We start from the raw sequence: 72,089 nt of genomic DNA, 5'->3' as shown, positions 1-72,089 counted from the left end.
AGATCCCAGAGCTAGTAAACAGTAGAGCAGAAAGTCAAATCCATATATTCGTGCTCCAACCCCAAAAGATAAACCATCAGATTCTGTGCTGTGTCTGGTTTGCATGAGTCTCGAGTCCACGTCTGAAACTGGGATAAAGTCAGCTTCACACAATAGTAGCAGAGTGGTACCCTCTCACTAGTTGAAATCCCTCTTTCTGGCTCGACCTTGGAAGGACAGGCTCCCTTGTCTAGGATGAAGCTGATTGCTGTAGTTCACTTTGGGTTCTAGAGCTATGTAGCAGGAGCATAGTTTTCTGCCAGAGACTGCTCTATGTACTAAGAGACAGAGAAGGGAGAGAGGCGGGGAGAGAGCAAGAAGCAGAGAGGGAGAGAGGGAGAGAGGGAGAGAAAGAGAGAGAGAGAGAGAGAGAGAGAGAGAGAGAGAGAGAGAGAGAGAGAGAGAGGGAGAGAGGGAGAGAGGGAGAGAGGGAGAGAGGGAGGGAGGGAGAGAGGGAGGGAGGGAGGGAGAGAGAAGGTAGACTTCTATGGCAAACACCAAATGCAGTGATCAGAAACAGCAAACAGGGCTGGGAAGGTGGCTCAGTGGTGGAGCGCTTGTCTTGCATGCCTGAGGCCCTGGGTTCGATTCCTCAGCATCACATAAGCAAAAAGAAAAAAACCCAGAAGTGGAGCTGTGACTCAAGTGGTAGAGCACTAGCCTTGAGCTGAAGAGCTGAGGGACAGTGCCCAGGCCCAGAGTTCAGGCCCCACGACCGGACCACCCCCCCACAAAAAAAGAAACAGCAAACAAAATGAGGAACACCGAATCTCCATCGCACAGTGAATTAGTGAGGTCAGCCTACAATTGCCACATCTGCAGAGCTGATTTCTCAAATTTGAGCATTCTTCAGGATTTGAGATGGACAAGGCTGCAAGTGGAAATCACATTATGATCACTTAACTACAAGAAGAGTGAATTTATTTTAATGGATACAGGAAAGGCTGAAGATAAATACTGAACTTCCAAATGGGAGGGATGAGTCATCTAGATGCATAGTAACTAAGGCAACTTTTCTTAATTGGAAAAAGATGAATGTTTTATATGCGTATAATAATAAGCTTATGATAACACCTCCACTATATCCCCAATAATCTCTTTGATGTAGAGTTCAAAAAAGTTCTATATTTTGGAGATAAATTACATAAGCATCAATGTTCCAAATTTTTGGTGGGGGAAGATTTTGAAATGTGTCATCCATAGAAAGCAATGATGCATAATAACACAAGATCATTTTCTGTTCAGATGCCAAAAGAAAGATGGCCCTCCCTCCAAAGCACCTCTAGAATGTCTATGCAGAAATCTTTATGCAGCTACTTGTTGTGGTGAACATAAAGAAGCCCAACCACTAGGATATAGAACAGAAGCAGGAATTCAGAGAATTCAGACAGGCATGATGAGGCACATCTGTAACTCCAGTTATGTGGGAAGTATAGGTGGAAGGATAGCAGTCTCAGGCCAGCCCCAGAAGGAAAATGTAAAGCCTGAAAAACAACTAAAGGAAGAAGTGTGGAAGCCTCTCTTAAGTGGTAGAGTACAGGCACTGTATTCAAACCCTGATAATACTGAGGAAGGAGGAATGGAAGGAAGAGGAGGAGGAAGAAGAGGGAGTAAAAAGGAAGGAAGGAAGGAAGGAAGGAAGGAAGGAAGATACATGCACTGTATGCACAGTATCTTGGCAAATTTGGGGAGGCCAAAGTTCAAGATATTGATAGACTAAAATGGAAGGTAAATAAAAGTCATTCTCAGGTAAGGAGTCTTGGTGGGACAATATCAGTACAAGAGTGGTGAAAACACTTTTAGACTTCAATTTATGTGCTTGGACTTAAATCTTTCTCAGTTTTCCTCTTTCTATCGATGTTTCAAGCATGCTGTTATAGTTCCTTATGAATATAGATAGGTAAGGAAATGCTCCTTGACATATGATGGAGTTCCATCTCAGTAAGGCCACAATGAGATGAAAACATCATAGGCCACAATGAGATGAAAACATCATGGGCAACAATGCGTTGAATGCATCTAACCTATCAATGATCCCAGATTAGCAATATGAAGCACCACAGGTTATTAGCAGATTCCCCTCACATCCCATAGCTGACTAGGATCTAGTCACTGCAATGGCTTAGCATCACAATAGGGAATTCATACTGCATACCACTATCCAAGGAAGTGATCCGAACTTGATGTACTGCTTCTACAGAATGCATATCACATTTGCATCTTTGTCACATGAAAAATAATCCAATGTCAACTTATTGTAAAGTCAGGGACCATCTCTTCAAGAGTTTTATATCTACAGAAAAGAAAAGCTTGAAAGCTAGATGCTGCGAAGGCTAACTGTGGTGATGCCATGGGAAGAAGTTGCTTAATCAGAGGGTAAGAGCTAGGCCTACTACACAAAAGGCAGAGTGCAGAAGGTTCGGATTAAGTGTTTCCCCAGTCCCTCACCCCATTGTCCCCATTATACTTACAAGGAGATCAATTCACAATGACTTTAAATATACAAGCTGAAAGTGCACTGTGAAAGTGTGGATGTTGTAGCCAAAGATTTAAAGGAAGCATATTCCTTCTCTTATGACACTAACTGCAAGTTGAGGAGGTTTCTCAAATTTCCACGTTCAATAATTTGCTAGAAGGCCCCATAGAACTCACTAAAAGCTTCTGTGCTTGTGGTTATGATTAATTACAAGGAAAGGCTACTGATTAAAATTGTGCAAGAAAGGACACACATAGAAAGGATCAAAAAAAGTATCAAATGGAGAATTTCCATTGTCTTCTCTCTATTTTTCCAGCATCAACACATTAATATACCTATTGAATATTACAAACAAGGGAAGCACACCTGAGCTTTAGTGTCTAGAGTTTACATGGGACATGGGACATATTGCCCAAGTGGCTGACATTATTTTTAAGCCCCCTCCAGATGTAGACCTGGTACTTGGTGACCCAAATTTCCCAACTAAAATTGCATCATTAGACTGTCTAGTCTAACAGATCTGGAGGTCCGCAGGAAAACAAAGGCATTTCTATTGGTCACGACATTCCAAGAGCCTGTAGACTACCTCCAATAGCCAAACAGATTTTACTAGTCAGATTTTACTAGTCAGTTCGGGTTGATTATTTCAAAATGGGATCCATAGCCAAGTTCATTAAGCTATCTTTTTAATGTTTTTCATTCAGTTTTATTTATGTGTTGGCTTATTTCTTTATCTATTTATTTGGCCTTATTAAGGATTGAGCTTAAGGCCTATGCCAGCCAGCTAGGCAGACGATAATCCACCATTTAAGCCACACCTCCAGTCTCTTTAAACTATCAGGTGTAGAAAGTACAAAGACTAGTGATAATAATATGAATCATTCTCATATATTCAGTACCTATCAAGTATAAAGCCTAGAGTTAAAGCTTTTATATATGCTTTATGACTCAATCTTGGGTAATATCAGTCAATCCCCTGACACAGACACTGTCCCCTCTGACTAAAACACATGGTGATGACTAGCAAAGAGTTTAGATAATTTGTTACTGACTTATAGGCATCGAGAGAGTTAAATTCCAGCCTGTATTGGACAGAATCCCACGCAGAAAGATATTAGGCTTCAAAATACTAACCTTGTGAGGATAAGTCGGGAAACCTTAAAACGATTGTATTTTTCTTCTTTCCTAAGCTGTTAGCTTTGAGTCTTAGTCATTACAAAGATGTTGAAATCTCATCTGTCTTGTGTGGTACACACAGTGGGCATTTGTCTGTCTCCATTTGGGAAATTTCAATATTGCAATTGTCACCTAACAAACATCTGCAGGGAGATTCTAAGAATTAACTATGTGATTTGAGAAAAGCTTCCAGCTATTGCTCATAAAAGTAAGGAATAGGAATAAAATGTTCAGAGAAACCAGCAAATATGCATGTTGCTTAAAGGTGAGTTTATTCCACTAATTCGTGGGCTGGTAGGACTATGTTTCTAGAGTGTCTCTTTGAATGTCATTGAATAATGCATGATTTTGGTACTTTGGTTGTCTGCACAGTGTCCTCCAGAACTGAGAATCTAAGAGTTTTAAAGGAATGAAATGTTTTCTATTTCTCAAAAGAAGTAGTGTTAAGAGGCAGGCTGGCAAGTTTAATGTCCATAATAATACAGTAGAAATATAGAGAACACGTTTTATTTAAGCGATAGTAACATGGGGTAATAGAAGTGCTATGAGAACATCTATTGACTCTTTATACTAGGGCATTCTCTTTTTGTCCAGGAAGAACACATCAAACTAAATCTACAATGTCTTGTTATAGTCTAAGTGATAGAATATTCTTGGACTAGAAAAGAATCATTAATATAATGACTATGACCCTAGTTCTATATAAAGTAACATTTTTTTTCCAGTACACTGGTTTGAACTCATGTATGCACACTCTCACTTCACTTCCTTGCTCCTTGCTAATGTCCTATCATTGAAACGATGCCTGGAGTCCAGCTTTTCACTGAATACTTGGTGACAGGGGCTCCCAGACTTTCCTGTATGGGCTAACATCTAATCATAATCCTCATATCTCAGCCTCCTCTATAGCTAGGATTACAGTTGTGAGTTATTACTGCCCAGCATAAAATGACATGCATTCAGATACTGATCATTTGTCCATAATCACTGCCTATGAGTAATATATTAGCAGGAAATTGATTGTGCCTGCAAAAATGAAAACAAACTAGCTTGTCTTAGATTATTGGTTGTATGTTGTTGAACTAGACCTGCTTTTCCTTAAGAATCCCATTTCTGAGTCTGTCTCCTATAAACACTAGCAAAAGTATGACAAGTTGTATGACATGAGAATATGTCATGAGAATTTTCATTGCAACTCTATAACAACAAAAAGCTAAAAAAAAACCCTAAAAATATCTAAATGTCCATCACTAGGAAATTGAATAAGCCAGGGAGCAACTATACATGAAAGCTTGTGAAAAAATTCCTCCAAACATTGCTTCAGAGTGATTGTCAGGATATATTGAATGAAATCAACAAGATATGAAAAGTATATATACACTTGTATTAATAAACTTAGGAAATATAAGAAGACTATGAATATTTGTTTATAATGAGAGAAGACTAGATAAAAGCATGGTTTAAGAGAAAGGAAAAATGTGGGAGGGAAGACAGAAACTAAACATCTGTGAGTAAGCCTTTCTTTGCATATATAATAAAAAATTAAATTTAAAATGATGAGTATAATGTTTCCCTTAGGTGTGATGAAAATGTTCTAAAATTAGCCAATTTGAAACCAGTTTCAGTGAGTCTGCCAACTCCTCTGTCTTCGTCCTCATCCCTAGAATGAACATCTGTACATAAAGCTCCAGAAGAAAGGGAAGAGAGGAAAATGACATTCTACTGCCCTTCTCACTTTCCAGGCAGCCATTCCTGAACAGAGGCTACCTTACTGAGTTCAGGAGATAAACAAACCCAGTAAACACACCATAGAATCCAAATTGCTATAGAGAATCCCTTCTACCCTTTCCTAGGCTGAGTCACAACATCTCTATCCTTGACACTTCATGGTTGACTTGCATCATCTTATTCAGGTGAGTTGCATGAGGTTGGCTCTCAGCAGGATTTTCAGCCTAGGGGAGGAATTATTTGGGGAACATGCATTTAATTCCCAAATGCATCAGTCAAATTAAATCTAGCTGTTTGAAGTCTCCTTATATTTAGGGGGGAAAAAATCAATGAACTAATATGTCCATACCTGTTTCTTCATGAGCAAGCTTTGAACTTTCCTGCGGGCCTTTCCCCAGGCTCCCTATCAGAAAGCTTTCCTTTTGAGCGCACTGTTTCACTACAAGTCCAGTCATGCAGTTAACCTCACGACCATAAGCAAAGATCTTACATCCAATTCTACAAAGGGCAGTTCTTTTGCTCCATCTACTTAATCCCTCTCCTCTTTGAGGTGAAAGCAAAAGTGCTATGAGGGATTTTATATTTTCTTCTTAATGAAAAAGAAATGTTGCCAACATACTCCCAGGATAGGTATAAAGATGGTAGAGGGATAGTACAGAATGATAATAGATGATTTCAGATAGCTGTATGTTTTAGGTTTCCCAGAAGTAGACACTGAGAAAGTCTTGAATACAGAGGATTTACCTAAGACCTATCTTCATTATAATGAATTGCCATAAACTGAGTGGCTTATAAACTACAGAAATTTGTTTATACTAGTTCTGGGGTCTGGAAATCCGAAATCAAGATGTCAAGATGGTCAGGTTCTGGTGAGAGACCTCATTGTTTTGGTGGTACTGAGGTTTGAATACAAGGCCTGCATTTGTTAGGCAGGTGTGCTGACACTTGAATCCTACCTCCCTGTCTCATCAGCTTTAGTTATTTTTCAGGTAGGGTCTTGCACTTTTGTCCCTAGGTAGCCTTGAACTGTCATCCTTTTATTTCTGCTTCTTGCGTGCTGGAATTACAGGCTTGTACCAACATGCCCAGTAGTAAATCCAGTTGGTTTTTTTTTCAGTTGTGTGGCTTGAACTCAGGGTCTGGACACTGTCCCTGAGCTCTTTTGCTCAAGGCTAGTGCTCTACCATTTTGAGCCACAGCTCCACTTCTGGCTTTTGAGTGGGTTATTGGACCTAAAGTCTCAGGAACTTTTCTGCCCAAGCTGGCTTCAAATCACAATCTTCAGATCTCAGCCTCCTGAGTAGCTAGGATAACAGGCCTGAGTGGCACCCAGCTAGAAAAATGGAAATTTTTATTATTTCAAAAGCCTTATAAAGGCACTGATTAACTAAATACGGTAATATACTAAATTGAACATCATGAAGCCATGAAACAGATTCTGATACATTTATGTACTGCTGGAGCTACCTCTAAAGTATGCTGTTATATAAAATCTAGGTATCTGACAAAATATACAATAATTGTTTTTTCCAGATAAAATGAAGACTAAAAGATAATTCAGGTTCTTTTTGACTTGAAAGACAAAGGAATAACATTATTACTCTTCTGCAGATGTAAGAATGAACGTGCAGTAAAGACTTATTTTCCTCATTAACAATGAGGGAACTGTTAGGTTCAAAATGGAAAGAAAAACAAAGGCACGTAAAAAAACAAAGAGACAGCTCAACACCAGCACAGGTTTATTTGGGGGGAAAAAAACCTGCAAAGGGGAGCCTCCAGCTAAAGCTAGAGACTTACTCCTGACTTACAATCTGGAATGTTTATAAGGGGATCTAAAAGAATGCTAGAATTATGTAGTGGGGGTAGTTGGAAAGTAACTAATGGTGGGGCAAATGGTGGGAAATCAGATCACAGCTGGAGGTAGGGAGAAAGCTGAGCTAGGATATCTGTTCAAGATCCAAACTGAAAGCAAAATTTTGGCTTGGCAGCAGACATCTAAGATTATGTGGTCTGGGAGAGAAGGTCACACAGAAGTGAATCAAGACACTGTTCTGAGGCCTCAAGATAAGGACACCTGGCCATTTGGATCGAACAGAAACCAGGGAGATACTACAGCCAATTCACACCGACTGAAAGAACAGGCACATTTTTGGTTCCAAGATATTGAAATGAAGGGGAAAATTTAGGGAAAACGTTTCATCCCCAGCAGGGAGGGGACAACAATCAAATCTCTAAGGGGAAGACTTCCTTACATGTCTGCACACTAATATTATTTTGCATGCCTATCACTTATCTATAACTTACAGAATTGTGCAGTCACTCAAAGCTGGTGAAAGATGTAGACTTCTTCTAGAATTATAATCAAATAACCCCAAAAGTTACACTTTCCATCAAGATTTCTCCAACTTAGCATTACTGATGCGATGAGCTGTATAATTTTTGGCTAAGGAGAAAAGGCTGTCCCATCTATTAGAGGATGCTGACCAGCATCCATAGTCTCTACTCATGACATGCCAATAGCATCCCTTGAAGTTATGACAAATTAAAACGACTATAGATATTACCTGATATCATCACTTGCAAGGAACAAAATTGCCTCCAGTTGAGACTTATTGCTCTAAACAATGTATAGTTTTCTGTTGCACATTTTTTGTGTAACTCAAGTTGTCACTAAACACTACTCTACCACTGAGCTATGCTACCAGCCCAAACATTTTTTCCTGATTTCTTTCTGCTCTATCAGAAATGTTTGTCGATCATATGTTTTTCTTAGTGTCCTCCCTCACTTTATTTCAATATTTTTTCAAATGGTATTTTTTCCAAGAGACCTCCCTCATCACCCTACCTAAAACAGAGCCCTCTGCCCAACTGCCTTCTAGTTTATTCTTCTCTAAAATATTTCTTTCTCTTAAATACTCTTGTGTTATTGCCTGGCCTCCTTTATCTGGAGTGTACACTCTTTGAGTACAGAACAGAAATTCATTGAACATGAAGTTCCATCACTACATAAGCTGATGGAACTAAGACAAAATAATCCAGAAGATGCAAAACATGATAAAAATTATAACATTTTTTTCTGAAATAATATAACCACTTGGAACACCAATAAGGAGTGATCTTCTATGTGGCCAGTTCTTTTGAGTTGAGCTCTCCTCTCCGTCCATGTGACTTGTGAGGAAACCTTTAAAAAATCTATTTTTATTATAAAGGTGATATACAGAGGTGTTACAGGTAAAGATTACATTTCTTTTTGGAAAATGTCACTCCTTTGCGAAGACTCTTGAAGCAAAGTTTCTTAAACAAACTAATCTGAGTACAAGCCAAAGCTTATTACTCAACAGTGAGGAAAGTAGCAGATGGAGAATACCAGTTTGAAAAAAAAATGAGTTTAGGAAGCACAAAGTATGCATCAATCAGGGATCAAATCTCACATAGACCAACTGATTGACAATGTTGATTTCTTTCATAAGATGCTTATCTGACTGTAGAAATCAATCATTTTCCTAACAAGAGACATGAGTTCACCTTCAAGGAACAGAGTATTCAAAATTATATTATTTTTACAACCTGGACCACTCATCAGAAATAACAAGTTCTGTGTTCTAGCTAATACTGAGCTGTAAATAACGGACCAACCATTTGTGGTGATCACTTAGCTGTATCTAGTAACACGGTCTTCCCTCTGACAAAAGAGTCACACAGTGGCACTAAACTGTGCCAAGCAAAAGTCAACCAAACATGAGTCTACCAATGTAGACATGGCTCCTGCTTTGCTCCCTGCCCAAGTAGCTATTAACAGATTTCTCTAGCAATCAAAGACGTTGAGCAACTTGTTTGTGGGATCTATCTGGGGGAAAATCTTTTCTCTAGGGAATGCACGACATTTTTTCCCACCCACACATCTCGTTTTCAACTACTGTGACATCTGTTCATACTGCACACTGGGACATAATTGGCCTTTATTCAGGTATAATTAATGATTTGCATTATTAACTGTCTCTGCTTTGGCTCATTACTCGGGAACAATTGAAGTAGACACTAACACAATGACAAGATTTAGGTCATTAGGGGTGCCACCTTTTTTTTATTAATCTAAATCAGATGAGTTCACCTCCCAGGGAAGACCTTACTTATCTTTAAAATAAGGATAACAGTAGAATTTGCCTCAAAAGATTGTGATAACTATTAAAAAACATTAAAACTCTGTCAGAGATTAGCATATTCCTTAGAAGCAATCATCTTGATCATCTATATTGTGCCTAAATTACTTTTAAGATTACCACTAAATTTAGGGTAAAATTAATAAATTCTTTTCAAGGACCTAACTCCCTTGCAAGTCTAATATTAGATTTCTAAAAGCTCTAACTCAAAAAAAATACTGTTCTTTATCAAAATGCCATGCATGGATGTAGTGTTGACAAGTAAACAAAAAAGAAAAATGCTATAATTATAATCTTTTCGATGCAAAGGTGGAAGTAGGGATTTAATAGCACATTCCCAGCACTCCTTTACCAAGGGGAACGCTGCCCCTACACAGTACTGCTCAGATACTTTTATATACATTTCCCGTCTACCACAGCTGATAAAATAACACTGACACCCTACTCAGAGCACCACTGCCTAGCAAAGGACCATTTTCCCAGAACATGTCACAAATCTCAGCAGACATGTTCCCCAAAGCTTTTCCCTAGAGAGATTTGGCTTCTCTCAGAAAACCCAGAACACTATTTTGCCTGGGGAATGGAAGGCCAAGTGGCTGAGACTGCCCAAAATAGCTGCTGCTGTATCCATTTGATGTCGAGTTGAACCTGATACTCACCATCTCTATCTTCCCTTCCGTTGGTGCCCTGCCCCCTTCATGCCTGCAATCACAGGAGCTCATCTCAGCATCAGAGTGGTCCTCCACCATTAGCTACCCTGATGAGTCACCCTTACTCCTTTCTCTCAAGCCTCTTATGCTCACCAGTGATACCAGCTAAGTCCCAGAAATGTCAGCTGCTGACAGCTTGAGGATTTGCTATGACTCGGGGCATTTGTCTTTTCACTAATCTGTAAATTTTGGGGCACTGGGGAATCAAACCCAGGGCCTTGCATGAGCTAAGTTCATACTGCTGTCCCCAGCCTATCAGTGGTCACATTTGAAGGCAGAGAAGGGTTGCTGGGCTCAAGATTGACCTCACTTTATAAATGGTCTCTCTCGGGCTGGGAAGGTGGCTCTGTGGTAGAGTGTTTGCCTTGCATGCATGAGGCCCTGGGTTCGATTCCTCCGCACCACATAAGCAGAAACAAGGCAGAAGTGGTGCTGTGGCTCAAGTGATAGGATGCTAGCCTTGAGCTGAAGAGGTGGGACAGCGCGTAGATCCAGAGTTCAGGTCCTATGACTGACAAAAAAAAAAAAAAGAAGAAGAAATGGTCTTTCTTCAGCCTTAGTTTTGCTACTCCATCAAAAGGGGAAAACATGGGGATGGATATAACTCTATCACAAGCTTGTGGAGAAAATTAAGCAGAGATAAAGGTAATAAAATAACAGACTTAGAAGAAGACAGTTGAAAGACAACCCTTTGGCAGGTGCTGAAGACTAATATGAATTCAAGCATTTGTATCTGAGGACCAGAGAACAGAACACGCCTTAAGGAGATGCAGCTAAAACTCCCTAACCAATGGTTATCTAACATGAGCATTAGGACACCTTAGATTCGTTGAAGCATAGATCACCAGGCCCTACCATTGAGTTTCTAACTTTTCAGGTCTGAATGAAGCTTGAGAATTATTAGGGTTTTTTTCCCCTCATATATCAGGTGCCACCACTGCAGATCACCCTTTGAGAAGCTCTGCTTTAAACTAATGATTCTCCATTTTGGCTATCCATATCATTGAAATCATTTGGGAGTTTCAACTGCACTCTCATGTTCAGAGTTTCTAACTTCAGTCATCTAAGGTACAGCCTAGGCATCAGGAAACTACAGGCCTTGGCAATCAAACAGGTATCCAGGATCCAGAACCACTGCTCTGGGTCAAGAAGTAGTAATCAAAAATGTATCAACTTTAGTATTGTGCACTATCATTATTAGGCCTGGTTCACCTTTCCTGGGTATTCACTATACCCACTTCTTAAATCTTTTTTTGTTACCTCAAGATAGTGGGCCTAATGGTGGATTAACTTAGGATAAAAAGAAAACAATCAGACCGGGCGCTGGTGGCTCACTCCTGTAATCCTAGCTACTCAGGAGGCTGAGATCTGAGGATCGCGGTTCAAAGCCAGCCCGGGCAGGAGAGACCGTGAGACTCCTATCTCCAATAAACCACCAGAAAACCGGAAGTGGCGCTGTAGCTCAAGTGGTAGAGCACTCGCCTTGAGCTGAAGAGCTGAGGGACAGCGCCCAGGCCCAGAGTTCAAGCCCCACGGCTGACAAAAAAAAGAAAAAGAAAAAAAAGAAAACAATCAGATGGGCCTAGGTATTACAATCTGCCTGGATACACTGAGACCTTAGAATGGTACCAAAGAATTTCAAGACCTACATATAGGTTATTTAAACCTTCCCTATATGTTACAATTACCTGGGAGATTTTTTAAGAAAGCCATTTTGTTATTCATACTTCAGTGAAGAGGTTCCCAATCTTAACCATCACTGGAACCATGGTTACTTTGAAAAAAATGTTGGTACAGCAATAATACTCACTGAACCCTATGTGGAAAATGAACTACATAATTTGTGGGTGAGGATGGGAGGCAAAAACTGGGAGAAAGCAAAGGAAGGGGTGGCATTGTCTAAAAAGAAATGTCCTCTTCACCTGAATTATGTAACTGTAATCCCTCTGTATATACTTTATAATAACAACTAATTTTTTTAGAAGGAAAAAGAAAGTAAAAGGAAAAAAAAAGTAAAAATGGTGGGATTCTTTTTTTTTTTTTTTGTCAGTCATGGGGCCTGAACTCTGGGCCTGAGCACTGTCCCTTCAGCTCTTCAGCTCAAGGTGAGCGCTCTACCACTTGAGCCACAGCACCCATTTCCAGCTTTTTCTGTGTATGTGGTGCTGGGGAATCGAACCCATGGCCTTGTGCATGAAAGGCAAGCACTGTACCACTGAGCCACCTTCCCAGCCCGATGTTGGGATTCTTAGCCTACAAAGATTCTGATAGAATTTCCTCAGATTCAGCTGATCCCAGTGAACCACTGCTCTCAGTGAACACTAACAAGTGAAAGACAACAAAGCAGCAGTTAGAATGCTATTATTTTTTAACATACAGATTTGCACAGGAACAAAAATCTTGAAGTAAAATCTTAATAAATTTCTTTAAAATTTAAGCATCAAAGGATTGTATGTCAAAATGTAATGTTTTAATATATTACAGAAATATTTATTAGGGTTGAAGTTTATCCACCAGCTCATGAAGTTTGTGTATGAGCTGGTACTGGACCTTGAACTCAGGACCTCACACTCTCATTTGGATTTTTTGCTCAAGGCTGGCTCTCTACCACTTGAGCCACATGTGTACATCTATCTTTTCGTTGTTGAATTGAAGTTAAGAATCTCTGACTTTTCTCCTGGTCAGGCTTTGAACCTTGGTCCTCAGATCTCAACCTCTTGAGTAGCTAGGATTATAAACATGTGCCATTTTGGTAACGAGAATATTTAAACCCCATTTTAGTGATTTTGAAATCTGTTAGACATCATCAGCATCATCGCTATGCTTATATTAAAAACTTTGCTCAGCATGCAGTGCACCAAATCTACCAGAGACCTTGAACCCTTTGATGAACATCCTCCCTTTGCCCCTCTCTTCAAGGCCCACAGCCTTGGTAACCAGTGATCTTTCTACTCTCTGTTGCTAGGAGATCAACTGTTTTAGGTTTTACATATAAGTAAGACCCAATGTAATGAATCTATAAGCATATCACTTTAATATATCACATGAAATGCCATAGATTGCTTCTCACTGGTTGCTATTCATAAGACTGGCTTCATTTGCCATTTTTTGCCTTCATTAGACCCTAAGATAGTAATGTATTCATGGTGCCAACTTTCTGGAGCAATTCTTTAAAAACTATTACTTGAAGGCATCCTCAGCCACTTACTGTTCAGGGATTTTATGTCATGACATAAATGTTCACTTCCCTGCAAAGATAGACACTTGCCTCTGAAATCTGAGCAGAAGTCCCTTCCCAGAAGAATCCAGCTAATGCAGGGATTTCACAAACGACATTTCCTTTATGTCAACACAACCTCCAGCTTCCTTTTCTGAGGTAATAGAAGTTCCAAGCTGAAAGTGGGCAGTGTTTTGAGACTAACTTCAATAAGGATCATTTTATAGTATAACACTAAACCATTTTGACAGGATACCATTTTCTCTCTCTTAGTTACAAACTACTCAACAGAGCTCAAATGTGTGTGTATATGTGTATGTGTGAGCGTGCTCGCATGTGTGTGATTTCTGCCTAATGTTTTGGAATACTGGATAGTTGTAGATACACGAGAAATTTAGTAATTAATATTATAAAGGTTTTTTTAAATTTTCCATTGAAATACAAAGCTTTATGCTTTCTGTTTTGTACTGAAGTTCTATTTGAAAAGAACTGAATTTGCTTGATGTCTCCTTATGGTTCAGAAACTCTCATAAATATTGGTATACCATTAGCAGGATGGTTTTTCTTATTGTTTTGGTTTTTCATATATAACACTAAGAATCCCTGCTTTTAGGGAATTTATTAATCACAAGAAGGATGCATTTGTTTACACATCACTAAAAATGAAAACCATGGCATGACAACTCCAAATAGATCAGCATATACAAAACAAAATGCTGTGTGAACATGGACACAATGGATAAAACAGGGTAAACTGCTAAGACACATTGAGCTATGTAGATGTAGCTCGTAGTTCTAGGACTACACTTAACCAGAAAGATTGGACGTCACGGGTCAATTATGGATAGAGAGATTAAGCAAGAAGTCATCCATGTTAAACAAAAGAGGGGAAGCAAATGAGCATGTTAGTTCATGGCATCTTCAGACATGTTCAGGTAGTAGGATGAAGCCAATGTAGGCTCTGCTTAAAAATAGATAGGCAGGAGATAGGGAGAGCAGGAAGGAAAGCTGCTTCAGTGGATCAATGGCTTTCACTAGGCTAGACTCAGAGGAAAACCTTATTGGGGGGTCTGTCTAATCACACCACTCATCTCATTTCCCATACTTGGTTCTTTCTAGCCTTGCTTATTTCTTCCTGTAAAGAAACCTATGAAGACAATCCCTTTTCATTTAACCTTTGAGATACTTGTAAACTTCATGATCAGTGTCCTCCATAACAATATGCTATTTCCTCTTTTAAAATCATCATTTTGCCAGGTGCCAGTAGCTGACGCCTGTAATCCTAGCTACTCAGGAGGCTGAGATCTGAGAATTATGGTTTAAAGCCAGCCCGGGCAGAAAAGTCCTCATGAGACTCTTATCTCCAATTACACACTCAAAAATCAGAAATTGTGCTGTAGCTCAAGTGGTAGAGTGCTAGCCTTGAGCACAAAGAGGCTCAAGGACAGCACACAGACCCTGAGTTCAAGCCCCACAACCACCACCATCACCATCAAAAAATCCTTTTGGATAAAGTTTGTACTAAGTCTGTGTTTTTTTTTTAATTTGCCATTATAAGCAAATAACCCCAAGGCTCCTCAACTGTTTTGACATTAGTTTCTCTGCAATAGCTCTGCCTCAGAACTCAGGTGAAGGCTGGACTTGCTTGGGGTATGGGAACTGGGGAAGGTGTTGCTCTGGGCAGTGAGCATTATGCAGAAATCAACTACTGTGGTTTGGATTAATGTCCCCCAAGGTCCAAAGGCTCAGTTCTTAGCGTGTGGCACTATTGGGAAGTGATAGCAACGTTGGTAAGAAAAGTCAGAGTTTCTTCAGTCTAGCCAATATGGACACAAAGTCAATAAACATGTATGAGTAAAGCCTACTTCAGTCATGCCCTGACTGTGAGTGAGACTGAGACGTTTTGAGATGTGAGGCGTGTGGTTTCAGTCATCTAACCTTCATCGCATCAAGGCTTTCTCAGTAAAATAAACAGTGCATTGAGTTACATTCCAGTGCAATCTTCCTTCTTCAAGATGGCAGCAGACATCTCCCTGAATTACTCAGTCAAGGATTAGAAAGCCTGAAAGGACCTAGAGCACATGAAGATGTGAATCAATTGGGGAGAGGGGATAAATCACCTTTCACTGAGGAATACACTTTAGACAAGAATCTATATCAAACTTCATGGAGTGCTTAAATTATGCAAGAATAGACATTCAAAATTCTGCTTGGTCAGAGAAAAAGAAGCAGTGGGGGATTCTAAATATTGAGTGACCTTGTGAAAATTGAATATGACATACCCCACATCTAACTAGCCATCTATCTTTTCTCTGACACACACCTGACGGTGCTTGCATTTTTAACATTAGCATACCTTAATTAATTGTCAAATACTAACAATTATAATTCATGGAAGGCCAAACAATGGAGAGAAATTACTTATTCATTTGGAAAGGTCAGTCCAATTATAGTAGATAAAGGCCTGTACTATCTTATATGCCTAGTTAATGTCAGGTATCTGCCATTCCACACATCCAATAAAAAAATCTGTTAGGTCTTCCATGTGGTAGGCATACAGATATATGAAAATAATTAGTTCAAGACTTTACCCTTGAGGAATTCAGAATCCAATAAAGGGGAAACACATGTAAATAAATAGACTTGATATAGAGAGATAAGAAAAAGGCATATAATTTGGTGGCAAAGTTTCTCAAATGAGATTGGCATAGTAATGCTTTACAGACCTGTGATTCTTTCTCTATGCAGGTATTATGAATACTTGGTCATTTTGGAAATGGTCTCCTAATCCATTGTTTTCAGTGACTATACCTTCCACATGGCAAATAGCTAGGGTTCAGATGCTGAAATACCCTGTACAGCCCATCATCTTTCATTGATTCTAACTACATGCACAAATAGAAGCCCTATGCAAGTCTGTATTCAAATTCCTCTCTGTCCCTCCTGTATGGGTATGATTACCACCTCAATTTTACAGATAATTTAAGCTGATTACCAACTATATGGAGTTGTGAGCATCTGAACCTAGATCATGTTATTGAAAAGTCCGTGTGGTGTGCAGTTGGCTATGTATTAGTAAACTCTTATTGATCTGTAATAAGGTAAGGAGCTTGTACCAGAAGGTAAATCAATTTTGTCAGAAAGTATGTTGTTTAAGTCATCTAACCTTCATCACATCCAGGCTTTCTCAATAAAATAAACAGTGCATTTAGTTACATTCCAGTGCAATCTTCCCTTGTCAGGAGCAGCATTTTGTGGAGTATTACACTAAGAGTTTCGCCTCTTAGAAAGACAGCATCTTAGCTTTCTATAGAGCCTCTCCTCTTGTGCATCTGTGGAAGAATAACAACCTGAACTTTGTTTGCGGATGGAAGTAATTCAAAATACCCCAGCTTCTATTCCAAGGAGTCTATTCTAAAACTTCTCAACTTGCTGATCAAATTGGACACTCATTTCAAATGGGTGAATGAAGCTTCTCTGAAGCCAGTGCTTATAGAATAACTTTCTAATAGACTCTTCTCACCACGTTGGAATGGTAATACTTATGTGGCCACGTGTCAGTAATTCTCTATCAGAGGAATCTTGATGCTAAAGTGAGCACTGAACACCTCCATGATTAGCCAAATGCTGTCGTGTATCACACTTCTTTATGGAGATTTTTTAAAATGCTAACAACACAGTTTTAAACCATGATTTTTCCCCCTTTGACACTTTTACCTCCACAAATTTGTCAATTCAACCAAAGGGAAATTTTATTTCTTTGAAACTTCATAAAATAGAGTTTTTCTGGTATGAGGATTTAGGAATCCCTATGGTTGATGTCTTGCATTTGTTGCTGATTGGTTTTTCTCTTTTAAGAAAATAATAGAGAGATATCAGCTATAGCAACATCAACTACAATAACAATGTATTTGAACAGCTTTTAACTTAAATTTTGCTGAAGCTGCAGCATCCTGAAATTATCAGATAAAACCCTGCCTATGTGCTTTGTTACAAAACCTCTAGAAGGGATTGCTGTAGGCCATTGCATTTTTTCCCAGGGAAAGAAAAGTAACTATGGTAACTATTTTCATCTACCAACAGTATAATTTCATGTTGGTTTAAGCTGCCTACAGCTTTATTTGTAATTGTCAACTATTAAGGAAATCCATGAGAATACTATTCTATAAGTCAGCCAGTCTCTCTAGTCTTTCTTTACCTACTAAGTAGTCATTAAAAGAAAATTACACAGGCACAATAACCCAGTTAGAGTGTTGAGGGTTTTTTGAGCGTTTGCTTTAGCTGCTGGTAGGTGATTTGTTTTAATGTATCTCACTTTATTTTTTTCAGAACAGATTTTTCCTGGACTGTACACACACAAAAATCATATTGTGATAGTTATATTATTTTGCATATGCTGCTTTATAAAAAATGATCAGGGATCCATTCATTAGCTGCTGTTTTAATTTTTCTCTCAAAGTGCTGATGATGGGCTTTGGGGTGACATATATGGGTACCAAACTTGCCAATAAAATAAGCAATCTGGGGTACAGGCTAGACAAATGAGGAGCCGTGGTTGTCTTCCTCTCTTTCAATGGAATGCCTATGTATTTTATGTGAATGTGAGTGTATGGGGAGGGCAGATGTATTTTTTGCATGGCTGCATGTTGGTGAGTTCAATGATAGATGCCAACTGGGAATGGCTTCAAGACCATTTGGAAAATTGTGATTCACATACTAGAAACTCCAGTCTATAAAAACAACAACAACAACAACCTATAATAGTACGAACAAACACTTTGGGTGCAAGGATACATATTAGTTTTCTAGAGTAGCCACTAACAAATCACCTCATACTTGGTAACTTAACAGTTTGCACTCAAGTTAACACTTTACTTTGTCAAAATTATTGATGTGATTTTTGGGGGGGTGTGTCTGGTCGTGGGGCCTGAACTCTGGGCCTGGGCGCTGTCCCTCAGCTCTTCAGCTCAAGGCTAGCACTCTACCACTTGAGCCACAGCACCGCTTCAGCTTTTTTCTTTTTGCTTATGTGGTGCTGAGGAATCAAACCCAGGGCCTCAAGCATGCAAGGCAAGTGCTCTACCACTGAGCCAACTTCCCAGCCCCGATTTTCTATCTCTTGATTGAACCCTGATAATTACTTGCTGAGAAAGACCATTTTACTGATTGTATAGATTCATGTAAGCTCTAACACAGCCAGGCTTTTCCTGCTATCGCCCCTCTTTTTGAGAATCCTTTTACTTTTTCAGAGCAGAAGGCTATAGCTGAGGATCATAAGTTGCCCATGCTGTAGATACATAAGTACACACACACACACACACACACACACACACACACACACACACACACACACACACACACACACACATATCTTACTTTAAAAAATTAGTTTCCCTTATGCCAAGTTTTTCCATTACATTTAAGACTTTAAGGTTTTCACAAGACCTGAAACATGAAAGAATTTCATGAAGTATTACTTTTAGAACAATTCAAAAAACAAAACCATTTGTGTGGACAAAAAAGTCACAGGTTTTAGAATATGATATCCAAAAACCACTTTTGTTCATGTTTTAAGTTTTCTGTAGCAGAGAATGCTATTTGAAATGAGGGAAACAAGGAAAAACCAGGACAGAACACATTATATTAGTGATGAAGATGACAAAATGTGGAAAGTGAATTTCTTTTGCCCTGTGGAAGTAAGAGAACTTATAGTCATATATATCACTGTCAACAAATCTAATAATTAATGTATTGAAGAAAATCACCTTTGTGTGGGAAAGAAATTATTCTTTTCTCATGAGGCCAGAAGTGTGAAGAAGTCATAGAAAAATAGCTCTCTTCGATTAGATGAAAGTAAACCCTTGGTGGGTGTTTCCAACTTGCCTCAGGCACTGAGACACAGGATGAAATTTGAAAGCAATAAGCTTAACAGTTATAAATAGTTGACATTAGAGCAGTCAATATATATAACAAGTTTCCATTTCTATAGGGATGCTGGAGGGGTGTGATGCACTCCCCCATTGGTCACTGATATAATACCTGAGTCTGTAGAACTGCTATCACCTAATTTTCAAATGTTTCAAAGGCTTTAAAGATTTCATGGGAGGACATAGGAAATTGAGCAACCACAATGAGATGCATATAGATATGCATGTGTGTACACACATGCACGTGCAAAGGTTTGATGTTTTCTGTGTGCTTCTGTCAGTGCATCCATTCATCTGTTCATCTCATTGGAGAGTCAAAAATTCATATCTGCCCCCATCCCCTCATTTCCTTCTTCACCTCTTCTGTGAAGAATGAGGGCAATATGGCAAACAGTCTGGAACACAAAGATTTACCAGTGTTTCAGAACATTGTCTCTCTCATTTGAAGAGGTCCTGATACAGCATTAGAAAAGGGGGAAAATGCTCTAATTGTTTTATTTAAATTCTATAATGTTCCCCCTCTTCAGAACTTTCGGTTCATGTTTTTGATTGTGCCTAGATTGTCTTTCACTTCTATACCTGGCTAGCAATTGTGTGTCCTTGTCTGGGTTCTAATGAGCTTCTTTTTATAACATTTCAGGTTATATTATTATAATCCTTTTAAGTGTTCTAACTATAGACCAAGGCAAGGACTCTGACTTGATTTTGTATCCTCTGTGCTTATCTCATTGTCTAGCACACAATAAATGTTAATACAAATCTGTTGTTCTAAACCAGTTTATTAATTAGAGATTAAAACATGCAAACATGAGACCCTCCTCAGAGTTGTGTTTTTTTTCTTACCATTTCTGTCTTATGTATCTCTGTCATTTTCCCCTACCTAGATTTAAAAGTGCTTGATGGCAGAGTCACATGTGGTCTTTGCTGTATTCAACTTTTGTCTCTTCATCCCTTGTTCCTGTTGACTGAAAGTTTTCATTTACACTGCCTAGTTGTAAAGCTTTTTTCCAATCCTATCCAAAGATGAGTATTTTCCTTTTTCTAAAGCAAATGTCTTACACTGCGTAATGAAACAGACTGTTCAAGACTCATTCTCACCCAGTGGCCAGTGCCTTTATTCATTCTCACTTTTAAATTTCAACAATTCTCAGAAAAAGAAAAAAAAACTGCCAACATTCCCTTCTGGGAAAATAGCAAACCTTCAATGTATTTTCAAACTGCCAGTGTGTGCATGAAACACACACTTTAGTGTTGAAAAAGTTAGAAATAGAAATGCAATGAGCTGACTTCAATGATCAGTTCTAACTTTGATGTGCGCAAAGGAGTTCGTAAGATATCATAAATTTCCTTTGGCTGCAGGTGAGTTTTCTTCTCCTACATTTCCTCTCTCAAATTAGCACAATCAGCCGGTACTTTCACAAGAGAAGAAAGGGCTGGAAACCCAGCAGCCAGAATAAATAACATGAAGGGACGTCTTGGGGGGGCGGTGGGGCGGGGGAATGTGGGAACTCCATGGCCTCCTTTAGGCTTGTTAACAGGTTATAAAGCAAGCAGGTGGCGGAGTCTCACAGGAAACATTCATTGTCAGATGTTCGTTCTCCAATTCAAAGCTAATCATTTCCATCCCTATTTATGTCCCAGAGGGCAGGAAGCAGGTATAAAACACAACCTTGAATACCAATGTGGGTAATATGAATTTTATGCCTGGTAAAACTGTTTAGAAATAGATTCCATTTTCCTCCTACTCCTCCGTTCCAGGTGTAACAAAGATAATAAGAATGTAATTCTCACAAAAATATTTGGTGATTTATAAGACCACATTAGCCATATTTTGTCCTGAAGCATAAAACATTTCCAAAAGTACAGGAAGTCATATAATATACTTTTGAGCCTTTGCCAAGATTAAATAAGGAATATCTTGCTTTCATCATCTCTTTTTTTAAACAAAGGGTATAGATACATCTACAATAACCCCATTCTTTCTCCTTCCTCTTGAAGTCATATGTGTGTAATCAATTAGACTTAGATATAGTCTATGCATATACATATATAATATATTTCTATTTTTTATGTAAAATCCATTTCAACAACTAACATACACTTTACCAGCAACAACAAAAAAGACTATTAGGGCTGGCTGCTGGTGGCTCACACCTGTAATCTTAGCTACTCAGAAGGCTGAGATCTGAGGACCAGAGTTCAAAGCCAGCCCACCCAGAAAGGAGTGTGAGACTCTTCAATTATCCTGCAGAATACTGGAAGTGGCTCTGTGGCTCAAAGTGGTAGGGTACTAGCCTTGAGAAAAGAGCTTATGGACAGTGCCCAGGCCCTGAGTTCAAGCCCCATGACCACCCCCAAAAAATAGACTCTTAGGAAATTGAAACATGACTTTCCTGGGCTGTAGGTACTAATAGGAGGGAATAAATGAACAGAGAGAAGGAGGGAGAGTGATTATAGTAAAAATACTTCCTACACAAAGACACTTGATGAGATTGAAGTGAGAATGGGGAGGAGGGAGAATGATGGAGGAAGGGCTCCTGATCAAGTTGAATAGACATGTTAAAAGTCAGCTCCCCTTTACATCTAATTGATGCTGTTTTTGTCACTCATGGGGATTGAACTTGGGGGCTGGGCACTGTCCCTGAACTCTCCTTTTGCTAAGGCTAGAGCTCTACTACTTGAGCCACAGCTCCATTTCCAGTGTTTAAGAGTCTCAGATTTTCCTGCCCAGGCTGGCTTCAAACTGCCATCCTCAGATCTCAGCCTCGTAATTAGCTAGGATTGCAGGCATGAGCCACAGGTACCTAACCCAACTCTGGCTTTTTGTTCAACCAACAGAAATAATGAAATCATTTCCAGGAAATGATTGAATCTACAAAAAACATACTGATTAAACTAAGGCAGACCCCAGAAAGACAAACAGGTAATATTCTTTCTCAAATGTGGTTCTTAGGCCTAAAATATAAACATTTATGCAAGTACCCACAGGGATATATGCACAGACACATGATCAAGTTGATTAAAGGTTTGGTATATGCAGGAGTAAGAGTCCATGGTGAAACCTCTTTGAACAATTAACAAACTTGTCTTGAATGGAGAAGGGGGCTAATGGGAGGGGGCAGATGAATGGGAAAAGAATGGTAGATGAATGCAGTCAAAATACTCAATGCAAGTATTTGACAGGGAAGGGAAGAAATGGGATGGGGAGGAGTGGATGAAAGGGGAAAATGATGTAGAGTGTGATAGGACATGTTCATTTGTAATCCACACTTTGAATGACAAAATTAAAAAGACAAAAGGAAATTGTCACTTGTGAGCTATTATATCTCTACAGAGAAGCTTTGAATTGGAATGTTTGAAGGTGAAAAGTATTTTAAATACTAAGATTTACCACTATTTTATTTTGGTTTTTGCTTTTCTAAGCATGGAACCTAGGGCCTTACATGTTAGGCGACCATCTTACTAAGCGTTATGCTTGCAGTGCTAGTTTACTCATGTTTTCATTTATCGAAGTATATTTAAAAACAGAAGCTGCATCAGCTAGCAAAAATAACATTTATGTTATAGAAAGTGAAAATAAAAACCATATTGCAACAATAAAATAGACATAAACGGTGATGATTTCCAAAACAGAGAATCATCATGGATGAAGTCAAGGTGAGAGAAGTAGATGAAGAGACAGAGGGTGGGCAAATGCAATCATAATACTTAAGGCAGATATGTGAAGACCGGCCTAGAAAAAGTGAGCGGATCAGTGAGGTTGGGAGAGAGGGTACAGAATGATAAAAGGAGTGACACTGATCAACATGCATTGTACTCACAAACTGATATGTTGAAGTGAAACCCCTTTGTACAACGACTTAAAGATCCTAAGAAAGAATAAAAATTTAAGAAGTGAGACTCATAAAATCAACAGCAAAAGACAATGAAGCCCTTCAAAGAAAATGTAGTGCTAGATTGCCGAGTACACAGACTGGAGCCCGCATTCTGCAACTGGAGATGTAAGGGGGGAGGGTTTATATGTTCCGCACCCAGCACACTAGCACACCTGCTGGGCGCTCTGCTGAGTTCAATGGCACCAAGACACATAAAATCATTCTTGTCTTTCATCCTATTGTGAGTCCTTTCTTCTTTTATCTTTTCTTCCTTTCTTTTCTCGTTTTCCCTTTTTTCTTCCTTTCTTCTTTCTTTCCTTCTTTTTCTTCTCTCCCTCCCTCCTTTCCTTTCCTTCCTTCCTCTTGCTTACTTGCTTGCTTGCTGTACTGAGGTCTGAATTCAGGGTCTCTGCCACTTGCTTGTCACGTGCTCTACTACTTGATCCATGCCTTCCACTGCAATTGTAAATAAATTTGTCAGGTCCAACCTGTCTTAGGATTTTCAATTTATTATTTTTTTGTACTACTTAGCTGCTGAATATGGATGGAATTCTTTACTCCACACAGCGTCTCCACAGGATATCTCTGAAGGCCTTCATTAGCCTACTGTGAGTATAAACAGAAGACTGAAGAGAGGAAGAAAGAGCCAGTTTCACAGCTATTTCTCTAAGGTAGGAATTTTCAAATGCATTTCTCTTTCTGTGTTTCATCAAAGGCTTGGTCTACAGGCAAATATTACTTAGAAAATGAAAGGTCATATAAGTAATGCTTTAAAATTTTTAAATAATATTCTTTTATAACACATTGGGCTGTTTTCAGGTCCGTAACCTCTAAACAATGCTAGAAATAAAAGAAAATCACTTCCAGATCTTTCCAAGGCACTGGGAAATGTTCTCTTTGGTGCTGCATCCTACCAATGATTTTTTTTTTATTAAATTTTATCCTACAAGTTATGCTCTAATTGGCTCCCATGCAAATTTCCTAGCTCTAATTTCATTTTGTTGATGAATGATTTCGACTTTCAATTTAATTATCAAATGCGCTGATATGGAACTTAGAAAACGTACACAACAGAAAGTGTTAGAAGTTCTCGGCATCACTCATATGCTGAAGAAGTAACTCCCAACATTTAAGATTTTGTGATAGCTCGTTAATTTGAAAAATCATTTTACTTTAATGTTCTATTTTTATCTTAATTCTTAGAATAATCAAAGATAAATGAGGCTATATAGAGAAGAAAGACTGCCGGGCACTGGTGGCTCACACCTGTCATCCTAGGTACTCAGGAAGCTGAGCTCTGAGGATCACAGTTCAAAGCCAGCCCGGGCAGGAAAGCCTGTGAGACTTTTTATCTCCAATAAACCACTAGAAAACCAGAAGTAGTGCTGGGGCTCAAGTGGTAGAACACTCGCCTTGAGCTGAAGAGCAAGGGGACAGCACCCAGGCCCAGAGTTCAAGTCCCACGACCACCAACAACAACAAAAAAGGAAACAAAACAAAGACTGAAGCAGGCAGCTCACACCTGTAATCCTCAGGGGGCTGAGATGGGAGGACTGAGGTGCTAAGCCAGACTGGACAGAAAAGTTCCTGAGATCCTTAGCTCGATTAATCACCAAAAAAGTTCAGAATTGGAGCTGTGGCACAAGTTGGAGAGCTTTGGCATAAAAGCTCAGGAACAGAGCTCAGGTCCTTAGTTCAAGCCCCGACACTGGCACCAAAAAAAAAATCAAAGATGATAAATATACTTATGTTGTTATTTTTGTTAAAGATAGTACAGTAGTGAGCAAACCTAATAGCAAACTATCAACTTAGCACCATAACCCTATACTACAACACAATACAATATGGACTCAGAGAGGCCAATCTATTTATTAGTCAATACAATGCCAGTTGCTGAAACAAATAAATGTTTTAACCTTTAAAATCATAGAAATTGAACATTTTTAAAATAATGAGTATTCTAATTTACCAAAAGAAAGTCTATGTTAGCAGGATAATGATTAAGAATGTGGTTTGATTGGGCTGGGAAGGTGGCTCAGTGGTAGAGCACTTGCCTTGCATGCTCGAGGCCCTGGGTTCAATTCCTCAGCACCACATAAGCAAAAAGAAAAAAGCCGGAAGTGGTGCTGTGGCTCAAGTGGTAGAGCGCTAGCCTTGAGCTGAAGAGCTGAGGGACAGCACCCAGGCCCAGAGTTCAGGCCCCACGACCGGACCCAAAAAAAAAAAAAAAAAAAAAAAAGAATGTGGTTTGAAAGAAAAGCATAGAGGCTCATGCCTATAATTCTAGTGTCTCAGGAGTTATTCATAGGGAAAATCTCAGATTGAGATCAGTCGGAGCATAAAGTTAGTAACTGCCCATCTCAACAATAAAGCTAGTGATGGTGATACACATCTGTAATCCCAGCTACATGGGCGTCAGAGGTAGGAGGACCATGGTCTGAGGTTGGGCCATGGCAAAAGCCTGGTCCCTCTCTGAAAAACTATTATAAAACATAAATGGCTAGAAGGATGGCTCAAGTAGTAAAGTACTGGTCTAACAAGCATAAAAACATGAGTTCAAACCCCACTACCACAAAAAAAATGTCGTTTTCATAGACAGCCTCTGGGTTCAAAAACCATCTTATTAAGCCAGGTGCTGGTGGCTCACATCTATAATCCTAGCCATTCAGGAGGTTGAGATCTGAAGATCATGGTTCAAACCAGCCCTGGCAGGAAAGTCCATGAGACTCTTATCTCCAATAAACTATTCAGAAAAAGCCAGACGTGGCGCTGTGGCTGAAGTGATAGAGCACTAGCCTTGATCACAGAGAGGCTCAGGGACAGAGCCCAGGCCCTGAATTCAAGCCCCAGGACTGGCAAAAAAAGAAAAGAAAGAATAGAAACCTTAAAAAAATATTACCTTCAAGTAGTTGTACAAACGAGTTTCAATTCAATAAATTCAAAAACCTCTTAAAGTGTAGGCCATAGCATGTTACTTGACCTTTTCATATCACAGATTGGCAGATACTAAGAAAACAATGTTTAACCTGAATTCATGAACAGACCAAAGGCATTTCAGAGAAAACCAGAGAAAGTCACAGAAGTGCTGTACATTACTTATCCATGTAGTATTCTTGTTCATTCCCTGGGCTCATTTAGTATATATATTGTGGCTGTCCACAATGTAATCCATAAAGGAAGCCTTTAGACCCCACTGGTGAAACTGTCTGTACTATTTTAAAGCAATTCTCTAAGTCTAACATTATCTAAAAATAACAACTTAACCAACTGTTAAAATAATTTTTTCTGTAGCAGGATTCTCTCTGCCATTGGTACTGTAATCTAGTACTATTTCATAATGATGACACCTAATCTATAAATATCAGTGAAATCTAATCGTTGGTTACATCACAACACATGATGGTATGGTATCTGGTATTACCAAATTTGAAGCTGTTAGACATGGAAATATCATTAGAATATGTGAACAAAATATGGTGGGCAGAAGAAAATAATGATAACTAATACCTGTCTCCCCACTCATCTGGAATAGGATGCTCAGAATACTTAATTTTGTGGCAACGATACGACTTGAACTTGATATTATCAGGACACAGCAACAGGCCAAAACCTATATCCACCACAGAGGCAACTATGCAAAGGCAGCTTCAAGTTCACGGTCAAAGTCACTTAGCCTGGCTGGTGACTTGTATAGTTCTTTCCTCCTTTTTCATTCTGTGCCATCTGCCTTGTATGTTACATCTGGGTTTTGAAGTTCTGCTTTTCTGGTGCTGTTACTCTGCAGTTTTCAACACCACAATGGAAAGGTATGGGCAGAAAGCAGTAATTGGTTTATCTTATGTTTTGACAGACAGACCTGGTCTATTTTCTACTGTTGTCCATGCGAGGCATCTCCAAAATGTGTGGCTTTGATGTGAGCTTCTCCTGACAGCATAGCAAAGACTCCAGGGTGGTTGGAATTTATCAGCACAAAATGAACTGACATGAAAGGGTGAGTGAAGAAAGGAGGAGAGCTGCGGCTAGAATACAAAGGCAGGTCAGAACTGCTCTGTGTTTTCAGACCTCCGCAGGTGTCCTTCCTCTTCTGCCATTGGAAAATGAAGCATTCCCACCTAAGCTGTTTCCACTTGGAGGGAGTGATACTCTCTAGCGATAGGAATTTCCTTAAGATTGTTTATTTAGGCCATTTTTTCCTAAGTTCCGTTTTCCTAACCTAGAAAAGGACGATAGCAAGCTGAAAAATTTTGTAATCCTGTAAAGAAGAGTAAATAAATCCATACCTATAAAGAACATATTATTATATTAGACTATATATTATATATTCAAATTGGGTTCCTGCTCACATTTGATCAATACAGCTATTATTCATGGTAATAATATTATCACTATCAGAGCACTATGTGAGAAGGGAGATTTTTTTTTGCATACTAGGACTTGAACTCAGGGCACTGTAATTGCCAGGCACTCACTGTACCACCTGAACCACTCTTCTAGGCCTTTTAAGCTTCCTTGTTTCGTTTAAAAAACAGGATTTCACATTTTGGCTTACACTGGCCTGATCTATGATCCTTCCCTTTGTTTCCCATTGAGCTGGGATGATAGGCACATACCACTGTGACCAGCTTTTTATCGGTTGACCTGGAGTCTAAAAAACTTTTTGCCTGGGCTGGCTTGGTGCCACGATTCTCCCAATATCAGACTCCCAAGTAGCTAGGATTAAAGGTGTGAGCCATTGCACCTGGCAGGTGGTTTTGAAATAGAAATAATGGAAGCTTTGTAGTCAGAACACAGGAAACAGCATACTAATTCCACCACTCACTGGTTGAGTGGTTTGGGATAAACTAAACCTTAATGGGTAAACCTTAAAGGGTAAGGGATAAGAGTATCCTACTTCAAAAGCATCAATAAGGTTTGTGTGAGAGGAAAAACAGTTTATAAGATAACCATTATTAGCATTAAATCAATGACTAGCAAAATTTAGCAGTGTTCTGAATGTAATCACTTCAAAAGCCGTATTTGTGGCTACTGGTCCATTTCATATGATAAATAAATATTTAGCTTTAAATATATCTTGGAACATTTCAAATAAAAGAATTTGGGGGTTGGAAGTGGTACTGTGGCTCAAGTGGTAGAGTGCTCGCCTTGAGCTGAAGAGCACAGGGATAGCGCCCAAGCCCAGGGTTCAAACCCTATGACCAACAAAAAAAAAAAGGATTTGGGGGTCATTTGTTTTCCTTGTTTGAAACAGGTTAAATAAAGTGGTTTGGGACAACAAGCTACACTCAAACTTCATATAGGTCAAATTTCTTTTGTTTGTTTTTATTTGTGTGGTCAGAATATTCAGTATTTTATTACAATTGAAAACACTGTAGGCATTCAAAATGCTTTAATTTTTACTATTAAAAAAAGCCAGGCACCGGTGGCTCATACCTATAATCCTGTCTACTCAGGAGGCTGAGATCTGGGGATCATGGTTTGTAGCCAGCCTGGGCAGAAAAGTTCCCATGAGATTCTTATCGCCAATAAACTACTCAAAAAACCCAAAAGTACACGGTGGCTCAACTCGTCAAGCACTGGCCTTGAGCACAAAAAGGGTCAGGGACAGTGTCCAGGCCCTGAGTTCAAGCCAGAGGACTGGTAAAAAATAAAACCAAAAGAAACAATAAAGGTAACCAAATAGAAATAAACTCTGAGTCATGAAAGCTATGTGAAGCCACCAACTGAGTTATTTTCTTCCCAGGACCAACTTTATTTCAAATTTCACTTTAAATTTAATTATAGAAAATAATAAGGTTACTATCTCCAGAATTAGTCCATTTGGAATAGATACTTACAACTTCTTTGGGCTAAAATATTCTTTTCTTAATTTATTATCTTTAAGTAGTTGTACACAGGAGTTGCCATTCAACAGAGCAGTTCACCAGAGCAATGTGGTTGATCACTGTCATCCCTTGCAACAGTCTCGCCTATCCCCCCAACCACCTCTGCCTTCTCTTTTCCTTTTCCTTTTTTTTGGGGGGGGTTGGTCATGGGGCTTGAACTCTGGGCCTGAGTGCTGTCCCCAACTCTGCAGCTCTGCAGCTCTGCAGCTAGCGCTCTACCACTTGAGCTACAGCGCCACTTCTGGTTTTCTGGTGGTTTATTGGAGATAAGTGTTTCACTGACTTTCCTGCCCAGGCTGGCTTTGAACCACGATCCTCAGATCTCAGCCTCCTGAGTAGCTATAGGCATGAGCCACCAGCGCCTACATTCCCAGACTTTTCTTAATCTTGCACGATATGCATTGAATTTTTTACTGCCATCTCCCCCACTTCCAGTATGTCAGCTTTCCAACTCAACTTCTTCCAGCTTCTGTGATTTGGTGAAGCCAAGGAGGTTAGCAAGATTTGTTATAATGCTAATAAGATTTGCCCAGCTATATTTAGTCACACAACCTAACCACTTTTAGGGATTTCTGTCTGACAGCTTTGAAGCATGTACACACATTGCACACAAAGAGAGAATATGCCAAGGTGAGAGCTTTTCTTGTATAACTTTATTCCAAAGGCTGGAAAACTACACCTTCTGGGCCAAATTTGGGCCACCTTCTATTTCTGTGCTTAAGGTTCAATTGGAATGTCATCATGCTCATTTGTTCATCTATCCTCTATGCTGCTTTCACACTGTAAGATAGTTGAATAGTTTCAAGGCCTAGAAGTTACTATCTAGTACTTCATTGGATAGATTGTGAACTCTTGGCCTCCAGTCCACAAACCAATGTCATAGACAATGACATTGAAAACACCGATTGTTCATCTGGATATCATTTAAAAAGTATATTAGCCACACTAGGCTTAGAGAATTTATATAAAAATCATAATTCTCATGAATACTTCTTGGCACTTTTCTAAGATCAGTACAATAAAAAGAAAACACCAAACGCTTCAACTGTGATGTCCATTTGCGCATTAGAGAAACATTTATAAAGATAAAAATAGCTGTGAAAGATGACCTAGTCTCTGAAAGAATGATATAATAAAGAAGCATGGGAAAATATGATTATATGCTTTAAAGTATCTAATGACAGTGAAGTTATCATTTCCTAATTATTATTGGACACCAAAAGATAGTGGAAACTTAAAAGCACAGTGGGACAGAGTAGATGCCTGAAAACTGTCATCAGGAGAGATACAGATGTTATTTTCGTTATTATTATCTTCCTCATCAAAACAACAAACAAGTTTAAAAAATAAGTGTTTAAATTATATTAAGTGAAGTAAGCCAGGCCCAAAGAAGCATAGGTCCCATGGTTTCCCTTATTTGCAATATCTAGTATAGGTATGAGTCAAGCGGAAAAGGTCAGATAATGTGATGTTAGGAAAATGAACCCTTAAATATGTATTTTAATGTTTTCGTTTCTTTCATGCATGTGTTTCTAACGCATTTATAAGATTATCTCTTTGTTGCTTTGTATGTCCCTCCCCCACAGTGTAACCCCCGCTTTCACTATATTTGATGTCAGTATAACATGTGGAGGAGATGGGGACAAACAAGTCGTTTAAGGATTCAGGTGGACCTGTTGCAACAATGAGAAGTACAAAATGTCATGTCAAAACCAACTTTACAATGTCGGTGTGGGGGGGGGGAGGGGGGTATAATTGGGTGGGGGGAGGGGGGAGGCTGGGAAGGGAGGTGAAGGGTAAACAAAGGAGGAGGCTGCAATGCTTGGTAAGAAATGTATGCATTATCCTGCCCATGTAATTGTAGCCCCTCTGTACAGTATGTTCTCAAATAAAATAAAATAAAATTTAAAAAAATGCCCTCAACAAGTTCAACAAGAAATATACTCACTAGCTTATGTATGTAACTGTAGTCCCTCTGTGCATCACTTTGACAATAAAATTAAATTAAAAATTAAAAAAAATAAGTGTTTAGAATATTAAATTATCTGCATGCTTTCACCAAGATGCATGACATTCACCAACTGGCATGTTGAATTGAAACCTTTTCATACAACTACTTAAAGATAATAACAAATAACAAGAATAAAAAATATATTTTCTACTTAAAAAGTACTTAAATAAAACAACATGATCTCATGATGCTTTCTGAAATGCTATCCAAATCATTAATCTTTCTCAGATAAGTTCTTAGGTAAGAATTTGAGAGAAGAAAAACCACAAATACACACACACACACACACACACACACACACACACCACAGAAAGGCAATTGCCATATTTCAATACTAATCAGGATCTATCTGATTTCTGTGAACAGTAATAAAGCTCCTGGTTGTCATGTAGAATGTAAAATTCTGGATTTTATTCTTCATACATCTCATTCACATAATAATTGAATTCTCTGATAAGGAAAGAGACTTGAAAATGTAAAAAACGGTAGTTATCATCTATCTAGAGTTGTGGCTGACAGATTAGATTCTGGAGTCAGACATATTAGATTTTATGAAGCTAAGTTGCCTGGGACTTAATTTCTTTGTCTGTAAAATGGATATAATCATAACACTACTTCATTAGGTATTTGTAAATATTCAAACAAATAAAACATAAGAAGTGCTTAGAAAAATATCAGGATCAAACAAGTTCTCAATCTTTTAACTATTTTATTATGTATTATATTTAGCATCATTTTCCCAGAGTTAATATTAATACTATGGTCATATCTATATTAAGAAAATATGAGGTAAAATGATGAGGAATATGCTTTGTGTGTGTGTGTGTGTGTGTGTGTGTGTGAGAGAGAGAGAGAGAGAGAGAGAGAGAGAGAGAGAGAGAGAGAGAGAGAGAGAGAGAGGAGAGAGACAGACAGACAGATAGACAGACAGACAGAGAGACAGAGAGAAACAGAAAGGCAGGCAGACAGATGGACAGACACACAGATGGACAGACACACAGATGGACAGACCCACAGACAGGGGAAAAGGTTTCAACTACAACAAGAAGGAAGGGCCAGCCACAATATGGTTTTAAGCCTGTGAGTCAAAAAAATAATCCAAATAGAAACACCACCAATGAAATGCACATTTTCAATGGCTTTAGAGAATGCTTTAAAAACAGGTGAATTTTCATTTTCTAAACACCAAAGATTTGAATATTACAAAACGTAGCAGGGGACTTGTTATGCCTCCTGCTATTCCCATTCTAGAAGATGAATGAAAATAATGCTACAAGTACACACACACACACACACACACACACACACACACCCATGCACACACTTCAAAAACAGATTTCCAACGTTATTGACATTAACATCTTTCCAGTATATCTACCACATAATACATATTAATGAGCTGGACTTGAGTAGAATAGTGCCAGTCAAAAATATGAATTCCAAGTATGTTCAATCTTTTCAGTAACTATTTCACGTGCTTTGTAGAGGAGGCAAACAGTAATGACAGAATGCTGCCTTTGGTTTCATAGACTTACATATTGTGATGTACGAATAGAGACATTTTGAACAATATAAACACAACCTGGCTGTTAACTGTAATACAAGAAAACACTGCTATACCTTTTCAATGTAGAGATTTCTTCCCACTCATATTGCTAAGCTTTTCCTTCCACCAGGCCTGGGAAACAAAGACTGGGAAGTGTGACAGGGACTGAGAAATGTTTCATTCTGTCTGTAAATTTCTGTGTCTTCTGAATTGCTGGCAACCTTTTGAGGATGTGTGAAGTATTAAATATGAAATGTCTGGTGGGTTTTACAAATTCAGTGATGCTGCCGATCTGGCCCACAGTAAGAGGAATATATCTATGTCTGAGAGCTCCAAAAGGGCTTGATTTGTATGTGCAATTTAAGAATGAGTTTCAGAAAGAAGACACATAGACAGCTTTGTGTTACTAGGACACTGCTATTATCTCAATGAAATCAGAAAGAGGATGTTAAAAACGTGTTAACACATTACCAAGAAAATGGTCCATTTTTGCATCAATGTATAACATGTCCCATTTCAGCACTAATTTTTCCATCAGAAGATCACGATGACTAAAAGTAATTGCCAGTGTGCTTGCTAGAACTCTATGTTTTCTGAAATCCAAAGCTTTTCAAGCATAGTAATAAATAAATGCTGAATGCTGAGCTCTCGATTAAGTTTTTCAAGGAAGACTGAACTCCACTCATGGATCCAGTTATATCTGTTTATGGTGCAAATCAAAAGACAAAAATGTTGTAAACAAGCAGTTGAAATTCTCCCAGTACAAATGGAACACAGAAAGCATTTGTTGTAACAGATATGAATACATTATCCTCCCAACTGTCTCAGGAAGGTATGCCAAAAAATATTTTTTTATTTTCCAACATTAAAATATCTATTAGGGAATAAAATCTTCTATTTTCCCAGTCTGTATTTTTCCTCTATTTTTATTGAAAGAATATATATACCCACATATATTTGAATATTTGAAGTCTAAATACCAATCAACCAGAGTTCAAAGGAAGACCCATTACAGAAAATGATTGGATTTTGAATTCCTAGTAAAGAATTTCACATCAGAATTTTTAAATATTAAATACCATGAGGAAAAAGTGGGAATAAGTATAAAATCACCCGTTTATTGATGATAAACTTCAAGCCTAAAAGATTTCTCAGAAAAGAGGCCAGAATGCATAAAGTGAATCATTTAGGATACTCATATTCAAGAAGAAAAAGAAAAATCAGCAAGGCATTCAGAACGAGGGGTTGAGAAGAAGAGCAGGAGGCCTTAGAAGCCTACTCCCCTCCAAGGGAGTACTGTGGTGAAGATAGGGTTCCTTTCTCAAGGACCTGTCTTCTCACTCCTTGCTTGCTCTCCACCCAGTATTCACCCCTTAATCCAGAAAGTGTTTATTGAATCTGCTTGGCAGGAAGCCTAGATAGCTTAACACAATTTATTCTTCATCTGTGCTATGATTCCCTTCAGGATCTAAGCTTATGAAACTCATTTCTGTTTTTTTTCCTGTCCCTCATCCTGTCCCTTCCATGGCAACATCCCTTTCTATGTGAAATGATCAAATAAGCCAAAGTGTATACAAAATATACATGAGGAAAAGAGAAAATGCGGGATTCCTGAGTACATTGCCTCTGCTAACTCTTGTCCATGTCCATCTGTCCATGCCCACAGCCTCATTCTGGTTCCATGTCAAACCTGTGAGAGTCTGCACACCAACAGTCTCTCTCTCCCTCTCCCTCTCTCTTGCTCTCCCTCTCATTCTACCCCCCCCATCTCCCTCTCCCTCTCCTCCCTCTCTATTTATGCATCTAACTATTGCTTTTGACTTCAGTATAACACACATACTGTGTTAAGTGCAGAACAAACTGTTTAAGGGTTTTTTTTTTTATAAATATGTGCACCTATATATCCACCCAGGTCAAGGCTTGGAATAATTTTCCGAACCTCATACCCCTTTCTTTTCAATAGCTGCCGCTCCCACCCACATTCCACAGCAAGAACTATTATTCTGTCTTCCATCATCATCAGTTATGTTATCTCTTCTTAAATATCATGTACAGCATGTTGCCTTTATGTCTGGTTTCTTTCATTCACCATCATACACGGGAAACTTATATATACTTATATATACACCAGTAGTTCTTTCTCATTGCTGTGGAGCAATCTATTGCATGAGTACATCACAATTTATTTTCCTTTCTACTACTAATGGACATTTGGTCCGTTCCAAGTTGGATCTATTATGAAAGAAGCTGCTATAAACTTCCTTGGCCATGCTTTGTGCATTTGTTTTGTGTCATTTTAAGGGTTTGAACTCAGGGCCTTATACTTTCTTTCAGCCTTTTTTTTTCTCAAAGCTGTCGTATTACCATCTTATCCATGCATCCAGTTCTGGCTTTTTGCTGGTTAATTAGAGATAAGAGTCTCTAATTTGCCTGCCTGTTCTGGCTTTCAATTGAGACCCATAGATCCAATTCCTGGTAACTAGGATTATGGGCATGATCCATTGGTACCTGACAGGCTATGTTTTCTTTTAATTGATGTATACTCTCAAATCTCCTATATAATATGCCTACAAATGTAGAATTGTTGGACCATAGGACAATCATCTGCTTAGTATTACAGACATTAAGTGGCTCCCTTTTAGGAAGTTTGGATATACTTCATATCCATGGGTTAAATCTACCAGCCCTAATCATTTAACGTCATAAGGCAATTGCTAGCAAAAACAATTTACATGATTATTCAAAATCATTGGAATAGAAGATAAGCAAGAATAGCATATATATATATATATATATATATATATATATATATATATATATATCCTAAAAGTAAACTATATTTCTTTTGCTTTAATGGTATGCATTCATAGGTTTAACCCTATGAAGAAAATAAGCATTGGGAATTGTATCTTTCCAAATTGCAGCCTATTCTTTTTATGTGGTATCCTAAGCTTATAAACAAGTTTCAGCTATTTGCCATTTCATCAAGACATTTAATTAGTTGTTTTTCTCTCATTATCATATTCCCTCTGGAGATACACAGGTAAAAATTAATTAAACATCTTTTAATATACATTTGGCAAATATATGTCATTTAACCTATAATTGAGAGGTTATATATGAAGCTGGCCAAATTATACATATTTAAATTTCCCCCAAATCAATGTGTCTTTGCAAATTAGAGTGTAATTTTCTCAGACTACTTACATCAGTTTCCTCTTCACATATTCTTAGGTTTCTGTACATCTATATGGGATTGAGAAGGAAGGAAAGGAAAGAGAAAGTAGAAAGAAGGCAGATGGGAAAGAAGGAAAGACAGAGGAAGGAAGGAATGAGGGAATAATCAAAGGAAAGAGGGAAGGAATGAAAAAACCAACAAGGAAGGGGAAGGAAGGGAAGGGAAGGAAGGGAAGAAAGAAAGAGAAAGGAAAGAAGCCAGTTTATACTTACATTGTCCTCATAATTCTCAGTGACAGTGGGAATATTAAGGCCAAAAACTGCCTCCCTATGAATTTTAAAAATATTTCTGGATAAATATTTGTTTTCTCAGAGTTCAGTAGCAGTAAGTTTGCAAATAAAACAAATACTCAAATTATTTAAATTCTACAAATCTACTCAGGGGGAAATAAGTAGAGGGTGTGTAGATTTTTGTTGGTTCACACTAATAGGTACAGAAGTATAGGAATCTGACTGAGATAAGGGTTGCTTAGGGGAAAAGCCCCATAGCATTTGTCTGGACAAGTAGGGGTTTTTTTTTTTTTCAATATGACTCCAAAAGCACAGGCAACAAAAGTAAAAACAGGCTGGGCACTGGTGGCTCACACCTGTCATCTCAGATACTTGGTAGGCTAAGATTATTGAGATCATGGCTCAAGGCTAGCCTGGGCAGGAAAAAAAACTAAAAAACTCTCCTTGAGACCCCTTCCAAACAAAAAGCTGGATGCAATGGCATACATTTTTTTATCCTAGCTACCAGGAGGAAGTATGTTGGTGAGTCACAGCCATGTGTGAGCAGGGTAGGAAGCAAAGGTGAAATCCTATCACAAAAATAAATCAGGGGTGGACTCACAGCACAGTGTAAGAGTGTCTGCTTAAGAAACACTAGGCCTCGAGTTTAAACCCCAGTACTGCCAGGAAAAAAAAACAACATGAGATTGCATCAAACTATAAAGATTCTGCATAGCAAAGGAAACAAAGATCCAACTGACAGAAAGAAAGAAAATATTTGCAAGGTACATACATGATAAGAAGTTAAATTCTAAACAATATAAAGAATTTTAAAATTCAATAGCAAAGAAACAACCCAATTGAAAAATTGGCAAAGTACCTGTACAGCCACTTCTTGAAAGAAGTGGCCAATAGATGCTCAGTATCACTACTCTTTGGGAAAAATGTAAATTAAATCCAGAATGGACTATCACTTCATACCTGTTAGAAGGTCTTTTCTTAAAAGATGAAAGAGAAGTGTTGATAAGTATGTGGAGATAAAGGAATCCTTGGTGAGAAAGTAAATCAGCACAGAAAGTAGTAGAGAGGATCCTCAAAAGTTTAGATATAAAATTATTATCTGATCTAGTGATTTCATTTCTAAGTATATTTTCAAAGGAAATGAAATCAGTATGCTGAGATGTTTCCATTTCCACTGTAGCAGTATTCACAGTAGCCAAGATGTAAAAGCAACCTAAATGTCCCTCAATGGAATCATGGATAAAGAAACCATACATAATGTACACAATGAACGTTATCCAGCCTTTAAAAGGCGATACCTGGGCATTGGTGGCTTATGCTTATAATCCTAGCTACTCAGAAGGCTGAGATCTGAGGATCAAAAATTGAAGTCAACCTCGGTAGGTAAGTCCATGAGACACTTTTCTTCAATTAACTAGTAAAAAGGTAGATATAAAGGTGTGGTTCAGGGGTAGAGCTCTATCCAGCCTTGAATGAAAAAGTTAAAGGACAGCACCTAGGTCCTGAGTTCAAGCCCGGGTACTAGCACTCTCACATGCACAAAAGACCTAATTAATGCCTGTCCCTGCAGTCTCCTGCCTGTAATCCTAGCTACTCAGGAGGCTGAGATCTTAGGATTTCAGTTTCAAGTCACCTGGGGCAGAAAAGTCCCTTTGAGACTCTTATCTCCAATAAACCACTCAAAATTCAGAACTGAAACTATGACTCAAAGTGGTAGAGTGCTAGCTTTGAGCAAAAAAAGAGTTAAGGCACAGCACCCAGGCCCTGAGTTCAAGCCCCATAAAATGGGGGAAAAAACGTAGTAAGTACCAGAAACATGACCGTTGTAGTCAGTTTCATAAACATACATGTGACAAAGCCAAATGATTAATTCTGTCTTTGCCAGAGGGTAGGCCCATAAGTATGAGGATACTGACTTTGTGTGAGGGTCCCTGAAAGAAATTTGTATGAATAGAGATACATTTTTCAGAACTATACCAAATACTCACACCATACACTCTGTGGAAGTTGCGTGGTAGAAGTAAATATTAGGGGGAAGTGAAATAAATCTGTACTACAATTTAAATATGGTTACAAAAGCTTGGAAGGATTTTAGATACAACATCCAAAATGCCTGGTATATGTGAAGACTTGGTCGCTAGGTTTGGGATAGCTATGAGGGAAATTATTCTGCCACATTATCCACCGTATGAACCAGAGGAGATAATGTGATTGTTCATTTAGGATGTTAATTAAGGAAGCTATCTCTTTAAAAGAGATTTAAATTCTTTTTCATTTTAACGTCCCCTTCCCCTCCCCCGTGGAATTGTGAAGACTGGTTTATGACGTCTAAGCCACCCCAGAGCTACTATTGGTTGGAAGAATTTTGATGAGCCAATCAAAGCTGAAGGGTGTGGCTGCCCATTGTCCGGGAGGGTATATATAGAGAGGTCCGAGGGCCTGAAAATTACTTGCTTTGGCGACTTTACCGTTGATGAGGATGGCAGAGAGTGGTGAAAATGCCCTCGCTTCCAGCTCGAAAGCGGATGAAGCAGCTGTGAGCATTAATGAAGAAAAGCCGACCGCAACTGGAGAGCGAAAAAGGAAGCTTGAGTGTGAGGAGAAAAGCCAGGATTTGGCAAAGGTCAGATGGGCCCCACTTCGGAGGTTTTTCCTTCCCCATCAACACCCGATCTGACTCCTTCCCTGTTTTTACTTGGGATCAAGCCCTAGTTCGCCATTTACCATAAAGTCCCCTAGTCATCTAATCCGCATTTCCCCCATACCAAAGGTCTTATTGCGCTTCTCTTCTTTCTCTTCCAGAAAACCGTGGTGGAAAAGGCCCACGAGGTTATTCGGTCAAGTCTACAAAAGCGCCGAAACGGGAAGAGGCCCATGATCGTCGTCCTGTACCATCGCAAGCGTGGACGCAACGGTGTGAGGATCACCAAGGAAGGAGAAGTGACTCTCCAGCCGTACGGTGGCGTCAAAAATACCTGCGATGAGGAAGGATCGTAGACGAGAATCAAAAGCCGTGCCTACACTTACGTCTGGGAAACTAGTCCCTTGCCCACAAAAAATATTGTATCAATAAAGATACTTGAGTTTTGATGACTAATTCAGCAATGTGTGGGCATGCATTGTATTTATGTGGTGGTATTTGACGGTGGGGTAGTAGGAAGGGAATAGGCAGGTATTGGATAAGGGAGATATATGGGGGCTTTGGGGAGCGAGTGGGGGAGATTGTAAAAGGGTGGGAGGACAATTGAAAACGACTGATTTCGTCGACTCAGATGGTTGAACAACAGGACGAGAAAAAAGAAGAGGGAATAATAGGGTTGTGGTTAAAATTAATATATTCACATACAAAACAGCAAGGAACGACGGGAAAGCAAAACAAGCTCTGTGGGGGGCAGGTGTCAGCAGGAGGGTGGAGGGAGGAGGTAAAAGACTGAATACGGTTAAGTATTTTATAGGCAGGTATGAAAATGGAATAATGACACTTTCTGGGATTTTAACAAGGGTAGGAGTGGTTGAAGGGCAATGTTTGGGTGAGGTGGTTGTTAGGATACAAGCCATTGAGGGGGAATGTTTGGGTGAGGTTGGTAGGATACGGGGGTACGTATGTCACCATGAAACGTCACAATGGGACTGTCACAGCTCAGAAGCCTCCCCTTTACAACCAATAACGGAAATAAAAATACACAATTTTTCGTCAAGACTTTATTTTATTGGAGTAGAGGAAAAGAGCTGACATTTCTTAGGGGTGGGAGGTCGATGGGATACCAGTGTAGATGGAGGAGAAATAAGATATATTTGATATGGTAGGATCTAATAATCATTCTAATTCCATTGTTAATGTTGCTTCTTCAAACTCTTTTCTGTTATTATATAACTCCAGGGATTGAGCAATTCACAAGAAGAAGACAGTTTGGGAGTTCAAGGGATCACAATTGATGATGTTCTTGCTAGTTAAGACTCCAGAATCTCACAGACATCATATGATGAGGGGCATATAAAAGAGAGCCAAGGTGGCTTTTGTAATAGATAACTTTGACCCATTAATCTATTAATCTTCAAATAGATTAATCTACAAATGAAAGCTGTTTATGAATGAATCATCATTTAAAGGCCTCTCCCAGCCTCACCTCCCAATATGTCATTATTGGAGCTTTTTTTTGGGGGGGGGAGGTAGGTCATGGGCTTGAACTCTGGGGCTAGGCACTGTCCCTGAGCTCAAGGCTAGTACTCTACACTTGAGCTACATTGCCACTTCTGGTTTTCTGGTGGTTCATTGGAGACAAGAGTTTCATGCACTTTCCTGTCCAGGCTGGCTTTGAACTGCGATCCTCAGATCTCAGCCTCCTGGGTAGCTAGGATTACAGGTACAGGGTATATGACCATGGGGCTTAAATTTCTATCTGGGGAGCCAGGCCCTGGTGGCTAATAATAATCCTAGCTACTTAAAAGGCTGAGATTGAGATGATCAGGGTTCAAACCCAACCAAGGCAGAAAAATCTGAAAGATCCTGTTTCCAAAACAATCAGCAAAAAGCAGGGTTGAGGCATCATGAATTAATTGTTAGAGAGCCAGCCAAGTAAGCAAACTGAGCAAGTGTAAAAGCCTGAATTCAAACTGAAGAATCAGCAATATTTAAATAATTAATTTAAAATTCATCATCTAGGAGAGCAAACAGGGTGAAGAAAGGTGAATATAGTAAAAATTCCTTACACAAAGAAATCTCACACATGTGAAATGAAACTGAAGCTTGTTCAGATTGGCTTGGGCTGGAAAAACAGACATCATTTATATCCTCATTAATTCCAAAGAGCTCATTCCATTAAGAAACAATATAGGGCTGGGAAGGTGGCTCAGTGGTAGAGTATTTGCCTTGCATGCATGAGGCCCTGGGTTCGATTCTTCAGCACCACATAAGCAGAAAAAGCCGGAAGTGGCACTGTGGCTCAAGTGGTAAAGCACTAGCCTTGAGCTGAAGAGCGGAGGGACAGCGCCCAGGCCCAAAGTTCAGACCCCACAACCGGCAAAAAAAAAAAAAAAAGAAAGAAAGAAAGAAAGAAAAAGAAAAAGGAAAGAAACAATATAATGAATAGAAAAATGAGAAAAAGTTTTCAACAGGTAAATTCCAGAAAATAAACTATAAATGTTCAATAAATATGAGTAAACACAACCAAATCCACTTGTTATTTAAAAATGAAAATCAAAACGTTTTCCATGCATTAATGACAAAAAAACTTTCTACGTTTGTTACAAGGCAATATTGTTGAAGTTATGAAGCAATATGAATTTTTATATAATAAAAGTTTAGTGGGATGGCTTGGGAAAGTGGCTCAGTGGTAGAGTACTTGCCTAGCGTGCAAGAAGCCCTGGGTTCAATTACTCAGTACCACATACACAGAAAAAACCAGAAGTGGCACTGTAGCTGAAATGGTAGAGTATTAGCCTTGAGCAAAAAGAAGCTCAAGGACAGTGCCCAGACCCTGAGGTCAAGCCCCAGGACTGGCAAAAAAAAAAAAAAGTTTTGTGGGGAAGCAATTTGGTAATCGCTATCGAACATAGGATTATACATACCCTTTAATTCAGCAATTTTAGCATGTATAATTTGTCCACTGCATCCTCTTCACCATAAATAGAAAGATGTTCATAGCCATCATATCGTTAAGTGAAAAAGTACACATCAAAGTCCATCAGTAAGTTGTATATATAGTGCATCAATCCCATAAAAGTCTATGGACTTTGCAAATATGAATAGGAGAGAGGAACTCAGTGTCTGTGAACACAATGCTAAGGACATGGAAATGTTAATATCTTGACTCAAACAATATTAATTGAATACACATGCTAAGATCTCATAACCATGCCTCATAAAAATGTATGGTAGTACATGTTAAGCAAAATTTGTTAAATATAATTATGATGTAGAAATGCTAATGACTATGATTTGATCACTACACATCACATACATATATGAAAGTATTACACCATACCATACATAGGCAATGAATAGTAATTAATTTGAAAAGAATAAGGTGAATATATATGTTCATGTGAAAGAGAAATTTGTCAAGTTGCTGGTAAAGAATTACTGACACAGAATGATGTGCCAGACACAGAGCTAGCCTGCTCAGCCAGGATTATATCCTTTATGTCTATGAGAAAGGAAACTATTGCATATGTATCCTACATAACAAACATAGAGAAGTAAATCAACTTGTACAAGTGCCAAAGCAAGATAGAGACTCAAAGCTATCTGCTTCCAGATCCCAAGTTCTTTTTTTTTTATTGTGAAAATACTGTACAGAGGTGTTACAATTACATGGGCAAGATAATGAGTACATTTCTTATCAAGCATTGTAGCCTCCTCCTTTGTTTCCCCTTCCCATCCCTTCCCATCCTCCCCAAGTTCTTAAACCCTATGTGAATATGCTTTTGATTAAACATTTTCCGTTTTTGTCATTCAAATAGCTATATTATGTGATCTATGTCCAATGCAGACTCTTGTGTTATATTGAATATTTACTTCTACATATATTTTATCCCTAAATTTCTAATTCTCTTGGGTCATATTACATTCCAAGTATTGTCATATTTATTCTATCATTTCCAGATACATTACATTCTTGTTCATATCAACCCACACTCTCTAGGTCTATTTATATTACTTTACTGGCTTTTCTAGTGTGAGCAAACTTTCTAATTGGGTATGAGTAGAGAATTTAATGAGCCTGTTCTTTAGCCTCTCTTCCAGGCCATTAATGAAGACTTAAAATTTTCTTTCTTTACGTGCCATCATGTGTTGTAAATTAATGCAATCTTCAGATTGCTGGGAGATTCTATTTGTATTGAGAAATGTAAATAGAAAATGCCAATTATATGTGAGAAACAGGTTACTGATGTAAAACATATTTCACACAAATTATTTTGTCAGTAGTACCAACCATCCTTTTATAATTGGTTCCTAAACAGAATATATAGGTGGAAACTGGAAAATATTTCCCAATTCCTGCTTTTCACAGGTTCTTTTCTATAGAGAGTCTTGCTTTCTGGCAGAGACATGGTCTGACCATTGTTGCTAGAATCACAGTGTTCAGCTTCTCTTTTTGGAGATATAAGCTTAAAGCCATTTCTGGCTAAGCTGGCCTAGAACCACAATCATTCCATTTTATCCCTAAACATACTTTGGGATGGCAGGTGCCTGATATTGTGCCAAGATATGGATTGAGAAGGAGATCTTTGGAACTTTTCTGCCCATGCATGGCCTCAAGTTGGTGGCCTCCAATTCTCAGCCTCCCAAGCAGCAATGACTACAGTTGTAAACCATCAGTCTGTGGATAAAAGTTGTCAATTTTGATGAAGTCTTATTTAGTGTTTTTTTTTTCTTGCACCTGCTGTCAATGTTAAAGCTAAGAATCCATTTCACAATCCTGTATCACAAATGTTTAAATTGGTTTTCTTCTAAGATGTTAGTTTTAACTCTTGCATTTAGTTCTCAGGTCCATTTGAGTTAATTTGTATATATGGTGTGAGGTATGGTGGTGTGAGCTTCATTCTTTGCCCAAATTCAGTTTTGTATATACTTACTCTTAAGGGTAATCTGCTTATCTATATTTTTATTTTCTGTCCATAAGGTTTCATTCACCTAATTCTGGTTACATAATTGCTGGGGAGGTTTCCTCATCTTTTTACTTCTAGCTACATGCTATGACACATAACTCATTCCGGGCCAATCAGAACATTTTATTTCTTCAGCCATAATGATTGTTAGAGAAAGGCATGCCACTCAGGTAAAAACATTAATCCTGGTCAAACTTAATCCCTGAATGAGGTGGGAGCTTCAGGGAAACCAAAGTTTGCTTTTGGATTTGAACCATAGAGGATGAACACCGAAGAGCTTTTGGCTATAATGGTTTTGCTAGAAAGACTCTGGGAATAAAGGCAATATAGAAGATAGTAGAGTCAAAGAATGGGAGTAAAATAAGGTCTAATGATATAACCTGAACCTCTGGATCAATCTTTTCATAATACCCACCTTCTGGAATTTTTAATTATATGAACTGCTTATTAATTTTCATCTACTTTGAGTTGGACTTCCATTTCTTCCAGCAAAAAAATGGTTCCTAACTGCTATGTGTCTGGATGGATTTTAAATGAAGAAGAAAACAATGTTCCTTTTTATCCCGTCCTCCCTAAATAAAAGATGCCAGTGGAAAACTTCAAGGGGTTTCTATGCCTCTTAATGGAATGTATGCAGGCAGCAACTGCATATATTTGAAATAACTAGGACTCAAGCTCCTTATACAGAAACAGAATAATGGTTCCTCAGATTCAACAATGTAATTTTAGCTTTCATTGCCAGGTTATATTTGTACATCTGACAGAAGGTTTCATACATAGTAAATTCTTGAAAAAGATAATGGATGGTTGGATTAATAGAGTGTTTCCACTACCTATAACTTCTTTACACAAAGGTTTTTTTTGGGGGGGGGGGTGTCCGGTTGTGGGGCCTGAACTCTGGGCCTGGGCGCTGTCCCTCAGCTCTTCAGCTCAAGGCTAGCGCTCTACCATTTGATCCACAGCGCCACTTCCGGCTTTTTTCTTTTTGCTTATGTGGTGCTGAGGAATCGAACCCAGGGCCTCATACATGCAAGGTAAGCGCTCTACCACTGAGCCACCTTCCCAGCCTCTACACAAAGGTTTTAAGCCTGTACAGTCCTTACTAGAACCATAACCTTGTCAATGGCCCTGTAGTATTTTAGCCTCCATTTTTTGTATGCTTGTCCTGGGGCTTGAACTCAGGGCCTGGATCCTGTGCCTAAGCTTTTTCACTCAAGGCAAGAGTTCTGCCATTTGAGCCACAGCTCTACTTCTGTCTTTTTGGTGGTTAATTGGAGATAAGAGTCTTATGGACTTTTGTGCTCAGGCTGGCTTTGAACTGTGATCTTCAGATCTCAGCCTTGTCAGTAGCTAAGTTTAAAGGCATGAGTCACTGGTACCCACGTTGGGGTCTACCTTTTGAGAACACTTCTTATCAGCCAGTTACTGACACTTGAGAAACAACTCTCCTTATCTATCTGTGTATTGGCTGAGTTTGGATCATCTAGGCTAGTCTCTATCACAGTACCCTTCTCAAATTTTCCCTCTCCCCATGATACTTGACCAGCTTGCTAAGAGTGCTACTTTCTGGTTACTTTAATATATTAGAATTGTGGTCCTGCATGAATATTTTAAAACTATCCAAATCTTAGTGTCTTCATCCATCAATTGGAGTCTATAATGAAGGAGTAACACATTGGTAAAAAAACAAAACAACAACAAAAACTACCTTTGTTCTGTAGCAGATACTTTTGAGTTGAGTTTGAATGTATTCTGCTCACCTTCTTGCACCTTCTTGCCTTGGGGGCTCGTGTCACAGGAATCTGTTCCGCTGACTTCACCCAGTCTAGGATGCTCTCTGGAGTCATCAGGAAAGAAAAGGGAGGCTGCTTCCAGGCAGGATTCCTTGGAGAGGAATCATCCCTGCTAAGATGCAGGATTGCTGGTTGAGTTGGTGCAATCAATCACAAGCCTTGCCCCCAGCAGGAATTCAATCCATTTTGGCGGCTTCAATGGGGCTCCTGAGGCTTAGACAGCATCAAAAGGCAATTACTGATTTTCTCTTATTTTAGCTCTATGAGCTCCTTGCTGGCCCACTCCATTATCTCCCACCTCTCCAAGTCCCTTTAGCTACAAATCAACCTCTTCTTTCCTCTTAGTGACAAAAACTACTTGAGGGTTTTTAGGCCACAATGCCTCTTTTTTTTTTCTTACTCTGGGTTTTTGGCTCTGACTCAGTGGCCTCTACTCCAGTATCCAAATAATTTCTTCTTTGTTTTCTGCCCAGTTCAAACTTGTTAACTTAGAGCTCCATCCATCAGCCCGAACTCAAGCTCTACATTCCTCTGCACTGTGAAGCAAGGAATGTTTTCCATAAAGGCAGATAGTAAATATTTTATGCTTTGCAGACCACACAGTCTCTGTAGCAACTACCTCATGACGTTTGTATGCACCCATAGACAAAAACATAAAATATTAGTATGGCTGGCCCTATATTTAGGGTCAGAGATGTAGCCTCATTGTATTGTAGTTACCTAGCATGCACAAGACCTTAGGTTCTATTTCTAGTAATGCAAACAGAGAGAGACAGAGAGACAGAGAGACAGAGAGAGACAGAGACAGAAACAGAGACAGAGAGAAAGCAAAAGAAGGAACTGATAAATAGGATTAGGGCAAATTTAAAAGTTTCTGTATGGGAAAGGATATAACTAAAAAGCTAAATGAAAAGCACACAGAATGGGAGAAGATTTTTAACAGCTATACATCAGACAAGGACCTGGATAGAATATACTTATAGCTCACAAAAATAAATTGTTAAAAATTAAACCCTCAAATAAACTACAATCTAGTTAATAAATGGGCTAATGACTTAAAAAGAGACTTCTTAGACAAAGTGAATAGGTCCAATGATGAGCTTTCATATATTTGGATATGACAAGCAGATATACTTAAGAAACAGATATTCAATTCTTTTATATTGTAAAAATAAGACATAAGACAGATTATAAGTTAGTAATAAATTCAAACTCTAAAATAAAATAAAATTAATTGAAGTAAAAATGTCTTTGTTGCCTGAGCCTTTTCTTTTTTCTCATATGAACACATATTTTAGAGAAAACTGCCAATTTTTAAAATTTGGCCTCTTAACATATATCTAAGAATATTTTTCCTTTATTCATTCAAATGAGTAAAAGCTGTTTTGGTCTGCTCTTAATTTATGTGTTGTGACAGGAGAAATTTTGTGTGAATTTGGAGAGTTGAATCATTTTAATTTGATGGGACATTGGGAAAACACACTGATACTTTCTCAGTGTCCTTGTGTTTATCTAAGAAAGAAATGAGAAAATCAATCTTTTTTCCACAAATAATAGAAATAGATTTTAGTTGTCTTAATGAGAATTAGGATAAAGATTTTTGTTTATAGATGCATGAGTTGCTACATAATACTGATTTTTTATTTTTTTGTCTTTGCTATTTGATGACCTTTAAAATAGCTCAATTCTATTCCAATAGAATAGTATCAAGACATTTCAGGCTTCTTGGGTATTCAAAGAAGTTAAGTTCTGAGTTTTTCAATAAATACTCTGTATTGTTTTCTTGTCTTTTTCAGTTATTCAAAATAATTGCCTAATATCCTCACTGTAATTATGCTGTAGTTTCTGGGATAATAAATAAACACTAAGGAAAACATGGAAAATAAAATCTCTAAGCAATTGAAGAGAAATGTCTGCTTAGCCGGGCCCCAATGGCTCACTCCTGTAATCCTTGCTACTCAGGAGGTTGAGATCTGAGGATTGAGGTTCAAAGCCAGCCCAGACAGGAAAGTCCATGAAACTCTTATCTTCAATAAACCACTAGAAAACTGAAAGTGGTGCTGTGGCTCAAGCGGTAGAGTGCTCACTTTTAGCTGAAGAGCTGAACAGCAACTAGGCCCAGAGTTCAAGTCCCATGACTGACAGAGAGAGGGGAGGGAGAGAGAAAGAGAGACAGAGAGAGACAGAGACAGACAGAGACAGACAGAGACAGAGAGAGATTAATCCTCTGTTCTTCAATTTATTTATGAATCTGGAAAACAGGAGAATCTAAAGTTATGGTTGTACAGCTTTGAAATGATCTCTCAGAATACTGAAGAAAGAGCAGTGGATGGGATCAGTAGCAATAGTCATCTCATCCACTCTTGCCTTGACAATTTCTATTGTGGAAGTGAAGAGTCACACACAGGTGGCTCATGCCTGTAATCCTAGCTAATTGGGAAGGAGAGATCAGGAGAATTGTGGCCTGCAGATGGATAGGGGAAAAGCATTTAAGAACCCGTTTCATCAGGAAAGGTTGAACATATGGTGATGTGTCTCAGTCATCATAGTTACAGTAAGTGTAAATAGGAGAATCATGGTTCAAGCCTGTCTGGGTCAAAAGCAAGATTCAATCGCAAAAATAACCAGAGCAAACTGCTCTAGAAGGTGACTCAAGTGGGAGAGCTTCCGACTAGCAAGAAGGAAAGCTTCAGTTTAAACAACTCCTGACCACTCTGCTGGTGCCAGATCATCCAAATATACAGTAATTTACAGATATGTAAGAAATAAATATGTCTTCTTTTTGTGGTACTGAGCTTCAACCTCAGGGCCTTGCATTTGGTTCGCTGGTGCTTGGCCACTTGAGCCACATTCCCATACCTTTTGGCTTCAGTGAATTTTTAGATATAGTCTCATATTATGCCTAGGGCATCATGGAGTGTGATCTTCCTATTTGTGCTTCCTTTTGTAAGTGAAATGACACCAAGAACTCTTGTGCTTAACCATTGTGCTTTTCTTGTCAAATGGAATGACAGGTGTATGTTACTATCCCCATATACCCTTTTTTTTTTTTTTTTTTTTTTTTTTTTTTTTTTTTTTTTTTTGGGTCCGGTCATGGGGCCTGAACTCTGGGCCTGGGCGCTGTCCCTCAGCTCTTCAGCTCAAGGCTAGCGCTTCTACCACTTGAGCCACAGTGCCACTTCCGGCTTTTTTCTTTTTGCTTATGTGGTGCTAAGGAATCGAACCCAGGGCCTCAGGCATGCAAGGCAAGCGCTCTACCACTGAGCCATCTTCCCAGCCCCCCTATATACCCTTTTGAGATGGGCTTTTTTCACTACCATAATTCTCAAGTTCATCCAAGTTGTTACTCATGTCAGTAGTTATACCCCGCCCCCCTGTTTTGTTTTGTATTGCTGAGGATTGAATCCAGAGTCTCAAGCATTCTAGGCAAGGACCCTATCATTGAACTAAACTCCAGTTCTTATTCCTTTGTGCTTCAACTTTCATTGTTTGTTTTTTTTTGTAGAATATAATAGCATAGTTGAAATTCAAGTTAATCAAGTAAACAAATCAATGGAGGAACATAGGAATGCATTATATGTAAATTTAGTTCAATTTTATTTTAATTTCTATTTCTTAATCCTTAAACTTCAGATCAGGCTATGATTAACCTTATTTTTTTCTCTTTATTCTTTTTTTCCCCCTTGTGCCAGGCAGCAATAGGAAAAGTACATTTCCAGTTCACCATGTGTTAAAACCTGTTTCCATCAAAAACAAACAACTCACCCCAGGAAGTGCCCAGTAAATCTGAAAACACTTCTACCTGTAGTGACCATGACATCAACATTCATTCTTTCCTTTCCTTTCTGCAAGATACTCAACCAGATATTGAGAATACAGCTGTGAATACGGAAATCGGCTGGGCTTCCTGACTTTAGAGTCAAACCTGTAGCACTGTGCATTCTGCTTCATTGCCTCCGATCCACATATTCAGAACTGAATCTCAGTGACAATTAACAATTTGTCTTTCCTGTTGTCTTTTGGATATGCACTTTTTATAGATAAATGCTAGATGTTCACTAACGAGCACAGGAATATTTTCTTTCAAGTGAATTATCAGCAGCCTTAACATGTAACATTTTTAACACTAGTGGGTGTTTCTGAGGCTTTGTCAGTGCTCTACCCAGCAAAACAGTTTCAGCTATCTGAAGATTTCCTAATCCTTTTTTGGTCTTATTTTGTTTTGTTGTGTTTTTAGCTGGCTTGAACTTGGGATCCCGGCGCTGTCCTTGAGCTCTTTATCCAGCCTTATTTTTATTTACTGTTATTGTAAAGGTGATATCCAGAGAAGTTTCAGTTATATTAGTCAAGTAATGTGTACATTTCTCATTGAACAGTGTCATTCCTTCCCTTGGATTACCCTATTTTTACACAGTAAAAAGAAGTGATGCTCAGCATTATTTACTATAGTTAAGATATGGAACCAACCCAGATGCCCCTCAGTAGATGAATGGATCAAGAAAATGTGGTATATATACACAATGGAATTCTATGCCTCCATCAGAAAGAATGACATTGCCCCATTTGTTAGGAAATGGAAAGGCTTGGAAAAAAATTATATTAAGTGAAGTAAGCCAGGCCCAAAGAAACATAGGTCCCATGGTTTCCCTTATTTGCAATATCTAGTATATCTCTGAGTCAAGCAGAAAAGGTCAGATAAGGTGTTAGGGAAGATATGTATTCAAATGTTTTTTTTTTCTTTCATGCAATTCTCTCTAACACATTTATAAGATTATTTCTTTGTTGCTTTGTATGTCCCTCCCCCACAGTATAACCCCTGCTTTCACTGTATTTGATGTCGGTATAATTTGTGGAAGGGAAGGGAAAAAACAACTCGTTTAAATAGGGATACAGGTGGACCCACTGCAACAATGAGATGTACAAGTTGTTATGTCAAAAACGAACTTTACAACTTTGGTGGGGGGGGCGGGGAGGATTGGGTGGGGGGGTGGGGGGAGGATGGAAAGGGATGGGAAGGGGAAACAAAGGAGGAGGCTACAATGCTTGATAAGAAATGTACTCATTATCTTGTCCATGTAATTGTAACCTGTCTGTACAGTATTTTCACAATAAAAAAGAAGTGATGCTCAAATAAAAATATGAGATATAGAAATAAATTTGCTATGTTATATTATTCTAAAATTTTTAATGTTTCTTCATTTTGATTGCACATTTTCTTTCTTTTTTGGGGGGGGGGTCTGGTCGTGGGCCTGAACTCTGGGCCTGGGCGCTGTCCCTTAGCTCTTTAGCTCAAGGCTAGCACTCTACCACTTGAGCCACAGCGCCACTTCCAGCTTATTTTTTATGCTTATGTGGTGATGAGGAATAGAACCCAGGGCCTCATGCATGCAAGGCAAGTGCTCTACTACTGAGCCACCTTCCCAGCCCCTTGATGACACATCTTCAATCATATTTATTTGATATTATGAGTCAAGGCTATGACCCCTATTGTAAAGTTGTTTAAAAAAGCAAAATCAAGATCTGGCCTCCAGGATTTTTAGGGGCATGAACAACCCTGGAAAGTTGCCAATGTGAAGAAAAGGCAGAAAAAAAGGCAGAAAAGTCTGTGAGACTCTATATCTAACAAAATGTAGGTCTAGAGGCACAGACAGCTCAAATGGTAGGTAGACTGCCAGCCGTGAGCAAGATAGCCAAGCAAAAGGGTAAAGGCACACTCTCAGGGATGGGCCACAAACCTTCGCAAACCTCCCAAACCTCTCATTGTGCTACTGGCTTCTTTTACTGAGGTGAAGAGCACAAGGTTCCTTGTGTGTACTCAGGACAGGATAGCATCCTCGAAAAATCCCTGAAGAAAACATTTGGAACCTGTGTTTGGTTGATTTAATCTACAAAGAATTATCTGGAATCACAGTGCTTGCCTTAGCAAAAACTAAGTTGATAGTTGTGATATACAATAGGGACTCCTTTCCCTCAGTATTTCTAGAATGCCTGGGTCTGGGGTAACAGCCATATAATCAATAGGCATGTGAGCTTGTTCGATGTGAGAAGTTGGGCTGCTGAGGAAAGCGGCTTTCAAAATGGCACTGAGCCACAATCCTAAAGCCTCAAGTTCCTGAGTAGCTAGGATTACAAATGTGAGATATAATCACTGGCACCTGTTTCTCTCTCTCTCTCTCTCTCTCTCTCTCTCTCTCTCTCTCTCTCTCTCTCTCTCTCTCTCTCTCTCTCTCTCTCTGTCCCTCTCTCTCTCTTTCTCTCTCTCCCCCCATCCTCTCTCTCTATCTCTCCCTTTCTCCCTCCTTCCCTCCCTCCCCTCTTTTTCTTTTCCCAGTCCTGGGACTTGAACTTAGGGCCTGGGTGCTATTCCTGAACTATGTTTTTTTTTGGTTTTTTTGTTTTTGTTTTTGTTTTTTTTTTTGGTCAGTTGTTGGGCCTGAACTCGACCTGGGCTCTGTCCCTCGCTCTTCAGCTCAAGGCTAGCACTCTACCACTTGAGCCACAGCGCCACTTCTGGCTTTTTTCTGCTTGTGTGATGCTGAGGAATCGAGCCCAGGACTTCATACAAGGGAGGCAAGCACTCTACCACTGAGCCAACTTTTTAGCCCCTCCCGATCCCTTCTTTTTGCTTAAGGCTAGCGCAGTATCACTTGAGCCAGAGCTCTATGCCCAGTTTTTTTTTTTGTTTTTTTTTTTTGGTAGTTAACATATCATGAACTTTCCTACCTGGACTGGCTTCAAGCTGCAATCCTCAGATCTCAATTTCTTGAGTAGTTAGAATTACAGGCGTTGAGCTGCTGGTACCTACTGTTTCCCTTTTGCAGCTTCCAATATATGTTCTTTGTTCTTTACTCAGCATTTTTACTTTAACTATACTGTGAGGTGGAGTTGGTCTTTTCTAATTATGCTTACTTGGAGTTCTAAATGTCTCATAGCTGGGAAGTACATATCTTTCCCTGAATTTTTACCTATTCTTCTATATTTCCTCCATGACTTAGTTGGTATTTCAGCTCCTTCTCTCCATGGATTCTTGTCTCTTAATCATTTCCCAGAGTTCTTAAAAGTTGTGGTTATGATGGCTGTTTTTCTTTATTCATATCTGAATGTAATAATTTCTTAACTTGTCTTCTACCCTGACATTCTTTCCTCTACTTGACTGAATTGATTAGTGATGCTTTCTACTTAGTTTTTACTTGATTTATTGTGATTTTTAACTTTGAAGAGCTTCTTTACTTCTTCTAGAATCTTTGATTCTGCTTAGTTTTTTATTCTTCTAAGCTACTGAAATTCTCTTTCAAGTCTTAAATTGTTTTTTTTTTCTCTTCATTATTATGTCTAGCTGTCTCTTTTTTTGGAGCTTGAACTCAGGGCCTCACACTCTTGCTTGGCTATTTTGCTCCCTGCTATCAGAGTACCCGTTGAGCTGTACCTCTAGTTCTGCATTTTGCTGATTAATTGGATATAGACTCTCATAGACTTTTCTGCCTGGGCTGGCTTTGAACAATAATCTTCCAAGTTTCAACCTCCTAAATAGCTAGAATTATAGGGATGAGCCACTGGCACACAGATGTAACTGATCATTTTTAAATTAGACTATTAAAATTCTTTAGTTGCCATTTCAATTGTCTCAATGTCTTTGGATTTAGTCATTAAGAGTTATGAAATTTTAACGTCAGTATCCCTTGCTTTTCCTATTTCTTGTGTTCCAACATTATGATTTGTATAAATATTGGAATGGATGGTTCTTCCAGTATTATATGAAGAATTATATTAATATCCAGCTTTCTCTTGACGTCTTTGTCCCCACTACCACTCAGATAAGAGAAAGCAGAATGCAGCAATAAAATCAAGAATTCAACAGTAACCAGATATTTAAATATAATAAAAATGGAAAAAACAACACCCCAACAAATGTAGGAAAACAATAACTTGGATCATTACAGGATAACCCAGAAAATTTAAAAACTTAGTGAAGTTCAAAAGTATTAATAATTGGGTAAAAGAAAAAGAGGTGATGGTGGAAAGAAAAGGGATGCATAGGCGAAAGTAAATTTGTATGGAACTAAGGCATGGAAAACAATAAGGGAAAGCAAACGGAAACAAATGCAGAAGCAGACAATCTTTTTAAGGATCATCCATTAATTCTTGCTGAGAAAGTGGAATAGAGAGATGCATCACTTCCCCACCCCAGGCTTATTTTCTATCTTACTTACTGAACATGTGCATTTTGGACCTCTTTCTCTGGTAAATCCAAACAGGTTAGATCAGAAAGAGACATTTGCGAGCTGAGCCCTGCTCTGCCTTTCTTTTTCGGTGTGCACACTAAGACCAGTGACAGTCTGAATTCTTGCCAGTGTTTTCCATACGTAGGCCTGGCAATGGGACAAATAGAAAAGCCACCCTCAAGCTGCTCTTGCAGGAACCATCCAGTTAAATGCTTCTTCATACTAGAGGCACCCTGACACTGTGAGCATGAGCTTGAGCATGGGAATTGCCCAAACAGGGCTACATTTCCACCAAATGTCTCTAGGGCTTTGAAAGTATACACAGCAGTCAAACTAAAGCAATATGCACTGGGAAAAGGGCCAACGCATATAAACTAAATGCACCCGTGTCCCCTGGCTGTATCAGTCTCTGTCCCAGCTGTCCTCTGATACTCATATATAGCTGTTCTCATTCCTCCTTCCAGTGGTCAGGCCACACTCCCCAATAGAATACATTCCCACTTCCCTCTGCAGTGCAACTGGTATTTTTATCTTCCACTTAGGTATGAGTTCAAGTCACAACCACTTTGTGAGCATTACTGATTCAGGGTTTGGAGATATAAAAGTACAAGGAAGATAGGGGCTGGGAAGGTGGCTCAGTGGTACAGTGCATGCCTTGCATGCATGAGTCCCTGGGTTCCATTCCTCAACACCACATAAGCAGAAAAAGTCAGAAGTGGCACTGTGGCTCAAGTAGTAGAGTGCTAGCCTTGAGCTGAAGAGCTGAGGGACAGTACCCAGGCCCAGAGTTTGGACCCTATGACCGACCAAAAACAAAAAAAGTACAAGGACGTACACTACCCCTGGCCCAAAAGTTTGACTATAAAACCTTTCTCAATATGGTTCCTCACTAAGACACAAGTGAGTAAGGTACTAGTAGTGGGAAAAGGGTCTCTACTATCTGCTTACAGTACAGTACATGGATGTCTTTTTACCAGTGGGTGAAGATCCTAAATTCTTGGCCCATCAATAATGAACTGAAGGAAGCTACACACACACAAGTTTCAAATCTAGCAGTGTAATAGAGAAAGGGAATGTACACACTTAGGTGAGATGATGGGCCCCAGCAAGATAGTTCAGGGGCCAGTTTGTGGTTACAAAATGACAGTTTTCTAAGGCTCTGAGAGTATGGGTGGAGATCTTAGTATTAATAGTGGGCTTATAGTGGGAAATGAAGGATCATGACTAGGTAAATTTGTGGAAGGGATCTGTGTATGCACAAGATTGTCATCCAATAATTTTACGTATGAGATACAACCCATAGGCATGAAGTATTAGGTAGAGGGTTTTGAAAAGGTCAAGCTAGGAGAACATATGATAGCACCAAACTGGTTCATGACCCAGAGACTTTCTACCTTTAGTGAGAAGTCCTAACCACAAACCAACCACTAACTATCCACAAGGATGAGTAGCCATGGGAGATACTAGTGTGATGAAAACATTCATAGGTGTTGCTCAAGGCCAATGAGGAGAGAGGGTTTGCTTTCATCATTCTTTCCCTTTACCTAACCTACCTCATTGTCTTATACATTTATTTACTTATTTTTAATTTACTTATTTTTAATTTTTAATAAATTTTTAATTTATTTACTTATTTTAATTAACTTGAACTCTGGGCCTGGGCGCTGTCTCTGATCTCTTCAGCTCAAGGTTAATGCTCTGCCACTTGAACCACATCACCACTTCTGATTTTCTAGTGGTTTTACTGGAGATAAGAGTCTCACAGACTTTCTTTTTTTTTTTTTTTTTTTTGTCGGTCGTGGGGCTTGAACTCTGGGCCTGGGCGCTGTCCCTCAGCTCTTCAGCTCAAGGCAAGTGCTCTACCACTTGAGCTACAGCGCCACTTCCGGTTTTCTGGTGGTTTATTGGAGATAGGAGTCTCACGGTCTTTCCTGCCAGGGCTGGCTTTGAACCGCGATCCTCAGATCTCAACCTCCTGAGTTGCTAGGATTACAGGCGTGAGCCACCAGCGCCCGGCTCTCACAGACTTTCTTGCCTGGGCTGGCTTTGAACCATGATCCTCAGATCTTAGCCTCCTGAGTAGCTAGGATTACAGGCATGAGTGACTGGCGCCCAGCTTATACATTTATTTTTGTAGAGGGCCAGACTGTGTGTCTGGGAAGTTCATTGATGATTTTCTTTTCTTCTTTTTTTTAAAACTACGTGTTTTATTGTAAAAATACTGTACAGAGGGGTTATAGTTCCTTGAACAAGGTAATGAGTACATTTCCTATCAAGCATTGTTACCCCCTCCTTTGTTTTTCCCCTACCCTCCTTTCCCACTTCCACAACTACACTCCCCCTCCCCCTCACCCCCCTCCCCACCTAAATTGTAAAGTTCGTTTTCCAACATAGTGTTTTGTACATATCATTGTTACAATGGGTCAACCTGTATCCTTATTAAAACCCCTCAGATGATGAATGGATCAAGAAAATGTAATGTGTGTGTGTGTGTGTGTGTGTGTGTGTGTGTGTGTGTGTGTGTGTGTATGATGGAATTCTATGTCTCCATCAGAAAGAATGATGTCGCCCCATTTGTTAAAAAATGGAAAGACTTGGAAAAAATTATATTAAGTGAAGTAAGCCAGGCTCAAAGAAACATAGGTCCCATGGTTTCCCTTGTTTGCAATAACTAGTATATGTCTGGGATGAGCAGAAAAGGTCAAAAGCTATGTACATAGGACCAGATAAGATGATGTTAAGGGAAATGAACCCCAAGATAGGGACACAAGTGGTTTTTTTCTTTCTTGTTATTGTTCCTAACATATTTATAAGGTACCATATGATTTTTTGGTTTCTTTGTATGTTCCTCCCCCATGGTACAACCCCTGTTTTCACTATATTTGATGATGGTGCCCTGCATCTTATGTATACACTTCTCTAGCTTGGGGAGGGGAAGGGAAAAAACAAAATTCTGTTCTTCTTTTGCTTGCAGCCAAGGTGAAAGGGATTCTCTTCTCTCTCTACTGTGTTGCCTAGCACCCAATGTTAAGATTTCATTTTTGTTTCTTTTTCAAGTCTCTAGTTCAATATTTCTGGATTTCCCCTGGTCTGTCCCTACTGTTTGCTGTTGTACTCCCATGTCTTTGTACACAGGACATCTCTCCTTGTAGTCATATAGCTGATGTTAGTACTTCATAGTCCTGAAGACATAGGAGAGTGTTGGATGTCTCTAGTCTACCATTTTCTCTTTATGTATTTTTCTCATTACTAAGGATATCTAAACAATCTTTTTTGTTTGTTTGTTTATGGGGCTTAAACTCAGGACCTGGACTCTGTCCCTGAGCTTTTTTGCTCAAGGCTAGTACTATACTACTTCCAGCCGCAGCAACCCCTTCCAGTTTTCTGGCAGTTAATTGGAGATAAGAGTCTCATGGACTTTCCTGTCCAGCCAAGGTTCAAACTGTGACCCTCAATGTCTTGAGTATCTAGGATTATAGATGTGAGTCACCAGCACCTGGCCTAAACAATCTTTAGTGAATAACAAATGCATGTTTTGTAGTATTTACAATGATCACTAGCCTACAGTGAAGATTCAAAGACTGGAAATGTCAATGGATATTTGAATAATACAGCATTCAAGGGTTTTTTTTTAAAATAAGGTCAATAGTACCAGCAGAACCACATGCTTACATTGCAAACTTAAGAACTCATTTTTCTTCTAAACTTCTTATCCCAACAAACAATAGGACCTGCACAAAGTAAAGTTATAGATATAAATGTATGAAGATTTATTATATTTACAAGAATGACTCATCTTTAGTGGTAGACAGAGCTGTGTTTATTCTGTAACATTTGTGCGTGGGGGTAATGTGTGTGTGCTGGTACTAGGGCTTGAACTCAGGGCCTGGGCACTGTCCCTGAACTTATTTGCTCAAGGTTGGTATTCTACCACTTTAGCCACAGCTCTACTTCCAGCTTTTTTGGTGGCTAATTGCCAAAACACATTTCATGGACTTTTCTGCTCAGACTGGCTTTGAACTGCGATCTTCGGCCTCTTGAGTAACTAAAATTAGAGACACAAACCACCAGCAAGTAGTAAGATTAGAGGCAGGCCACCAGCTCCCAGAAATGCTATACATTTTTATTATGGCAAAGAGTATAAGCAAGATTAACCATTTCTCTTCTATGTACTCCTGTCTCTTTTCCTAAAAATGTTGACTTTTATTTTTCATAAGTGTGAACTTTACTCATACTCTTTTGATTTAACATCTGTGGATTTCTTTATAACTACAGTCTTAGGTGGTACTTTCATTCATACAGAAAAATTATGTTTTTCTCATTTTTCTGTTTATCAATGGATTTGTTTAAGGATTCGGGGGGCATCATGTTTCTTGAGAAATTTTGGAGAAGAAATCCCATATGGAAACACTAACAGTGCTTCTTAAAGTACGACTTTCAGCCAGCAGCCTAGGCAAGTTGTTAGAAATGTAAATTTTGTAATTCTAGCTACTAAGGAGGCTAAGATTCCTGTTTGTGGCCAGCCCAGGAAGCAAATGTGCTAGACTCCATCATCTAAAATCATCATCAAGAAGCAGGACTAGAGATGTGGCGTAAGTGGCAGGACACCAGCCTTATAAGTATAAGGCCTCAAGGTCAAACCCCAGTAGTGCCTCCACATAAGAAATGTAAATTATCAACCCCCCACCTTAGATCTTGCTATAGGTGATAGCTCCGAAGGTCTATGTGTTAAGGGATTGTTCTCTTAAGATTTCATCTGGTTCACACTCTTGATATTTCACCATGTGAGTTAAACTTCAGCATGAAGTTTATATCCTCTGTTTGAGCTCAGTTTCTCCAGTTTAACTGCCGGGAGAGCCGGCAGCTGCCCTCACCTTTGAATTGTGGGGGTCTCTAGTTATATTCAGAACTGTGTGAGATGTAGTTGAGAGGAAGGAGAGATAGTCTTATTTTGCCCCATCTGCCTATAGTGTGTTAGGATAGAAATCTGTGACCAGTTAATTATGACCTTATGATCCTTGCCCTCACCAGGTCTTTCTTGGGATCCTCAGTGTGACTCATGGGAATATGTATCCTTATCTTGGCCTATTAATGTCTATGAGACCAAGGCTTGTTCTGTCACCCTGAGTAGGAATTGAGGGCTACCTCTGCTCTCTCTGCTGGGTGTCTATTTCTGCATTTCATAGGACTGGCAGTAGAGGAATTATGTACTACCCCATTGTTGTAAGTCTCACAATCCACTCCTTCTTCAGAGTCCTCACTGAATTTTCCCGGCACTGTATCAGCCAGCATCAGACTAAGGTCCCAGGGACAGATACTAGAGTGAATCATAACTGGCTATTGGCTATTGGAGTTTCTGAGAGCTAGGGGACTCTATGGGATCCCATTGTTCTGAGGTTGATGATCCTTTAGGCTTAAAGCAGGTACTGAGATTCTCCCGCTAGTGATCCAAGTCTGTAGGTCTCTGTTTTGGGTCAGGTATCCTCCTCATTCATCACTAGGGGCTCTCACACTGAATATTCCTATGATGGAGAGGCCTGTCCTTCTCGCCACAGCCCTTTAATTCCGGAGACCATCTAGGGGGAATGAAAGCATTGTTTCATCTGGACACAACTGTCTATTGTAAGGCATGGCTGATGGGAGAGGAGGGATTTTGTGAGTCTTCAGAATCCTCAATTTGATCCTTGGCTTTGTCCAGAATTCTTCCTTGTACTAAATTGAAACTGGTCCTTTGCCGGGAGGGGGGGGGCACTTTCCTAACAGAAGTTTTATTTTCTCTTTATTTAAAAAAAAATTTTTTTAACCCGGGCACTGGTGGCTCACACCTGTACCTAGCTACTCAGGAGGCTGAGATTTGAGGATTAGGGCTCAAAGCTAGCCCAGGCAGGAAAGTCCATGAGACCCTTATCTCCAATAAACCACCAGAAAACTGGAAGTGGTGCTGTAGCTCAAGTGGTAGAGTGATAGCCTGAAGAGCTGAGGGACAGCGCCCAAGCCCAGAGTTCAAGCCCCACGACTGACTGACTCTCTCTCTCTCTCTTTCCTCTCTCTATGTATATATATAATTTTTTATTTATTTCTAAAATTAATTTTAGTCCAGTAGATAAGAGGGAATATGCTGAATAGTATGATAAAACAAGTAACTATTCTTAAACTACATATGTCTGCTTTATGCTAAAAAATACGACAAAAACAAACTAAGAATTAAATTCTGTTTAACATTTCCATTTTTATTTTTTTCCCTCCACGCTGCAATCCATCAACTTCACTTTGGTGTTGTTTCACATTTCTATTACATTTCCATATTATGTACTTTGGGAATCTTAAAGAAAATATGTATTGTGAATTTATTTTAATAAATGCCAAAAGTGTAACTTTCAAATCTTGTTACATAGCACTACATGTGAGAGCCACACAATGGATAAAACGACAATACGAAATAAAAGAAATGTTCAATTTAAAAAGGACAAGCCTTGCAATTACAATATGACAATATGATTCCAATGTTAGACTGTTATTCATATTGATGGGGAAGGAAGGAAGGCATATTTGTGCTTCCTGCAGCTTGCTGCTCTCAAACAGTGAAAACTCTCTGTTAGTTCTAACTAAAAGTAGACAAAAGGAGGAAACCTATCTCCAGCCGCAGCTCTGTCTCGGACTCTTCCTTCCTGTTCTCTTAGGGCTTCATCATACAGCATGGGAAAGGCCTTAGGAACCGTATCTGTGATCTTGGCCAAGACCTCCAGCACTCTCATCTTGGGTATTTCAGCTCGGGCTCTGAAACCCCACAGATACTCATAGCGAGCAGGAACACTATTAGGTGTCTGGCGGTATTCTAGGTACCCATCATGCACCAAATCTTTGGTGATGAGTTTGCGGGGCTCACCAAAGATTAAATGCTTCCTCCCAGCATGGATCCCGAAGGCATTCAGGAAGTCCCACATTTCTTCTTCACTCGCATGGTTACCATTCATGAATATCACACCCAGGAGTGTCATCACCAGGCCAGTTTTGGGCACCCAGCCACTAACACTGCCATCGACATTACCAAACTTGCTGACAAGGGTATAGGATTGACTATTGGGGTCTACTTCCTGCAACTCAATACTAAAGACTAGTTCCATGCGGGCACGGGCCTTTCTGAACATGTCAGGGAAGTGTTGCTTGTGTTTCTTTTTAATCACTTTTAGCATATCTGCCTGAGTGACGCGCTCTTTGGTTTTATATTTCTCCAGCAGGTACTGCACTAGCCGACGCGTCTTTCTGGCAATAGGATCTCTACACATTCTCTGAGTGATAGATCCCTCCGAGAAGATGCTCACTGACGTGGTCTCGCCAGCATCTTCACCGAGACTCATGACACCTGCATGGGAGCTCGCACAGGAAACACCTGCGTTGGGAGAGCCAGATGGCATATCATCCCAAAAGTGCTCCAGGGTGCAGATATCAGGAGGACTAGGGGGAGCATCATCATCGCTAACAGAAGACGTGGCCGACTCCACATCCTCCTCTGCATTGGCCTTTGCCTCCTGCAGACCACGGCTCTGACCACGTGCATGGTAACGCTTAGCACGCATGCGCTGCCGACTCTTCTGCCCCCTCGGCATGATGACAGGGGTCAGGTACTGCAGGCAGAACGCCTAGTAAGGGCAGAAACCTAGAAGAGGGGAATGATAATCTATGAGCACCACCTTGAGAAAACAAACAAACAAACAGGACTTTGATTTTACCCAGATCCCCTTTGCAGGTTTTCTTGTGGGCAGTGCTCTAGTTACCCACCAGGCTCCACTTCTGGTCAGTCTATGCAGCCAGAATCCTGTGGAAGAAGTGAAGAGAGTCTTAGGTCCCTGTCTAATGCCAGGCTTATCGGAGTTAATACAGGGACTAGCGCTGGAACCTCCTCAGAACCTTCTTGGTTTACATTCAGAACCATCCTTTCCATTGTTAACAGGGGGCAGATCTCGTTTCCCTCTGCTACTATGAAATTAACAGTCCCAAATTCCCTAGCACCAAGCAAGATGCAATATGGAGGGACGACCACCCACCACTTCATTCAGGGACACGTGGGACTCTTGAGATGGTGAACAAAAAGGGAGGTTGCACAGGAAGTGTGGTTCCCAGAATCCTCGCCAGGATTCTTGATGCGACTTGAGAATCAGGGCGCGAGCTTATCAGCTGCCATTCTCTCACTCTAAACCCCCCACTTCCCAAACTGCTGCAGAGGATGAAGGCCTGCACAGACTGTCCAGGCCACAGGCAGGAGCAGAGGGGGGCGGGAGACCCTTTCTGGGCTCTTCAGTAGGGAATACCTTCAATATTGATGATCAACCACCCTTTAGCACCGTAGGACTTGACATTTACCCCACTGTGGACCCAAATCTCCACCTTCATTCCCTGAGCCCAGAGGGGCCACAACAAGCAAATGACCTTTGGTCTTAACTGCCATGAATTGGGAATTTCAGAGACTGGAGCTGGAGAGGAGCGTGGGCTGTGTTTTGTCAGGGATTCACCGTTTAAATCCACCATACCCACCTAGATCATTGACAACCAGCTAGTCTTACTCAGCGGAGTTAAGGCCACACCTCTCTCGGACCGAAGCCACGCCTCCACTCTTCAAAGAAGCCAGAGTTTAGCGTCTTTTCTTGTGTCCTGGTCACCAGGACAACATGGGCGGAGCTGTTCTTTGTTCTGAGGAGCAGTGGAGGGCGGGGGTGGGGGGGCGGGGAAAGGGCCAAGGTCTGTGAAATAAGGGAAATTTCCTCCTGGGTTCTAATAATTTTTCTTCTAGGGTGAGTCAAAGTTTCTTAGACCAAAGATTTCAGTTCCTGAATAGAAATTAAGGTGGACAAGGAGTCCAGGAGCCTTCCAAGAAAAGTACTCATAAGACTTTCTGAGTTTCCCTTTCGTAAATGGTTTCCTCAATCCTTAGCGTCTTCCCTTGACATTTTTTTTCTTTTGGAAGGGGGCTGCTGAGTTTGAACTGTAGGGCCTCACCCTCTCGTGCAGCTTGCTAGAGCTAGCCTTTTACCATATGAACTACACCTCCAGAATTTTGTTGGTTAATTGGAGATGGAACCTTGTGGACTTTTCTGCCCAGGCTGACTTAGAAAGTACTGAGAGGGTTTTGTTTTGTTTTGGGTGCAATAAGGGGTGAGGGGACTTGAACTCAGGGCTCACATTCTCACTTAGTTTTTTGCTCACTTGTGGTGCTCTACAACTGGAGCCATGCCTCCATTTCCTGCTTTTTGCTGGTTAATGGAAAGTAAGAGCCACAGAGATTTATCTGCCTGCCCTGGCTCCCAATTAAGATCGTCAGATCTCCGACTCCTGAGTAGTTAGGATTGCAGGCATTAACCACTGGTGCCCAGTAGCAGGCACTGAGTTTTCAGAAGAAAGCCTCTCATCTTTCTTTCTTTCTTTCTTTCATTCTTTCTTTCTCTTTCTTTCTTTCTTTCTTTCTTTCTTTCTTTCTTTCTTTCTTTCTTTCTTTCTTTCTTTCTTTCTTTCTTTCTTTCTTTCTGTCTTTTTGTCGGTTGTGGGGCTTGAACTCTGAACTCTGGACCTGGGCACTGTCCCTGTGCTCTTCAGCTCAAGGCTAGCGCTCTACCACTTGAGCCACACTACCACTTCCAATTTTCTACTGGTTTATTGGAGATAAGAGTCTCATTGTCTTTCCTGCCCAGGTTGGCTGTGAACCGTGATCTTCAGATCTCAGCTTCCTGAGTAGCTAGGATTACAGGTGTGAGCCACTGGCACCTGGCAAAAGCCTCTCATTTTTCTAAACAGGCACTCAACCATTTAAGCCACACCCCCATGCTCTTTTTATTTTGTTTTTCAGATAGACCCTAAAGCAGCTGGGCTTGCAGGTGTAGACAACTATGTTCTGGCTTTCTGAACTTTCTTCTAGGTGCCTGGTCACTTTGTTTCTAATGTCTTAGAGCTAGCCCATCACACCAAAGCCCTCAACTTCCTGAGAATCTTTTTTTCTTTTGTGCCAGTTGTGGGGCTTGAACTCTGGGCCTGGGCGCTGTCCCTCAGCTCTTCAGTTCAAGGTGAGCACTCTACCACTTGAGCCACAGCACCACTTCTGGTTTTTGAGTGGTTCATTGGAGATAAGAGTCTCACTGGGACTTTTCTGCCCAGCTGGCTTCGAACCTCAATCCTCAGATCTCAGCTTCCTGAGTGGTTAGGATTAAGGATGAGCCAGCGGTGCCAGGCCCTCTGAGAGACTTGATAGGATATGCTGATATGAATCATCTGGCCTCTACCTCTGAACTTGGTTGCCACAGGTAAGGAAGGAGGGGAGTTTGTAGGATCCTCTCTCTTTTGAGGCATGGAGCCCTCCCTGTCCCCATTTTAGGTTTTTATAATGAGTACTACAGGGCCTAGTTTGTTTCCAAACTTCAAAAGGTACAAAGGGGTTACAATTTAAGGTGTCCTTCTAAATCTCCAGTGATTCCTGTTCAGTAACTCATTCAATCATTCTCCTCCATCCTCTCTGTTCTCTCCCACATAGCTCATTTCACAGTTGCTACTTCCTTTAAAACATATATGCATTGAGTAATTTTTGCTGTATTTGTCCCCTGACCTCTTTTTCATTCATCCAGCCCTTTCCCAATACCTTCCTTACAATCTCATTTCAGTGTCTGATATTAATTTTGTTAAACTGTCTGTTAATTTCTTGAGAGGTTCACTTTATGGAGCTTTACTCCTACATAGACTACACTTTAGTCAACTAAATCATGTATATAAGAATATGCCTCTATGTGTGATTATATAAGAGATTGTATTTTGAGTCTAAGATCTATGTATGAGAGTAAACATGTGTCCCCTGTCTTTCAGGGTCTGGCTTGCTTTGCTTGGTATATTTTCCAGACTCTTCCATTTCACTCTAACTGACAAAAGTATTTCTTCATAATGGCTGCATAAGATTCCATTATCTATATTATATATTATATTATATATAAAAACATTTTTTTATTCATCCATTGTAGGGCATCTGGTCTGATTCTATACCTTGGCTATGGTGAATAGTGCATAGTGCTACAATGAACATGGGTATGCAGGTGCCTTTGTTGTATCCTGACTTAGAAGCTTTCAGACAAATGCTCAACAGTGGGATTTCTGGATCAGAGAGTAACCAGGTTTAGTCTTTCTTTTTTTGTTTTGTTCTTTTGTGGGTCATGGGACTTGAACTCAGGGCCTGGGCACTGTTCCTGAGCTTTTGTGTTCAAGGCTAGTTCTCTGCCACTTGAGCCATAGTTCCACTTTTAGTTTGGGGGTGATTAATTGGAGATAAGAGTCTGCTGCTCGGGCTGGCTTCAAACCATGATCCTAAACTTCAGGCTCTCGAGTAGCTAGTACACCAATGAGCCATCAGCACCAGTACAGGTTTATTGTTCTAAGTTAACTCCGTACTGATTTCCATAATGTTTGTACTATTTTACATTCTGACCAACAATATATTAGGTTTGCCCTTTTCTGAAAGGAAACCATCTCTTTCTCCCAACCATGTCTTTCCGTGTTTTCTGTTGTTATATAGTAATTACCACAAACTTAGCAGCTTAAAGTAATATACGTGTTTTATCTCACAATTTCCATTGGTCAGGAATCCAGATATTCCCTAAACAGTCTTCAATTTGGAGTATTCAAATATTGTAATCAAGATCTGAGTCAGGTTACATTGCTATCTGGAGGCCTGACTGAGGAAAAATCCATACCCATGCTCCATGCAGTTATAGAGTAGAGGTCCTAATTTTCCTTGCTGTTAGTTGGGGATGATTTATACCTCCTCCATGAGTGTCCCAAGGTCCTTAGAACATAGCCTCTTCCATAGGCCCTGGCACAACAAGGCAGTATACTTCCTCAAGATTAGCAGTAGAGATGTCTCTGACTCCTGACACCTCCTTTAAGGGACTTGCCTGCAATTCAGCCCACCCAGATATTTCCCTTCAAATTAGGTCAAAATTTACTGAGTATTTTTTTCCAGTACAAGGTATTGAATTCAGGTTCTCATGCTCGCTTAGCTTGCTTGCTCAGATGACACTCTACCACTTGCACCACACCTCCACCCCAGCATTTTGCTGATTATTTGGAGATAGAGGATTCAGAGCTTTTCTGCCTGGGCTGCCTTTAACCATTATCTACCAAATCTCAGCCTCCCAAATAGCTAATATTATAGGTGTGAGCCCAACTCTGGCTGAGTAGGGATTGTTTTTACATCTGCAACATCTCTTTATCTTTTTCATGTAACATAAGGTAATCATGGAAGAAATGTCCCATCATATTCCAGGTCCTGTCCACATTGAAGAACTGAGATACACTTTTCCAACCTTATGCTTCATGCTTGATTAATACCTAACCTTCTAAATATGTGCTAACAACTTCCCTATAATTTTGCCAGCATCATTTGTTGCTAGGATGAACACAACATCCTTCTGTTTTCTGCACTTTCATCCACTTGTACCATCCTTCCTTTGGCTGTTAGCATGCCATTTCTAAAATTCAAAGTTTATATTGTCAGTTTCCATGCTCACACTCCTGAAAGGGCTCTTTTTTGTCTAATAATTAGAAACTGAATTCCTTAGAGCAATATATGAAGTGATTTATGCAATGAGTAGTTATTGAGTGTCTTTTATGTGACATGTACTCTGCTAAATACAGATGATGAACAAGGCACTCATGGCTCTCTCCTTGAAATGTTTAGAATTTCAGGAAGCAGATATTAACCACCCATGCATGGAGATGCATAAGTACATGGCAAGCAGCAGTTTGAATAAAAAGTACATGACACTATAGTGTCACTGTGTGACATGGTATCCAGGAGTTGTTTTAAATTTAAACCAATGAAAATTGAGAACTTACTTCTTCAGTGTCACTAGCCACCACATAGGATGTGCTTGTTAGGTATATATTGTATATGGGGTAGTATGTGTATAGAATATTTCCACCATCACAGAAGTGCTATTGTACAATGGTGCTGAATGCTTATGTTAAAGGGAGTCCTAAGCAAAATATGCAAGTGGGGAACCAGCAGGTCAGAGGCTTCTGCAAGACAAGACCTCAGATCTGAATAATCCAACAAAAGCCAAAATATGCTATGCTTAAAGGCATAGGGGAGAAAAAGGCAATGTGAGTTCTGGAGAATTGCTGGAAGAGATAAGAGATAAGTGGCAGGGTACATACATGCATAGACAGTGGATAGCAAGATGGCGGCCAAACAGAACAAAATGGGCATGCCAAGGATTGTGAAAGGGTTGAAAGAATAACGCTCAAAGTTGCTTTTTCTGAATGACACTGAAACACCACTCTATAGCATCAGTACTTCTTGTCATGGATGACAAAGGATTCATACAACAGGAATTGAACTTTTCAATATAGCATTTTAATTGCTATATTAAAAATGGGATGCAGCTGTGAATGCCTATAAATCCTAAATTATTAATATGAACAGACTGTCTTCAGGATGTACACATGAACTTCTCTATTTTCTTGACTTGCAAAAATGATTTTCAGGAAAATCAGATTCCATTTCTGTTTGCATATTCACTTCATTTAGATTGAAAATATCTTTGGTGCTCTGGTTGATCTGTGAACAAAGAGTGCCCACATGCGGTGTTTTCTGAGTTCAAAGGTCCACAGACAATCTTATTGGATAAGAATCATAAAATTAATGAGAAAATTTTTCCAGTCAATTATCTCCTTTTCTAAAGGTCTGATTAATCTTCTGTTATCATTCTATAGCTTCCTATTTTTCAAAACTTTTACAGATAAAAAACTTCTACTAAAAAAATAACCAGGACTGGGAAGGTGGCTCAGTGATAGAGCACTTGCCTTGCATGCCTGAGGCCCTGGGTTCAATTCCTCAGCACCACATAAGCAAAAAGAAAAAAGCCAGAAGTGGCACTGTGGCTCAAGTTGTAGAGCGCTCACCTTGAGCTGAAGAGCTGAGGGACAGCGCCCAGGCCCAGAATTCAGGCCCCACGACCAGACCAAAAATAAATAAGTAAGTAAATAAATAAAAATAAAATAACCAGAAAAATAATTGTAAGCTCATCCATCTGTACCAGACAGGACCCTCAACATATATATATATATATATATATGGCTTCTCAGGGCTCCCATATCAACCTGTTTCCCAGCTGTTCTCCTCATGTTCCACACCTCAGTGATTCTCCAGGTATGAGTGGGCACTGAGAGGGTGGTGGCTATCTTAGGTGGGCTCCTGACAACATGGACTATTAGATAAATAGGAGGCTTGACAGCAGCCCTGTGAGCCAGCAGGGGATTAGGGAAGTCAGACATGAAAGGGGAAGGAAGCCAGTGCAGGCTGATTTATCAGGGAGATCACAGCTATGGGCAACTAAGGCAAATCCTTTGGTCTGCCCATGCATGCCAAGGCAACTGCAGGCAAAATTTGAAACTCAACACATCTCAAATCTTTTTTTTATAGCAATACAAACATCAATACTAGCGAAGGTCACGTGCCAAGAGGCCTTTGCAGAAAAAGGTTCTGTATCCCTGCAGGCCTCACCCTTGCGCCACCTGAGAGGCAAAGAAGCTAGCACATTCTGCCTGTCTGTTATTAGTTCAGAGTATTCCTTGAGGCTCAATTACTTGGCACAAGTGGCCTGCTCAGGGAAGAAAAAGCTTTCAGGCCGCTGGAGAGCACAGTATTTGAAGTTGAAAACCTTTGAAAGGTGTGAATTTCCTGTTGCCAGAAACTTTAAAACAATACGAGAACAAATTTATTATAATTTTGGAGGTGAGAAGTTTCCTCTGGCAAAAAAAAAAAGTATAGGACAATCCAGATCGTTGCTCTTTCTATCCTCTGGAAGCTACACACATGTCTTGGCTTGTACTTCCTTCTTCCATCTTTAAAGCCAACAGAATAATATTTCCAACCTCTGTTTCTGTCACCATACCTCCTCCTCCAATTCTGAATCCACTGCCTTGCTCTAACAAGGACCTTGATGATTCAGTGGGACACACCTAAGTAAATCAGGATAATCTCCCGTCACATAATCAGGTATCAAGTTGTAAGCGTTTCTTTTGTTTCACTTTGTAGCTCAAGCTGCCCCCAAATTCTTAGTTCCAAGGGAATCTTCCCACCTCAGCCTCCCAAGTGTTGGAACTACAGGCCTCTGCCACCCCAGTCATCTCAGGACACAAACATCTTTGAGGGCCAATAGTTCTGTGCCTATCAAAGGAGCTACAAGTTTCTTGAATGATGAGAGCTATGTGGGGAATTGCCAGTGCTTCCCTTCAGATCAAGTTAGACCCTTGCAGGATAAATGTAGTTAGTCTTCACTATCTTTATGGAAAGGAAAAGTAGGTGCTTCAGAAATAGCTGTAACTTTTATCCAATACAAAAAAGATACTCCAAGTCTCCTATAATATTGCAAAACCTTACTATGCATAATATCAAGGGGGAAATCTAGTTGTTATTTTCACATGTTTGGAAGCCCAGGATGGCAGAGGAAAATAGAGGTCTGGAATTGCAATTCTTGTCAGTTTCATGGGGAAACAAAAAGCCTCAAGACAATCACATCTTATTTTGGAGGCCTATCTAATTTCAAGGCATTTCATCAAAAGCATCAAATGTGCTTTTCTGGGAAACATTGCCATTCTGTTTATGAAAACAGAAACAGCAAGCGTCCACACAGGTGTTGAGAAACATGTGAAAGTCAGAGTAGAGACTGCCTGCCCTGATGAGCTTCTGCAAGATGAACTACTAGCTTAGAGACCTGCAAGATGGAACAGCTTCCAAAAAGGATGAAAATGAAAACAATCGGGAGAGGAAGGCTCTGAAACAATCTTTAAGAAAAAGAGATGTCTGTGTCCTGTCCCTCCCTCCCCACCCCTCCCCTTTCTTCTCTCCTCTCCTCTCTTCTCCTTTCTTCTCCTCTCCTCTCCCAATCAACTTCATCCCCTCTATCAATCTCCCTTACCCAAAGCTCTCTTTTTAGAACATTTTCAATATGTTTCATTATTCTATTTTCATATATTCAAATAAAATACTTCAATCATATTCACCCTCAATCACCCTTTCCACTCTACCCACTAAAATCCATCTCCAACAGAGCCTATTTTACTCTCTTCTCATTCTTTTTAATGTATAGTAATTTATTTCTAAAACAATTTAGCCACTACCTCATATGAATGAAGACTTTATACTAGCTGTCGAAATTTAGAGGTGAATACAAATTCGCTCTAACTTCAAGCTGATTAATCCAATTTGAGTATATATGATTAAAGAAACGATATCAGTAAATAGTAATATTTATATTTGTCCCAAGTTCTTCATGCAATTGAACCAGCATAATACACCCTCACCCTTGTTACATTCTTTTGGAAGAAAGGGTTAGTTTTTAGATCCCTTGACTTTGGGTTAGGATATGTGACTTGCTTTAGACAATAGGATGTAAATGGACACACAGTGACTAAAGACCTGAAATATTTTGCTGTATTCAGCTTGTCTTTTGGCACTGCTATAGAAAAATATGTCCCATATAGATGGTTCATTGTGATCTGTATCCTTGAATGAGACACCTGGAGTTAACTGCATAACTTGGGTAGCATGAAAGATGAGGTACGTATCAAACAGAGCTGGATTCATGTTAGCAGTTAGAAATTTCAGGTTCTGGAATAGTTTGGATTTATTTTTAGATTAGGGATGCTTAACCTATGCTAGCTTTTCTCGCCAAGGACTGCCAGGTGCCAGTGGCTCACGCCTATAATCCTAGCTACTCAGGAGGCTGATATCTGAGGATCACAGTTCCAAGTCAACTTGGGCAGAAAAATCTCTATGAGACTCTTATCTCCAATTAACCACTCAAAAACTGGAAGTGGTGCTGTGGCTCTAAGTGGTAAAGTGCTAGACTTGAGCAAATGAGCTCAGAGGCAGCACCCAGGCCCTGAGTTCAAGCCCCAGGACCAACCAATACAAAAAGAAAAAGAAAAAAAATGTCCTCTATGCTTCCTTATGCACACATACACACAAAGTGTTAAGCCAGAAGTCAAAGCACAGTACTGGAAAATCTCATCCCTTTGGCCTTAAGGCTTCTTTGGTTGTGATTTCTGTGTCCTCGTTAGTGTCCTTAGAGCCCTTCACCAAGTTGGTCGGTGCTTATCCAGTGAATCTCATTCCCAAAGTGGCACGAAGGTTTGCCCTTTCTTGTCAGGCCTCCCAGCTCAGATTCTAACCAATGCAGAGAACACTCAGGGGAAGAATAGGTCATTATGGAAAAGACTTGGTTGAAGTGTGCCACCCTATTCCCTGAAGGCAAACTTTCATGTGAGTGAATGACACTGCCTTTGTCCAGTTCTTTCCCTTACCCCTTCCAGTAACTTCTTTGAAGCTATAATTGAGATCTCCAGAACGAACTTTTGCTCTTTCATCTAGCAGCTGACCGCATACTATATCACAGATAGAAAAACAGAAACAGAACCAGGCGCCAGTGGCTCACACCTGTAATCCTAGCTACTGAAGAGGCCGAGATCTGAAGATCATGGTTCAAAGCCAGCCCGGGCAGGAAAGTCCGTGGAATTCTTATCTCCAATGAACCACCAGAAAACCGGAAATGGCGCTGTGGCTCAAGTGGTAGAAGAGCTCAGGGACAGTGCCCAGGCCCAGAGTTCAAGTGGAATCGTCTCATCCTCTATTAACTAAAACTCTTGGATGAAAGGATTTTTGGTAGATTTGATTGTTGTTATTGTTGTTTCTTTTTTCATTTTAGTTTTGTTTTGGTCTGTAAAGGACAACAAAAATCAAAAGATGGCAAAATCTCACCTGTGAAGACAGATACCCAGCAAGTTTAGGAGACCAGGCAAAATCATTAAATTCACTATAAACAGTGATTCCTTTGTGCCCTTTCTCACTTGGGTTTTTTGCTTCAGAATGAAAGTGTTCCTATTATGTCAGGGGAAAGAAGGGTGCTTAGATTTAAATGTCTGCAAGTAGTTGGGGCATCTTGGACAGTTGTCTTTGCAAATACGATACCATGCTTTGGCATTAGAGTTCACAGAGAGAGGTCAAAAGTATGTTTGAACAGGCAGATCTTTTTTTTGTCAGTCATCGGAGCTTGAACTCAGGGCTTGGGCGCTGTCCCTTAGTTTTTTGCTCAAGGCTAGTGCTTTACCACTTGAACCACAGCTCCACTTCCAGTTTTCTGGTGAGTAATTGGAGATAAGTGTTGTGCCTCTTTCCTGTCTGGGCTAGCTTCCAACAGAGACACTCAGATCTCAGC

The 72,089-nt window shown here is 39.6% G+C and overlaps 1 protein-coding gene across 2 annotated transcripts; it reads right to left on the bottom strand.

Annotated features, from left to right (window-relative positions):
• Positions 1 to 60,073: 60,073 nt before the first annotated feature.
• On the bottom strand, positions 60,074 to 62,460 carry LOC138839720 (melanoma-associated antigen B4-like). Of its 2 annotated transcripts, XM_070039295.1 has the most exons (3): positions 62,374 to 62,460; positions 61,621 to 61,657; positions 60,074 to 61,498 (listed from the first exon to the last, which is right to left on the bottom strand). In XM_070039295.1, exon 3 carries the CDS (start codon positions 61,446 to 61,448, stop codon positions 60,447 to 60,449), a length of 1,002 nt encoding a protein of 333 aa, XP_069895396.1. In that variant the 5' UTR covers positions 61,449 to 61,498; positions 61,621 to 61,657; positions 62,374 to 62,460; the 3' UTR covers positions 60,074 to 60,446. The 2 variants fall into 2 exon arrangements, with proteins under 2 accessions (XP_069895396.1, XP_069895397.1); XM_070039296.1 differs by lacking the exon at positions 61,621 to 61,657 and having other exon boundaries at positions 62,374 to 62,419.
• Positions 62,461 to 72,089: the final 9,629 nt, after the last annotated feature.

This window comes from Dipodomys merriami, unplaced genomic scaffold (genome assembly GCF_024711535.1).
Source record: "Dipodomys merriami isolate MVZ:Mamm:240054 unplaced genomic scaffold, mDipMer1.0.p SCAF_3, whole genome shotgun sequence".
NCBI lineage: Eukaryota > Metazoa > Chordata > Mammalia > Rodentia > Heteromyidae > Dipodomys > Dipodomys merriami.
The sequence above is the reverse complement of the archived record's forward strand: the minus strand, read 5'-3'. Positions and strand labels throughout refer to the sequence as shown.

What these genes read in the sequence shown, in the direction of transcription:
- LOC138839720 (XM_070039295.1), bottom strand. Translation starts at nt 61,448, where the DNA reads ATGCCGAGGGGGCAGAAGAGTCGGCAGCGCATGCGTGCTAAGCGTTAC.